This window comes from Erpetoichthys calabaricus, chromosome 3 (assembly GCF_900747795.2).
Source record: "Erpetoichthys calabaricus chromosome 3, fErpCal1.3, whole genome shotgun sequence".
NCBI classification, from domain to species: domain Eukaryota; kingdom Metazoa; phylum Chordata; class Cladistia; order Polypteriformes; family Polypteridae; genus Erpetoichthys; species Erpetoichthys calabaricus.
In genome coordinates, this window is record NC_041396.2 from 202,734,851 (window position 1) to 202,806,939 (window position 72,089).

The following is a 72,089-nucleotide window of genomic DNA, read 5'->3' on the forward strand; positions in this document are numbered from 1 at the left end:
TAGATTTTCTGAATAGATAGGTTTAGCTTCTCAGTCTGCTCAATAACATAGTGTTTGAGCTCCTCCACAAATTGCCCCATCAAAGAGTGCTCTGTTGCTATTATGGAAGCTCCAGCTCTCATGCTTTCTTTGTGGGAAGCTTTGAAAGATTTCCTAAAAGAGTTTGTTGCAGCAGTAGTTGGGTGAATACTAGAAAGGTCCATACCAAATCTGGCTTTAATATATATACGTTTGTACAAGAAATCAGAAACAAAAAGGCAAGTAGAAAGGTAAAAATGTGGTAAGAATGTGGGATTAGTGGAAAGTTATAGCTCAATCAAAAAATGCCATCTTGTCCTACAGGCCTTGTGGTCTCTCTCCAATCAGTGTATTTTTGAATGCTTGTATGCTTCTTGTGAATTTCTTCCATGTACTCTGGAAACCTGCCTCATTTCAAAGTTGCACCTTTAAGGCAAATTTACAAATTGTAATTTGGCCTAGTACGACATGATGAAAATCCATGACATTTGCTGGAATTTTGATGATAGCAAATGAAGGCTGAGAACATAGATAGATAGATAGATAGATAGATAGATAGATAGATAGATAGATAGATAGATAGATAGATAGATAGATAGATAGATAGATAGATAGATAGATAGATAGATAGATAGATATGAAAGGTCCATTATGTTAGCTTTACACTTTTCTTTTTAAATGACTATTTTTCTATCCATCCATCCATCCATCCATTTTCCAACCCGCTGAATCCGAACACAGGGTCACGGGGGTCTGCTGGAGCCAATCCCAGCCAACACAGGGCACAAGGCAGGAACCAATCCCAGGCAGGGTGCCAACCCACCGCAGACTATTTTTCTAATATACAGTAATCCCTCGCTATATCGCGCTTCGCCTTTCGCGACTTCACTCCATCGCGGTATTTATATGTAAGCATATTTAAATATATATTGCGGATTTTTCGCTGCTTCGCGGGTTTCTGCGTACAATGGGTCTTTTAATTTCTGGTACATGCTTCCTCAGTTGGTTTGCCCAGTTGATTTCATACAAGGGACGCTATTGGCAGATGGCTGAGAAGCTACCCAACATACTTTCTCTCTCTCTCTCTTGCGCTGACGTAGGGGGGTGTGAGCAGAGGGGCTGTTTGCACACCTAGACGATACGGACGCTCGTCTGAAAATGCTGAAAGATTATCTTCATGTTTGCTGTCTTTTGTGCAGCTGCTTCCTGAAACGACATGCTGAACGGTGCTTCGCATACTTAAAAGCACGAAGGGCATGTATTGATTTTTTTATCTGTCTCTCTCTCTCTCTCTCTGCTCCTGACGGAGGGGGTGTGAGCTGCCGCCTTCAACAGCTTTGTGCCGCGGTGCTTCACATACTTAAAAGCCAAACAGCCCTATTGACTTGTTTGCTTTCCTCTCTCTTTCTGACAGTCTCTGCTCCTGACGCGCACTCCTTTGAAGAGGAAGATATGTTTGCATTCTTTTAATTGAAAGACTGAACTGTCATCTCTGTCTTGTCATGGAGCACAGTTTAAACTTTTGAAAAAGAGACAAATGTTTGTTTGCAGTGTTTGAATAATGTTCCTGTCTCTCTACAACCTCCTGTGTTTCTGCGCAAATCTGTGACCCAAGCATGACAATATAAAAATAACCATATAAACATATGGTTTCTACTTCAAGGATTTTCTTATTTCGCGGGTGGCTCTGGAACGCAACCCCCGCGATGGAGGAGGGATTACTGTACTATAAAATTATTCATTATCAGAATATTATGTTCATATTTATGATGCACATTACATACAGATATTTATTCTGCTGTTGATAGGTGTCAAACTATATACACCCTTTTCAGTTTATTTTCAGCATTTACCCAACACCAGCCGGATTCACAGACAAAACTGGAGTCTATTCTAATTACAATCACCAGAAAACATAGACTTTTGATTTAGCAAATTCATTTTTGGTAAAGATCACAAAGAGTGTGGACACATTGCCTTAATTTCTTATTGTCGGGTAGTCTGCGTTAGCAAAGGCATTGGTCACTGTACATGAAATGAATGCTATGATGCTCTTTCAGTAACAACCCTGCAACTTGAATGGTTCCCTTTAACTTTGTATACACAGGTGACTGGGCAGATGAATCACTGTGTCCTTTTGAAACATCTGATTATACCAGCAGCATATCTGTATGGAGTGTGTAAATAAAATAAAGCGGTTGCAGGTTTCACATTTTCTTTCCTTCTCCCCTTTCCTCTTTGCCACACATTTTCAAGACAGGCATTAACAACTTTGCTTATCCTGACTGAACATTCCTAAACATTATTGTTTAACCTGAGCCTCCTTCAAGGAATTTCACTCATGGTGGAGACTTTATTTACTGGTAATGCTAAGTTAAGTCATATGCTTGTGGTGGTTTCAAGGTGGGAGTCCCATGTTGTTATTTTGGAAAAGTGCCGTCTCTTTTGATCATTTTATGCTATGGTTCTAAATATGACGACTAGACTTGTCAATGCAATACATGGTGCAGTTATTTTTCCATTTCCATTATCCATGAATGTTATAAAAAAGAGCAAGAATTCACTTGAGATTTTTGAAGAGATCCCAACAGTATAGTCGCCAAAATGTGCCTTTTATTATATGTTTATAATCATTCCATTCAAGATGTATGCACTGAATGAGAATGAATGTGATCAGAACCTCACAACATAATACAGGTATATAATTTAAAATGCATCGATTTTGTAATTCATTTATTTATGCCTTAGCTACCACTGATGGGAGAACATTCTCCAACTCTCCCAGAGCTGCTCCAAGTGAACTTTCCTTGGCATTGACAACTTTTCTTACACTTTATCTTTTACATTTAAATAGAAATTTGATATAAATATATATAGTAAAGTGAACAATCTTCAATCAGTTTGGTTAATATATTTTCTTTAGTTCCTTTATTATTTAATTGTTGTAATTGTTTAGTTAATTACGTTCTGGTATTATGAATTAATTGTTGCAATTTAGATAATTAACTTTACTTATTATTTGTTGATTGTTGTATTTTGGCATTTGTCTTTTATTAATTGAACTGAGAATGAATGTGGCCTCCTGGTTATTCAGGTGCACTGTGTTTATCTGTAGTCACAGCCCTATTTAAGAAACAGTCCTGGCACAATGCTGCAGTATTGAATTTTCTATCTTGCTTTTGTCTGCCCTGCTTAACTGTGGGTTACGCTATTTCCCATAAATATTTTTGGGAATTGCTGTTCCTTCTAAAATTCAGTGATTTAATGGCTTGGAGTTTTTAGTTTGGAGTTTTCTTTTATTCCTAAGAATACTGTTAGTGAGTTGTTTTTGGACTCAGCCAACAATATTATTTCTAGATTTTGTTTAATATTGAGACTTTTTGATGTTAGAATTTTTTTTTTAATTTGTTCATTTTGAATGTGTTGATTTGCCAAGGTTTTCTTCACTTATTGTTCTTAATTAGTTATTTAGTAATTTTCAGTAAACTAATTTTGTATTATAATCTGGAGTTGGGAATTTGTCAGTCCTTCATCCATGCAATATGCCATAAAACTTGCCTTAGATGTGTCCCTGTCATTGACAATTTGGGGAATACTCAACTACTGTAAGTTTCTTCCTTTTCGTCATATTTGCATTCACTGTTCTAAACTCCCTCTTTTGTGAATAACAATATTCTCTGACACATACTACCCTTCATATAATTTTTTTTAAAATTCTCATGTGTGTTTGAGATGGGTTGTTGTTATATTTCTTGAGCTTCTGTAAAAGCTAAGTTTCTTCTTTGGGCAAACAAACTTTATGAACAAACTATCATGTACAGTATCCCTACAACTGCTTTATGAAGATGGTTGGAGAGCGGTTATTATTTTGGCTATGAAATTCTTAAGTATATTTTCTGTTATTTCCTTTAGCTTATGTTAATTAGATAACTTCAATTTCTCCTATCTATGCTATACCTCATGAAGCAGTAATACTTTGTAAGAAAGCCGAAAACAAGGAGGCACATAAAGGGTTGGTGTCCAAGGTGGAAAATACTTGTTTAATTGGTGCTTGGTAAAGATTACAAGAAAAAAAAAATAGAATTGAAAATAGGTTGTCCATGCCATTGGTGTGTATCCCACTGCAGCGGTCCTTCAAATACAACAGACTTTCTGTTGTTCCGAAATTTTAAAGTCTGTCACCAGAATGATAGAAGATGGCGGGGAAGCAGCCATGAGTTTAGTAGTGTTTGTTATGGAAGGATGAACCTTCATTCTTAGGGTGGAAGTGGAAAATGGGTCAGTTACTGTTCAACACTCATTCCTATCCTCTGTACATCCATAAACTTGGTCATCACAAGGGTCATCAAGCCGATGTTTGTGACAATTTATTTACCAGTCTGCTGATTGCAGAGTGAAGTTTTTCAATTGTTTATATTTTTACAGTTTGATCCTTTTCTTTTAAACAAACACTGCAATAACGTATTGTGAATAAGGCGCTATATAAGTGCCCGACCCGGCACAGATTCACACTGAGGCATGTATAAATGGGCAGAAATCTTTTTATTTTCTTTTCAGCCATGGGGCACGTCTTCCCCGTGTCCCACAGGCCCAACACAGTCCCAAGCACTTAAACACAGTCCAAACACTCTTCCCCAGTGGGGAACGTCTTCCCCGTGAACCCCACAGGTATAACACAGTCCCAAAGCACCTTACTTTTAACACAGCAATCCTTCCGGTGGCACCACCACTCCTCTCAGGTAACCTTGTCCTCTTCCTCCCGATTCTGGCCCTGAGTGGTGGTTGCTGGCTCCTTTTATGGTCCTCCCAGGAGTGCTCCTGGTGCTTGCTCACCTGTTCACAATCGCACACCCGGGTGGGGTACATGATTAAACCAGCTGGGCTTAGCAATCTCTGCCTCGCCCCCTGGCGGCCATCCCAGGTCCCCACAGGATTGGGGAGAACTCCATCTCCCATGAAACCCTGCGGGAAACTGAGGCATCATCAACCAGGGAGGCTGCCACCAAGCGTCCCGGGGGAGGTACTGAGGAGTCCATGGCTGCTCCCCCGGACCATATACAGCAGGGGCGTCTCAACCAGGCATGGGACCCGGCTGTCCATTACACCACCCTCTTCCAGATGAGTCTCGTGGGACTCAGTGGCCCGTCCCGCGAGGGCTGGTCTTCTCCATAATGGGGAGTCGGTGTCCTCAGCACTACGGTTCTGCCCTGTGGAAATAAAAGCAAATGGTCTGGGGGGTGTTGCCCCGACGTCGCTGCTACTTGGACGTCCTCACAGGACAACACCGCCAGATGTGGCCACAGTTGCCGCAGTTGTAGCACACTCGACTCCCTTCGGCTCGACCTTTGCGGGAGTGGAAGCAGGCAGAAAACTCCTGCCTGTTCACCCGCTCAGTTGAGGGTTCCAAGCGTCCCGGGGGAATGTACTGAGGAGTCTCTGGTGGCTCCCCCGGAACATGAACAGAAGGGTCGTCCCGGCCGGGCATGGGACACGGCCATCCGCTACATTGCCCCTCTCCCAGATGAGACTCGTGGGGCTCATCGACCTGTTCCGCGAGGGTCAGTCCTCTCCTGTATAGGGAATTAGTGTCCTCTGCTCCACGGCTCTGCCCTGTGGAAATATAATGAACAGACCTGGGTGTGTTGCCCCGACGTCCCTGTCACTCGGACGTCCTCTCTGGACAACACCTCCAGACGTGGCCACAGCGGCCGCAGTTATAACACATCCGATTCTCCTCAGCCCGACCTCTGCGGGAGCGGAAGCAGGTAGGAAACTCCCGCCCCTCCTTCCTATCAGTTGAGGGCTTATGGCGACTTCACTCCTCTGCTGCATAGCCCGTCCATGCTTTCCCGTCAACGGGCTCATGCTGCGCTCTTTCCAGAGTTTCCGGCTCCTTTTCTTTCCCTGAGGTGTATTGGTGGTCTGAGTCCCTTTTTGGGAAGAAGAGGGACCCCTCACCGTCTGCACCCCTCTAGACGCCCGCGAGACAGGCACCGGCAGTTGGGGCAAGGTAGTTTGGCAGCTGACTATCTTTCAGCACACTCCCCTGCCACGCTATCGGTCAGTGTTGCAGCATCTTGTGTAGGGGGCGGGGTGGCCTGACAAGCCGTATTAATCATGACGACAGTTGCTGTGCTTTGCCCCCTGCTCTCTTTTACGGCACAGGCTTCACTCACCTGAACCGCTCTGTCCTGCAGGCTGGAGGATGACGTATCGCGTCTGCTGAGCCATCCAGTAATGGTTTCCAACGGCGCACCAAGCTTCTTGTCCAGACCCCCATTCACCTCCTGCAGGACCTGAAAGACCTGGGCCAGAGACTGCAGAGATAGGAGGACCGCCTCCACCTCGAGTGCAGCCCAGGAGAAGTCAGTTCTATTGGCCGTCGACAGACTTGAACTCACCTCGTCTTGTGCCGACCGTGAGCGCGGAGGCCCTGTGCTTTCTTTACAGGCTCCTCCAGGACGTCTTTGGGAGCAGGGTGGATGTTCGTTGTCCCCGTCTGCATACCACTGTCGACGGGCAACCGACACATATCCTCCCACCCCTTACCTGTCACAGGGAGGGCTTCCTGCTCCTCCACCAAGACAACCGTACCAGGGACGTCTTCCGGGCTCTCGTCTTTCGACCGTTGTCCGGAGTCGAATAGGGCCCTCAGGTCAGCGTCGCTCCCCTCGGAGCTTGTCTCACCGTCGTGACAGGGACAGGCGTCTGCTGGCCATTGACAGAGATGCGGCTTTTTTGTACCTAGGAGGCAGGCAGACGGAACAAATGCATACCTCACCTAGGATGGATCATCTCTGCGTCCGTCGCCAACCTCGCTATGGATTCTGTTGCTCTTAACAGCATGGCTTTGTCTGGTTGCCGGCTTTCGAGCCCGTCCGGTCTTCTTTTTCCCCATTCAGTACGGTGTTCCTGCGTGGCGTCTTTCTTGCGGATCCCTGCCACTCATGCAGGCGAGTGCTTCGCACTGCTTTGCTGCCTCGGGAGTGCGCGCTGTGCTTGTAGTGCACTCTCCACCTCAGGAGCGTGCTCTGTGCTGGTAGAGCGCTCTCCGCCTTGAGAGCGCGCTTTGTGCCTGTTCACCCGCGGCTCTGTCGGGTGCGCGCTACTCGCGCTGTTGTGTCGTGCACATGCCTCGCTCCGCTGCGTATAGCAGCGCGCTGCTATGCTGGGTTTCCACACAATATTTTTGTACAGGTCCCGGTCCAAATGGACAAACCGGAATCCTGCCGACTACGCCAGTGTGAATAAGGCGCTATATAAGTGCCCGACCCGGCACAGATTCACACTGAGGCACGTATAAATGGGCAGAAATCTTTTTATTTTCTCTTCAGCCATGGGGCATGTCTTCCCCGTGTCCTACAGGCCCAACACAGTCCCAAGCACTTAAACACAGTGCAAACACTCTTCCCCTGTGGGGCATGTCTTCCCCGTGAACCCCACAGGTATAACACAGTCCCAAAGCACCTTACTTTTAACACAGCAATCCTTCCGCTGGCACCACCACTCCTCCTCCTCCTCCTCCTCCTCCTCCTCCTCCTCCTCCTCCTCCTCTCAGGCAACCTCGCCCTCTTCCTCCCGAATCTGGCCCTGAGTGGAGGTTGCTGGCTCCTTTTATGGTCCTCCCAGGAGTGCTCCTGGTGCTTGCTCACCTGTTCACAATCGCACACCCGGGTGGGGTACATGATTAAACCAGCTGGGCTTAGCAATCTCTGCCTCGCCCCCTGGCGGCCATCCCAGGTCCCCACAGGGTTGGGGAGAACTCCATCTCCCATGAAACCCTGCGGGAAACTGAGGCATCATCAACCAGGGAGGCTGCCACCAAGCGTCCTGGGGGAGGTACTGAGAAGTCCATGGCTGCTCCCCCGGACCATATACAGCAGGAGTGTCCCAACCGGGCATGGGACCCGGCTGTCCATTACAGTATACGTATTTCTTTCTATCTTCCATTATATATTGCTGTTTTTTGTTAAATACTGTTTTTTTGGAAAAAATCGCTTCAAATGTCTGTAGAATATAAACAACGCATCGCTGCTGGCTGAAATTTGGCCTGACCTAGTTTGAAGAGTGACACTTGCTAGCCATGACGTCACCAAATGAATTGTGGTGCCATCTCATAGAAACTTACCAAAATTATCAAACAACCCTCATATACTAGTGATAGACCTCAAAGGATACTCAGCAAGTATGAAATATCCTTGTAACATTCTACACTGTGACTTTATTGGCTCATTTTGCTGGAAGTTCTCTTTTATGATTATTGTATCAGGAGTAGTGTTATATTCAATATTTAACTAAGGTATATGTAAAACACAGTGACAGCTAGCTGTCAGAAGACCTAAGTGGCTACTAGTAAAAATTGCATGCCAAACTGCTACTGAATCACAAAAAAAAGGGTTTCTAAAACTATTATTGTGTCATGGAATGGAAATATTAGCTATAACACAATAATATAACTTTTCATTTAACAGCAATGAAACTAATCAATCACATTGTACTGACCATGATATACTGATATACTGACAGTTTTCCTTGTTTCAGTGTTATCTTGCTTTTGAATTTTGTGGTGAACAACTGGTTAAACTGAAGTATGAAATATAAAATAATCTATGCAGAAAAAGAAAACAAAAAAAAAATGGAATCTATTACTTATAGATAGATAGATAGATAGATAGATAGATAGATAGATAGATAGATAGATAGATAGATAGATAGATAGATAGATAGATAGATAGATATAGCAGTATTACTTTTATTGAGTGACACAGTGAGGCAATAGTAACTGCTGTTTCTTCAAATATTCGATTCTGTGTGTGTCTGGCTGAGATTTCACCATGAGTCCAAGTTCCTCCCTCATCCCATGCTTGTTGTCCTGACTGACAGCGCTAAATGATTGACAGTGAATGACTGTACACTCTGGTCTCCTGACCTAGAATTGAATTAAGAGGGTCTGATGTGATTTATTATACATAACCACTTGCAGGCTTATTTTTATTGATGAACCTCAACGGTCTTCTTATTTTTATTGCCTTAGATACACCAGGCAGTGTCTATATAAGCAAAACTCAGTATGTGATGCAACTGTTCACCCCATTCCTTTAGAGAACAAGTCACTTTTTTCTAGAAAAAAAAACTATGACCTCAGATTCGGAAGTATTAATTCTCACCTCAACTGCATCATGCATAGCTGTCATCCATTTAAGTGGATTTTGAAAACCTTAGTCTGATGTGGCCAAGAAAAACAGCATCATCTGCAAACAGTAGTGATGCAATCCTTAAATTACCAAAGCAGATACTTTCCTGTTTCAATTGTGTCTTTATATTCTGTCTGTGAATAACTTGGAGCAGGAGAGTAAACAAGATGTGCACACTTGGTGGAGATTAATGCCCACAATGAAGTGACTTAATGTAATACCAAGCATGCAAGCAAAACTCTCTCTTCTGAAATACGGGGAAATAATGGCAGAAGTGGTCTTTGAATCTAGTAACAACTGCAACTGGACAGTATGGGGTAAGTAATTAATTTTTCAGTCTACAAATCACACTTAGACAGGATTGAGAAACTCTCTCTCTTGACCTTTCAAGTATCTGTGCAAGAAAAATGTGTTCACTATTCTACAGCCAGAAAATAATTCGCATTGCTCCTTCTCAGACAGAGTTTTCATTCCAGTACTCCAGGCTTTCCCAAGGAGCCACTGGATTGAAATCTCTCAGTTGCAGAAACATAGACTGTTGATCCAGCTTTTGAAAAATGAGACTTACAACCCCAGTAAATCAGTCACAGGAAACTGTTATCCAAAACACCCCTACAATTTCAAGTTTCTGGTCAGATCTCCTCATCCCTTTTGCCCTTCCACTTTGAAACTTTTTACTCACAACAACCTGAACCACAGCCATTGAACCAACTCCTATCAATCAAATCAGGAAAAAATCAAGGTCAATTACAGGTATGTCACTACAACTATTTTCAGAATTTAGCCTATGTGGAGATGTTGGAATACATTATCTAAAGTGAATCAATTACTGACTCTGAAGTCGTACTTAGAGAGTTTATCGCTAACATAGAGAATGACTGAGGTACTTGGAGATGGCCGATTTGTAGAAATAGCCTGCGTAAATCTAAGTGGTAAATTAGTATTGAATTTCTGTCCTATTCATGGATTAGTGATTGTTGGTAGTGAGCTGTCTCAAAAGGATGAAGCACCTGCTTCAAACAAGTAGTGATGGCATAATGAGAATAACTAATGGAATGAGTTCGACCTTGGCAATAGAACCTCCTGCATCTTTCGTCGTCATCGTGAATTCTTAATGGACCCTCTTGAAGACCATAATAATGGAGGAAGGTTTTAAGGAGATCTAGAGTAATGGCTATTGGTGCCTGTCATGGTAGCAACCCTAATATTTGTTTTAGGACATTTTTAAACCTACTAAAAAATTACAGAGATGAAGAGAATTTCACTCAACTGAATGATAAAAACAATAATGTACTGTATATATAAAGAAGACTCAGTGTTTAAAGGCCAGTTACAAAATGTGTTGTTTTATTTATCTAGCTGAAAATACCCTTTTGACGTCTATCACATACAGTATATGGTAGCCAGTTCTGGCCTTAGAGCCAGATAACAATAAGTGTGAAGCATTCTCAGCATTTTATTTCTTCTAAATGGCTTGTGAGATCCTGCTGACAGTCTCAATCCCCAGCAGCCGCTAGGATTACTTGTAATATAAACAGTTCTTATGAAAATCAAAAAAGTGGTAGTGCCATTCCTTTATATTTAAAGCGTAGTGTTTCAGACTGTGTTCAGGTGTGAAGAGATATTGAACAGCTAGATCCTTATCCAGAACAGTGCACATAGATATGGGAGCTTTTCCAGCACTGCAGGACTGGTTTAGAATTTATCATGATTAGTGTCACCCATCCATGTCTCTGGAGTGCTTCTGTCGGTTTGCAGACTTCCCAGGCGTATCTGAATTGCGATTCAACTAATTTCTAAACAATGAACTATTTGTCTATGTGGCATAACCTCCAAAGAGCAGCTTTCATCACTCAAATTTTGGGATTGCAGTCATATGTGGAAGAAAAACATGACAGTGCAAGGAGCAACACCATGCAGATCACTCTGCTGAATACCAAACATACTTAAATGATGGGCTAAAGGCAGAAGGGAGCAGAGAGGGGGTGTCGATTACAGTCCAAGATGAGCCCCGGCAAAACAAAATCCTCTCTTCACACCTGTGTTATGCAGAGAGTTGTGTTGTCCCAGCAAATATTTTCAAAGTCACAATATAACAAGAACATCCATCCATTTTCCAGCACGCTGAATCCGAACACAGGGTCATGGGGGTCTGCTGGAGCCAATCCCAGCCAACACAGGGAAAAAGGCAGGAACCAATCCCGGGCAGGGTGCCAACCCACTGCAGGACACACACCAAGCCCAATTTACCTAACCAGCATGTCTTTGGACTGTGGGAGGAAACCAGAGCACCCAGAGGAAACCCACGCAGACACGGGGAGAACATGCAAACTCCATGCAGGGAGGACCCGGGAAGCGAACCCAGGTCTTCCAACTGCGAGGCAGCAGCGCTACCCACTGCGCCACCGTGCTGCTATAACAAGAACATAATTAACTTAAAATGCAATTATATTTAAGGCTTGGCTATGAATGTAGTTGCATCAAGTACAGTATCGATGAGCATTATTATCAGTTTTTTCACCGAAATTTAAAATCTATGAAAATTTTGAGAAATATAATCAAAACCCTATTTGGTTTTGTTATTTTTTCATTTTATTATATTTTGTTCAAATTGTTCCCTCTACTTTAATTGTATGTATATATACTCAAAGCTAGTATTTCCATTTGAATATTCAATAGCCATTGTGTTAAACTATCAAATATTTAAATATCCTAAAAGGATGCTAAAGTAAACAGAATCACATACCTTTCTCAAGCCATTTAATCTCAAAGGGAGCTGGAGCAATAAGACACAAGGCAGGATCCAACTTTGCACTTTTCCATTGCAGAGCACACTCATGCACATAAACACAACCAATATTTTACATTTATATTGACATAAAATACACATTTTCAGGTTATGGAGTAACCAGACAAAAAAAAACCATGTAGAAACAGGGAGAACACTCAAAATTCCAATTAAATGGGGCATGATTCAAACCTAGGACAGAAGTTCCATGAGGTGACAGCACTAACAGCCGTTTTGCCATACACTAAACAGTTCAATTCAAGTATGGTCTCTTGTTAAGAGTCCAATATATGTTGGTTAATGCTAATGGCACTGACCATCTTAGGATTGGCTTTCATCCAATACCATAGTAGAAGCTCAGGTAGGCTAAGGAACCATCCAAACATTAACCATCCTATGCTTCAACTCTGGAACCAGTAATTAGTCCATAGCAAGGCATGCTAATATACACACCCACAATCACTTATACATGGCCAATTCACACATGACTTTTTGGCTTGAGGTGCTGAGGTTTTTTTTTTTTTTGCTGCCAACCAGTGGCGGAGCATAGGTCTGGGTATTATTTTTTAAGGCCTCGCTCCCTTTTTGAGATTCTGAGTTATTTGGATCACAACAAACAGACAGTACTTGATGTGATACATTTTCACATAACGATGTGACGTAATTTGTAAATTGCTTTCTCTTCTATGTAGTATCTGGCATTGCTTAGTTTCTCTATCTATCTATTTCTCTATCTATCTATCTATCTATCTATCTATCTATCTATCTATCTATCTATCTATCTATCTATCTATCTATCTATCTATCTATCTATCTATCTATCTATCTATCTATCTATCTATCTATCTATCTATCTAAGATGTAATCAACATTACATCTTGCCTGAAGAAGGGGCCTTAGTTGCCTCGAAAGCTTGCATATTGTAATCATTTAGTTAGCCAATTAAAGGTGTCATTTTGCTTGACTTCTCACTACATTCATAATGGCTAACATGGTACAACACCCTAGTACTACTTAGTTTCTCCAGAAAATACAAATGAATTGAGGTTACCAATGATTAAACAAGTTTATTATCACCATCAGTTTTCACCCCTAACATCTCATTTAATTACAAATTATTGCTACTAGTGATAGTTTAGTGGCACATTGACGAAACAGCTCAAGGCAAAAGCATGCCAACCAGGGCTGACCCATCCATATTGGTGAACTAGGCAATTTCCTCCGGTGGTACTTGAGCAAGGGTGGTGGATGACAAATGTATCACTTTAAATTTTTATGTGACCAGTTAGTTACTTAATGGTGAAACATGTCGCCCCACCAGCTTTCTCCAACACTGTAGAATGGCAGAGAAAGGTTTCAGCTCCAGTTTGGCCATACACCTCGGAATCTACGGCAATGCTCCCAGTTCTGAACAGTGGGGTGAGAGAAGATAAATTAAAGGAGAAGTGTAGTATGTCAAAATGACCTAAAGTGTTCAGCTGCGAATACAAAAAAGATGAGTTAAAAGATCAAGTACACCTATGAGAAGACTCAAACCAAAATCTAAATAAGAAGCCTACCTCCACAATGAAATGACACAAGACAGTCTTAAAGGACTGCCAGCAGTTTCCACAAAGCATAGACTGGTGCAGAATAATGAAATACAAGATGCAGTAAAGACCTTTGAAGCTATCAAAGTGCACACTTCTAAATGGAAAGCGTAATTAATACAATAATATTATTCATGTAATAACTGTTCTGTTTATTGTTTAAGTATTATGTCTGTCTGGTTTGTTCATAATTTTTTCCCTTAGATATTACGTGTCTATTGATGCTTGTGAGAAAGAGATGGCTGTTTTGCTTTTGTGAAAGATGCATGTATCAAGTCGTCATTAAAGCTTTGGAAATCATGCAGGGCTCAAGCTTCAATTAAACACCCAAAAAAAGTGCTTAAGGGGGAAATACAATGGCACTGCAATATTGACTCTTTACATGTTATAGCCTAGTGGTTATGATATTGCTAATTCAAAACACAATTATGGTTACCCTAGAGTGCCAGAATGGTATGCACCCAGCCTAGCACTCATAAATGGCGTCGTTACACATGTACAGTTCCTATTGGGAAGAGTGCAGGAAGTTAATTTAGTAAACACTTACCAAAATAACAAAGTTCCATTAAGTTATGATTTTACTAGTTTTGTGTTTTGTACCTAATGATAACATGCCCACTGCTTTTCAAGAGTTTATGGATACTTTCCCTATAGAGACAGAGGCATCCAAATAGGAGTGGGCAAAAAAACAGGTTTATCTGGTATACCAGATGAAATTATTTTTCCAAGGTGATTTTAAAAAAAGGTTAAATTAGTGAAAAACTTCCATACACATGTTGTCTCAAAAAATCTGCAAATCTGTGATGATCAAAGTGTAATTTTCTGTTGTTGCATTAGTGTTTTAAAAGTAACATCTTTGTGTTGTCACGCATGCGCGTCTGTGGACCACCTTGCTGTATCTGATCAGTTACACAGTAACACTCTGGGGCGAGGTCTTTTTTCTTCCCTCCACAGTTCAGAGAAGATAGCCCAGGAGACCAACTGACCACGTCCCCATCATTCCCACAAGCCTCGCCTCTTCTGGGCTAAAGTATATAAAAGTCTGTCCCTGGTAGAAAGCGTCTCACTCACAACCTGAACTCTCAGCAGGCAGGACCAAGCTTTTGGTTAGACTTGACAAGGAATGCTGCTTAAGTGCCTAGTTATGTTTTAGTCCACTGTGCGCCTGTTTATTTTCTTGAATTTTGTTTAGAATTACTCAAGACGCAGTTAAACGGGGTGGCCCAGCTGGCACTCCAACTATTTTTAGGACATTGCATGTTACTCTGTTCCACAGCCTATACACTTGTATGTGAACGGTGTGCAATAAGTGAGCGCATTTGTCTGCATACTTTTCTTCCATGTACACCACAAGTTTAGGTTATACTGTATTTCTTTAACATTCTCACATTTCCTAAACCTAGTCTTGGGAAAACACACAGATGTAGATGGAACTCACAATTGAACTCTCTGTAACTATGAAAGTGTAACACCTGACATTACAGTTTGGCAAAAAAATGCCTCAGGGAATTTTTTAAATTACTCATTTATAAAATATGAACATATTCTTTATATAAAATTTCTGAATTATCAAACACTGAAACATAACATATTCAATGGATAGCAGAGGTGATCTGAAGCAAATATTTTCCCCTGGTACATCTGTGACCGCTTTCAGGTTTTCTGTTTTGCTTATAAACGGATAACTTGTCAACCTGAGCCCAATTGGGTCATAGTTATAATTAATTGCTAACACCTGCAATTTTATATAACTAAATCGGGGCTGTTCATTCATTCATAATATGACATATACTATATTCACGGTCTATCAAAACATTCATGATATTAAAGAGAATTTTATTGTAACACTTATTACATGTTAACTCTATCTCTTTCAAACCAGCTTCATTCAGAAGTACCATGAGGCCACCATTCCTTCCACACCTGGAATCATTTTTGGAAACTGTCTTCTGTGAATCCAGGGATGGTATCTAATTTTGGCTCTTTAGATTATTTCATTTGTTTTAAAACAGTGTCCTTACTAGTTAATCTGTAAGAATGGTCAAATGGTGACAGAACTGATGAATATGATGTCTATGAAAATGTGCTATATAAATAAATGTTGTTGTTGTTGTCTACAGGAGAATTAGAATGAACTTGGAGGCCACAAACCCAGTAATAGATAATGGAAAGTGAAATCCATAGATGAAATGTGAAGCTTGTAAGAGAGCAAGGTACTCAGAGGGTGGGAAAGTGGGTAAGAGCTGTATAATTGTAAAGGCAGAAGAGGAGCTGCAGGGTTTTCTATTTGTTCCATTTCTTTGTACTTTGAGTTCTTCGTTTTTATCACCCCCTGTATATATTACTGAAATAACTGTACTTTTTTGAGATTTCCATCATTATTCAGTTCTCTCTCATGATATGATACATATTTACTAATGAAATATTAATGCTTCTTAGCACTGAAGAGGGCTGTGGTGGCTCTGAGCCTAGGGAGCTGCACTGGCAATCGGAAGGTTGCCGGTTCGAATCCCGTAAATGCCAATATGGACTCTGCTCTGTTGGGCCCTTAAGCAAGGCCCTTAACCTGCAATTGCTAAGCGCTTTGAGTAGTGAGAAAAGTGCTATATAAATGCAAAAAATTATTATTATTATGACTTGCAGAAGTGCTTATTGTGACAAAGTGTGAAGCTCCTTGATTAAATATTCCCCATCAAAGGAACTGTTTGGCATAACATTACTTGTGTTTTTATTGAGCTCTGTCACAGTTTGTACAGCCTCATTTTGTCAGCTAGCTTGTTTTAAAAACACATTCAACACATTCAGTTTGCACAACCTGTAAGGACTTAATATCACTTTCGGGTGAAATTTGAGTCACTGATACCTCCGGATGTGTCAGTCAAAATAGGGTTTTTTTTTTGTTTTGTTTTATAATTGATCTGGTAGATTAAGTCAGGGGAAGGCGGCTTTTTAATTTGTTGTTACTGCTGTTGCACTGATGGTGCTTAAGCAGATTAATTTCTTTTTTTTTCAAACTATATACTGATGGAGTGGACTAAATAGCTTTGAAATGAATGGACAAAGGGATAGATTTCATTAAGTGTTTATTCGTAATACTTCAGCAATGAAATTGGTGATTTCTTTGGGAATCTGTTATGGAATATTGAATAGACACAGTTCTAAATTGATTTAATGTACTATATACAGCAAAATGGATTAAATTACAACTGTTGAAGGTTTGTATTGCAGTGTGTAAAGTAATAAAGAAAAGCGCCACTACTAGCATATGTTTCAGAAAGTATCAGTAAATATCAAATTTAAAATTTTCTGATGTGATAAAAAATTCTAAGAGATACTTCTAACGTTCACAATTGTTTCTTATCCCTTATGTTGTCTTCTGGTCACAAATGACTCTTTTTTTATTTAACAGCAGGAAACAATTGCCTAAATGTAATGTTGTTTACCATGAAATTTGACATTTCCTAGTGTAACCTTGTTTTTACAAAAATATATATTATTTTGAAATTTCATATTTTTATAATGGCATTAAACAATTAAGCAACAAAGACTGCCTTAGGGTAATTTTTTTACCTGTCATATATTACATTTAGAAAGTAATCTTAGGTATAACAAATGATCAACCATAAAACATTACAAAGAACCAAAGGATTTTTTTTTTGTCTTTCTCACACTTTTGGATCATATACTCAGTTTTGTTATTTTTTTATATCCATCCATTTTCCAACCCGCTGAATCCGAACACAGGGTCACGGGGGTCTGCTGGAGCCAATCCCAGCCAACACAGAGCACAAGGCAGGAATCAATCCCGGGCAGGGTGCCAACCCACCGCAGGACACACACATTTTTTATATTTTAAATTATATTGTTTTGCAAGGAATGTTCAATTTCCTTTCCTTAACTTTGTAGAAGTACTTTCTCTTTTTTAAATGATAACATGAAAAAAGGAATACAATAAAAGGAAATCAACAATAATAACTGATTTTGGGCTATGTAAGAACAAAAACAAAACACCCAACCTGAGACAGCTAATTAAACTGAAACATAATAATAAAAAAAAAAGAGTCAACAGGCAAACGGCACACACACACACACACACACACCCACGCACACAGATACCACACCATGCAGGAGTACAAGGCGAAATAAGGGAGAAAACAGAAACACTTTCTCATGAGAATCATTTTTTCCCTTCCTTCTGCCACTGACTTATGTCTTTTCCACTATTTGTGTGCGTAGGCAAGAGAGCACTTGAACATGAGCCTCAATACAGAGGAAAAAGTAACAGTTGGCAAAATAAATGTGAATTTCTTACATATAAATAAGTGTGATGTAATAGTGGCCTTATTCCTTGTTGCAGAAATCATGAGCCCTGTGCTTTGCCCAAGAAGCCTTTGTTTTTTAATGAAGGTAAAATCTGTGAAGACACTGAAGAGGTCCAGATCTAAACAAAGAGATAAAATAAAATACAACTCCGGCCCAGATTCTTCCTCAGGTGATGAAGAACTCCTTGAAGACAGTGAAAGGAAAATACTCTTGTCCAGAAACCACCAAATAACCTGGGGCCTCATGTATAAATGGTGCGTACGCACAAAAATGTTGCATACTCCCGTTTCCACGCTCAAATCGCAATGTATAAAACCTAAACTTGGCGTAAAGCCACGCACATTTTAATGCCAGCTAAATTCTTGGTGTACGCAAGTTCTCCACTCGGTTTTGCAAACTGGTGGCACCTAGCATCAAAGCAGTACTTTTGTTCAAGTGTGGTTTCCCTTTCTTTTTTAGAGGCACATCCCTGATGCGGCTTTATAAATACACTGAAATTAACCGCATATTGTTTATTAGTTTAAGGCATCTGATTGTAATTAACCTGTAACAATATAATGGTCCATGGAATGGCCAAACTATTCCAAATACCATAGCTGCTTTAGCGTTGTTCCTCTCAATGCACCACTCAGACTATTTATCCCATTGTATCTGAGTATGGAACCACAGCTCTACAGCAGCTGATCGGAAAGAGAATTATCAGTATACAGCATCAAGCACACACTGCCTCAGCCATGCGCACAGTCTATTGAACTGCTCTCATACGGCAAACGCTTCAGAGCCTTTCCTGTAGGGACATCGCGGTTCAGAAACAGTTTCATCCCAAGAACTATAAACTTACTCAATCAGTCCATCAAGTACTCCTTGTGGAACTGTTTGTACTTATTAGTACAATTACCTCACTGTAAACTTGCAATACAGTTATAATATTGCACAACTTGAGCCACTTCATAAAGCACGTATTACATATGATGGCAATATCATTTTTAAGATGAAATGCAGCAAAATATGTTTATTACATTATACAGATAAAATGTTAACATGATTTAAATAATCTGTATTGTTAAACATGTGAGGACACGGTGTCACAATGCTAGCTAGTTCAAGGATTGTTCCTGCCTTGCACTGTATTCTTGCTGGGGCTTGCGCGACACTGGAAGGATAGATGGATAGAATCATTAAACATGTACTGTGAAGATATTTCAATATTCCTTAAAAGTTTTGAAGAATCTGCGTTCTAAGCTTACAGATGGCTTAACATCTATTACAGAGCTGATTGTGTGGTGATTGGTTACTTGGAGAAAGAAAAGTAAGGACAGGAATTGGGGGTTAGTACGTTTGAAAGAGACAATACTGCTGCAATAATTTATTTCATCGAAGGTCACGCATGGCACAGCAAGCATCTTGTGTGAGGCAGTCTCTGGACAGGGCGCCAGCTCGTCACTAGCACTGCGCCACTGTCCCATGTTTAATAACATGCTTTAACTCCTATCATCATGAAAATTATATCAAGTATACATCTCAGTATTTTAATTATTCAGAGAGCTGTAATATCACGGATGTAATGAATTCTGAGTCCTGTCAGAGGAAGAGAAAGCCTGTTTAAGGAGCACGTAGTGATTCACACACATAGAGCACATAGAAGAACACATACAAAACAAAGCATTTAACATGCTACTTTAGTTACAATGGTATTTGAGAAACTAGTAAACGATTTAAAGATGATGTTTATGATGTTCTATTTTAATGACAAAATAAAACGATTTAAAGATGAAGTTTATGATGTCCTACTTTAATGACAAAATAAACTACGTGATTAAAGTGGAAATTTCAAGGTTAAAGTTGACATTTCGAGCTTTTTTCTCACTGTGTCCCTATTTTTTTCTTTTCTCTGTAAACTAATAAGCTTTCATATGACACTCAGATGGCAGGCTACGACTTGACTTTTCACGGCGACTTTGATATCTGACGACTTCTTTTTTATTTCGGCACTGTGCGACTTTGTGAACTTGAGCTTTCGAGTTTCTCAGACGCTCTGTGTCACACAGTTTATACCACTGTTTAAACCACCAAATAGTACGTTTTTCCTTGCCTCCACTTGGTATTCGCTGAAATTCTTCTATTTTCCCCGTGCTTTTGCAATTGTCTTTTCACAGAATGCTGAGCTTCAGGGCTATTTATATTGATTTGCATATTCAAAGAGGCATAATTCTGGGAGAAGACGGGGCGGGATAGCAGGAGCACGCATGTGCACATGTGGTACTTTTCACGATGTCCAGGATTTATGGAGCAGAAGAATGTGGAAGTTGGCGAATGCACAGATTTATGCATCCGGATTTTTTTTTTGCGTACGCACATTTCCACTTTTGTCCTTATGCCACGTTTTAGTGTGAATTCTACACATGGCGTTATGCATGAGGCCCCTGGTCCTTATCATCATACAACCTTCACAGTCATGGCAATGCATAATATTAAATGGAAAACTCCACAGGCCACTACATTACCAATTTCTAATGGGTATAAGGATTTGGGTTGCATTGGATGAACTTTCAGTTCTTCTTTACACTAGCCATTTAAAACATGCATGTGTGTTTATAGGAGAGGAGAGGAGAGGCAATGTCCAGTCTTTGAGATGCTGACCCTGGAAAGCCAATTTTTGTGCCACAATGTCTGAGAAAACATTTCACACTTTCTCCTAAATCATCAGATTTGACAACTGAGAACTGCATGATGTGTCTCAGACATAACTGCTGGATAATACTAAAGTTTAGGTAATGGCAAAAATGCATCTTTGACTCATATGCAGCTATTTAATAAGACCTTAACGAAGGCTTTCTTTGCTTTTAATAACACTTGCAAGGCATAGATAAATTGGTTTTTGTTCTCTGCACTATGGTCCACTAAAATAACTTCATTTTGGAATGAATTGAGGTGGTGTAATTGATACATATTTCTCTTGATATTGCATATTTCACTATAAGACTTGGGAATCCTTCATATTCACAAGCGATGAACAACCACTTTAGTGATGCTTTGTCAGTACTGTATTATTAAGACCAAAAGAAGCATTTTGTAAGGTCTTGTTACATAAAAGTGTATAGCAATATTTAAATTTTTGCAATACTTAAACTAAAGTGTTACCAGTGGCTACACACAGTTGTGTTTTGGATTAATGGGTAGAGTGGCTGCCTTGCCTGGACAACCTTCATTCACAATGGATTGGAAACTTGTAATAATTTCCATATCTCCAACTCCTTTTTTGTTTAATGTTACTGTTTTTGACAAACTGGCAGAAAATTCCCTCTCACATATAACAGCATATTATTAATTAATTTATTACTTTCCTAATACAAAACAGATTTTGTGTATTAAATTTTTAAAAAGTGACATTATAACAGGCTGAAAATGGGGTGAGTCATTACTACTCTGAGGACGACATGGAATCTGAAGCCAAAATGAAGGCACACAAATTCCGGTTACTCAAATGAAAATTTACAGTAACAGTGTATGAATAAATTGATGCCCATGTTTACCAATTTTATAAATAGTTCTGAAAACTCAGCAAGTCATGTCATGTTGTGTTCAGTCCTTGACTTTTCTTTCTAAATTTCATCACGTGAGGCCTTCTTATGTATGTCTGCTTTTATGTGTGATTTTGAATCTCTGGTTTGTAATTTTTATTCATGTTATGCTGTACCATTGTAGAAGGGCAAAATCTAACAGTCGCTGCACTTAATGGTGTCCATGCACTAACTAAGCTGCCAATATAGTCATGTTGCTGTATACATTGCATCAGACCTTTTTTTTGATAATCTAATAGTGCTAAGAGCAAAATTATAACATTTGCAGCTTTGCCTAAAAGTCAGGCCAATTATTATCACTACCAACATGTGTTCTGGTGTGTTTTGGAGAATTTCATACGTTTGATTTTGAAACGGTGTTATTCCTTCTGTCCTGAATTTTATTCTCTTGTTGCCCTTTTGTGGCCAATATGAGATCCTTGCAACCTTCCTGACATCTAGCCCACTTGCAGCCAACAGAAATAAAGGCAAAGAGGAGAAGAAGGAAACAGTAACAGGAGAAACGTGAGCTAACCTACATAACTTATTGCAAAGTACATTCTACCCACAGTCTTTTTTCTACAGAGAGTGGTGGCTTAGTCTGTCTTGTTAAGGACAGGCATAACAGTTCCAGGAGGTTGTAAGACATACCGATGCACAAGAAAACATCACAGATCTCCAAAAGGCAATACATACTATGGAAATGCTAGTATTGTGTACTGCTGAGTACAGTCCCACTTCACAGATGCACAGATTTCACAACATGGAAGAAATAACTATTAACTGAATAGTTTATACTTTGCTTAACTAAAAGAAATTATTGCAAGTATTTTACAAATAAAAAGGGCATCTGTGAGGTATATGACTGTGGAAAAATAAAAAAATGACTAAAGTGACAAGTAGTACTAGGGTGCTGTACCGTGTTAGCCATTATGAATGTAGAGAAAAGCCAAGCAAAATGACACCTTTTATTGGCTAACTAGAAAGATTACAATATGCAAGCTTTCGAGGCAACTCAGGCCCCTTCTTCAGGCAAGATGTAATCAAAAAGTGACAAGCAAAACTAAGTGGAACAAATATCCCACATTAGGGGGGGGGGGGGGGTACATTTAAAATAGATTACATTAGATTATACTTTATTTGTCCCCAAGGGGAAATTATAATTTTACAGAAGCTCCAAAAATGAATATGATAAAAACAAACCCCCCTTTCCCCAAACACACATGAAAATTTCTGGCATGGATAACAAAGAGCCACTAGTGTCAATAACAGGCTTAGAAGTGGCAGTAAGCTGAGGTCATAACTGCTCAGATTGTGCCACAGGTTTATATTTAAAGAGATTAATATATGGATAGAGCAGTGTCCATGAAAGGAGCAGGCCTAATAGGCCTTGATTCCTTCTCTGAAGTCACCAACATTAAGAATGATTCATCTAGAAGACATTGGTACAGAAAGAATTATTTCTGTTGCCGAGTCAGCCTGGATGATGTAACTTACTTTCTTGAGAAGTGACATGGATGAATTAAGCTCACAATTCAATGCCTGGTTAACACATTTAGTTTTAATTGTTTCCGTTTTTCATCACTGCACATTCACAAAAATCTCCAGTCTTCCTCCTGCTTTTTCCACGGAGTCTGATGAAACCTATCCAGCATTAAAATAATATCTGAAACAAGTGGTGTAAGCTGGTTCTCCTCAGTACCCACATATAACAGTACCCGAGCTCGCCATAACTTGCTTACTTTAGTCCTTGCTCCACATTATTATTAAAATACTAGCTGTGTAAGACCGTGCTGTACAAAGCCCAGGCTCCTAGAAACTATTGAAATAGTCAGAAAAAAATTGAAATGCAGAGTCGGCGGTTTCGTTTTGCGGATGTGCTTGCCGCCCTTGTCTATCAGCAGCTAAGCGAATTTCTCTCTCTTTTGTCTTTCCTCTGTGGTTTCACTTTGGCGATGGAGTCACTTTCTTTCAGCTTCGTGCTGTAGCCTCGTCCTTCTTTCTTCTTCTGACTTAGGGCCACCTTGCCAGCTCTTTGAGCTTCATGCTGTAGTCTCACACTTCCGGATCAGACAGACAGACACACACACTTTCACACGTAGACGTTTATGCTGTATATAAGATGAGAAAATATCACTCAGTAAGTCAGTGTTAAATTCTACACATAACTGAGAATATAAATTAACCATGTAAATAAATGAATGCTATCAATGATCACCTACAGGAAATTCAGCAGCATTGCTATCCACCACCTCAATAACTATACCAAAGGATGGAATGTGTCATAGATGACTGATGACTGACATACTGTAGACTCTCCCCTTTATGAGTTCAGACAGTAATCTACGCCAAGGCTCACAGAAGCAGGTTTGCTGACTTGTAGTGAATGTGTGCCGTATGAAGAGAATTTATACTGTATTAGCATTTTCTTTGTCAGTTAATAGAATGTACCATCATAAAGCACTTCAGTATAGAGCTATTAAGAATTACAATACGGTATTGAATATACGGAAAGAGGGCACAATAACAATCAAACAGGACACACAAATAAAACACAAAAATGATTGACTAACAGACAATAGGAGAGCAGCTTTACACATTAAATATAGTTATAAAACATTTTTCTGTAAATATTGTTGATTACAAGATGTTACTAAAGGAGTTAAAGGGTCTAACAGGTCTTGATTCAGCCTTTGCATTAACAAGTTTGAAATTTCAATAAAGCTGTGCAGACTTCTAATATTTATTTAATGTATAATCTTCTTAATTCAATTTGGGTTTTGGAGAGCAGGAGTCTATCCCAGCAGCAGCAGCAATCAACCGATTGTTCTGTCTACTCATGCACACACATGCTGATCAAGTGTGATGTTGCAGTAAAGAATATATAGTTAATTTTAACTTTATGTCTTCAAGTCTCTATGGAGAACACAATATGTTTTAGTATTTTAAAGAAATTTCACATTCCAAATAAGATAGCTGTTGATCTGATTCCCTGCTACCAGAACAGCAATTTAGTTCTTCACACTGGCCAGTCCCGTTATCTACATCACCTTTACTCATTTGTGGGGACTAAGAGCTCCTCACAATAGAATCATTGAATTGTGAATCAGAGTACTGTAGTTGTTTTACAGTTTGGGACACTGGAAATGTAGACACACATATTTCAAATTCAAGAAATTGAAGCTGAAAGATTTATTTTAAATGAAGCAACTGCACATTGCTGGAATTATGATCATAACTGAAATATGTTCATATTTTCATTACCTTTTGAAGATGACTTGCAGTGCTACTAGGTGTTATCAGGTACTTTTGATTTGCAACAATTGAAGGAACGTATTGGTCAAAAAAAGGGACAGAGACAATTTGTATAAAAATGGCTCTATGACAGATTCATGATTAATGATCCGTTTTCAGAATTTAAAGATAATCTGTACTGATGATTTTAAGTAAATAATATTCTGAAATGACCTTCATGCCTTGACTTGACCTACTTGATTTCTATGTTTCACCAGACCATGGCATAAAGAGTCATTTGACTGAATATTTCAATAATAAGAAGTGCCAATCCCAAATCCTGATACATAATGTGATACAGGGAGACATTACATTTGTTTCTAAAACTCCCAGTATTTGGACTCCATCTGTTTTAAATAAAGTGGCTAATTCTTCAGCTTGTACAAGGACTGCTTGTGAATCACCCAGCAGAGCTTAGCTTCCACTCCCTTACTAAATAAACAAACTAGTCCGATTTCATTAGGACTTAAGCAAAAGCAGACCTAAGTGTTACAACTGTAGGTGGGCCAAGTATTTCAAGAAGCAGGTTTGACCTAGTACTAGGATTAAAGGTGCTCTTCGATACAGTCGTGGATGTTTTAATTCAAATACTAGACATTATTTATCTGTATATGCATAATAAAATCAATTCAAATTTTTATAGATAGAACTTTATTTGTCACCGTATAATGTACATCGAAAAAAATAATTGTAACTTGCTTTAGGAATTATACCTGATAAATGGATCCAATCTCTTTATATTTGTGTGGGTATATAATCACTATTTAATAATTATTAAAAAATAGCACAATTTAAAACAAACATAATGCAGTATTATGCTTTTTTTAAAGATTATAAATGTTATATTGCAGTTTTGCATTTTAGATATCACTGGGAATTTAAACAGTTACTCACGACTTAACACTTGTAAAGCTAAATTAGTTTTTGCGTTACATAATGACTAGAGTGAAAATTATAATATTTGCCTTTTTGTTTCGGATAAAAAGGAGTAGGTTGTATTAAGTTGCTGGTTTTTTTTAGGTCGCGTGTATGTTTTGTTACATTTTTGGTGCAACTTGCAAATCAAACCTTGTTGGAAGATTGGGGGCAGATTAAAGCGGTTGTTGATTTGGTGGGCATAATATGCTTTCAAATGTGGATGACAGTTTTATTTTACCTAACAAGACTGGATTTGTGTTTCATGTATATGATCTCCTTCTTTTAAGCAACAGCATGCTTTATTCTTGCCATTATTAACTGGATTTCAAAGGTGTTTTGTCTGTATTATAGATTATCTGTTTATTTTATTGTATTTTATTGCTAATGAAACTTCACTAGCAAAACAATAATGAGGATTAAATATTTAAAATGTTTTCCAAACTCATTCAATAATTAAAACAACCAATGACCAGAAACCACTGGTTAATGTAACTTGAGAACACATTAGTCTAATATGGCTAACTCCTGCCTAAAGGACATAAGCCAATACTGTGCTGCAGGTTCATAACAGAAACAGACTTTAAAAGGAAAAGCATAAAATGCTAGAAATGTTGCTTCTTTAAAGTGTGTAATGTGGTAGCAAGACATTTTACAAGACCCTGAGTTTTTCTCTGTTCGTGTGCCTTGTGGTTAACAAGAAGAGAGTGAAATCAATGGAAGATGCAGACAGAAAAGTCAGGTGTTTTCATAAACATTTCTAATTGATTAAGTAAGAACTGTCAATTAAAGTTATTTTGTCAATAGAAACACTGTTGCACAGGATAATAGGTTATTTGATTCCTACTATGCATATTTATTGATTTAATCAAAAAAGTAAATGGGGGACTATGAGCTGGTACTGATGCTGTGCTATGCGCTATACTGCTTGGAACAGAAATGTTTTTTGATTTAACTGCTAATCAGCTTGTTTCTATTGCAGTTTTGACGTTTCAATTTAGATCATCAAAGTATGATCTGTGTGGGAGCCTCATTTGGATGGTCACAACAGTATGGTTCATTAAATTCTTCATTTCAATTTAAGGTGTTTTTATAAATCTCCACTTAAATCCTTGCGTTTCATAAATGCCAACAGTTTTTTGTTCTCACATTAATGAATGGAATTAACATATTAAGGAGAAAAGGTTTGGGGACATGAAAGTTTTCCTTTCTCTTTTCACCTGGAGTGTAAATGGGCAAGTCAAAGATTAAGTCTAACCTCACTTCTCCTCGGGACCCGGAAGATTTGCCCCTTTCCTCCTTATATACTAGCTGATTGTCGTTCGAGACGCTTCATTCTTAGGCCATCACTCGAGAGAGAGAGAAGGAGCTCCTGCACAGTAGCTGCCTTGTATTATGTCTGACCCATGAATGAGGCCATCATATTTTTGATTTGCTTCTGTTCTTAGTTTCATTAAAACAGAGTTTTACCAGGGTAGTACTCCAATAGTATATGAATATCATTCTACTGGGAAGAGAAAGAATGCCACAGTGAGTCATCCTGTATGAATGAAAACACAGCTAATTTAAATCATTCAGTGCAGTTTAGTACTAGCCTACCAGGCCTACACCCCACAAGCTATAATTAGCGTTTCGAAAAAGTATTTTTAGCCAGTGTTTTGTTGCTCACCTTTTAATGGGCTTAATCCTACAACATGCAAACAGGCTGCAGCTGGATGTGAACTGATTTCTTCTGGTTGCTCCTCTTAAAGGTCTCCCTTTGCTCATGTGACTAGTTGGTCTTCTGTGGACCTTCTAGGATGTGGTTTCTCATTGGACATTTTCTTGACCTCCCTGGGCTTGTCCATTCCACAAAGACTTCAGTTCCGAACACTGAGGAAAATTCTGAGCTTAGTTTAATTCTGTTTAATTCATTCTTATAAAGAGCACTTCTGTTTATGAGCCCAGCACATATACTGTTCAAATAGAATATGATGAAATTAAATCAGAATATTACATGTAACAAAAACAGAAACATAGTATATACTTACAAACGGACATGTTATACATATTTTATTAAGCTACAGTGGCTTTTTTAAAACACCAAATGGCATCAGAGACAAAATAGAAAATTATGGTCTCCCATTACATGTATCTTGGGTCGGCCAGTAAGCCAGCCCCACTATACTGAGTCTGCTCACAGTGATTTTCAAGGAGAATGACAAAGATCTGACATTGGATCCATTGTTGATGTCTCGCTCCAAAAATCATAAGACATACTTTGAATAAAACGGCTTTATTGAAATTCAGACGTACCATAAATGTAAAATGTTGTATTTCTTTATTTCTTTATCACTAAATGAGCTTGATGGATTGAATTGTCTCATTTCATGGGTAAAAGTTTGTACATTTTTATGTATTTAATTTTTTTCAATTTTATACTTTGAACCACTCTACTATAAAATGGCAATGTATTATTGGTGATGTTAATATGAAAATTTCCATTTGAATCTATTTTCTCTTCAATCAGTGAACACACGTGTAATATTTATAGTCTGTTTCTATATTCTGTATAGTTTTTGGCTATACTTTGCATGGTCTAAAGTATTTTGGCAGCAATTTACCCAATTTTAATCGAATGTAAATATAATCCACAGATTTATAAATTCAATAAGTCTTTCTCCTTTTTCTCCTTCATCAGCAATTTTCCACATGACGTAAAAAGACGCTAAACTGAATTTTAAAAATGACAAATGTTCAAGGAACCATTTTCGCACTGCTTGTCATTACCATAAACAAGATTTAATTAGAACCTAAAGGTTAAGCTCTACTACAAGTGGCTTCCTCTACTTTCCCAATGGGGCTCGCCTTCTGCTTGGTACGATGTACGCAACAGCTTTAGATTAGACCACCAGTTGAGCTACTCTAATTTAATCTTCAAGGACAGCTTTCTCAGAGGCTGTGTCATCTTAAAACAACTCAATTTAATAGCCACTAGACCAAGTCAAATAATCTCTTCCTGTGTGTAATATTACTGCTTGTGCCAGACATAAAAAACATTGTGCTACTGACCAGCCAGGAAGACAGAAAAGCCTGAGGGTGCACAAGCAGCAGGTTTTGCAAAGGAGGCTACAATGATTAAAGGGAAGTGGAAAAAATAAATATATAATTTTGTTGCTAATTCCAAACAGTCGTTCAAAACTAGATACATTCTTTTCTTGTACTCCAAATATTTCAGAAAATGCGTGTCCTTCTTATTGGAGCTGTTGATGTAGCAGTGTGTTATTTGTTGCTTGTGTAATTCTAAATACGAAAAAATATCTACAGGATGTGCACATTTGCTAATCATTTTACAAAAAAAATGATGAATCAGCAGCTAGGTGTCACCAGGAGGTTGACCACAAATGACAAAGTTAAAGGATCAATGAGAGAGACAAACAAATGCCCTCAAGTGAAGGTTAGTTGAGGTTGAAGGTGTGAAGGATGTATGCAAGTAAGTTATGAATGAATATTTAAGATGTATAGAACTGAAGATTGAAAGAAGTGACCATTAAGATTGACATCGTTATAAATGTCAGTGCCTCAATACAATTTTTAATTGTATTTTGTGGAATTATTTTTGTCATATTTGAACAAAGTGAAATGAGAAACTAACCCTGGACAATGGTGGCAGTCCATTGCAGGGTCCACATACACACATGCTCTCTCATGAAGTCGATGAAAAGTCACCAAGATAAGCTGACCTGCTCATCTTTGGTAAAGTGTGTTTAAAAACCTGTTTAGAAACCATAAAGGCATGGAGAAAATGTAAAATGACTCAATGCAGACAACAATCAGATGTGGAATACGAACCATGGACGTTGAATTTATGAAACAGCAACAGTACTCACCACTGTCCTACCATACACTGTAAAAAAAAAAAAGTTAAATTTACAGTAAACAACTGGCAGCTGTGGTTGCCAGAATTTTACCGTAAAAAATAAGGTGAAAATATTTTTAGGTCTATGGTATAACTTTATAGTAAGTTTTTTCTGTATAACACATTACAAGTCAATGTTTAACCATAACCTCAAATCCAACTGTAATAAATATGCCAATCATTAAACCATTAGAAAATGTTGGGCACATGTGAAAAAAATGCTGTAAAGAAGAAATGGTCTAATGTCATCATTAGTTTTTATTAATCAATCCTAGAAAGTGCAGTAAACAGAAAAAGCATACATGAAATCAAAGGACCATCTTTTCTCATAAAAACAGCAGCAGGCCCAAGTTTCTGAAGGTACTAACACGTAGAACTTGCCACAACCCTACTGCTGCCCTTGGCTGTCTCACTTACTTCTGTCTCTGCAATTAATTCCAGACTGGCTTGATGATGGTGATAATAGGGCTCTGTGGGGGCCATACCATCTGTTGCAGCATTCTCTGTTCCTGTTTTCACTGAGGATTATTTTTATGATTTTGGTCATGTACTTGTGGTCATTGTCATGCTGCAGAATGAAGTTAGGACTGATCAGATGCCTCTCTGGTGTTAGGGCATGAAGGTTAAGAATTTGCCTTACCTTTAAGCAGTGAACTAATAATCAGTGTTGATCAAACCAGTCCAAAAAGTCTATTTGTGGAAATGTAAGCCCAAACCTGCAGGGAACCTCCACTGTGCTACCCTGTTGCCTGCAGACATTGATCCATATACCATTTTTCAGAACTTGGATGGATAAATTGCCTTCTGTTCAAGCTAAAAGTTTCAATTTTTCCTGCACCCCAGTCCTTGTGTTTTTGTGTGTAGGGCAGTTGTTTGACTTTATTTCTTTCTTGGAGGAATGGCTTTTTGATTGCAGCGCTTCCATGAAGACCACTTCTAATAAAACTTCTTCAGACTATAGATGGGTGCACCAGGGTCCCATTGGTTTTTGCTAGTTCTAAGCTGATAGCACTACTGGACATCTTCAGATTTGGAAGGGAAGTAAGACGTTTTTCTAACTTACTGCACTTAATTTTTGCAGTGGACCGCAGTGCTTCTGGTCCCCAACCATGCCCATTTGTTTGTGTAGAAGAGCCTGGATAGCACATGTCAGTCCCACCTTCTCTCTTGTCGCTATAATCACTTATCCCATGGTGTAAGATTTGCAGGTTAAAGCACCACATGTGATGCAGCCTCACCTTTTCATTATGGTTCCCTGGTTTTATCCCCAGCTGTTTCTGTTTGGTTAAATGGACACATTACATAATTCATCATTAACATCTGTTCTATTTGTTATATTTGCCAAATCAAACACTCAGCTATACAACAACATAGATGTCACATGTTTTACAACGGAAAGTGGTCTATTAGTTTGTTAGTTTCTTTTCTTAAGGACATTCAAATATCTTACTGGGTTGCTTCACTTTTTGCAAAAGAAATGTTTGGAACTATAAAATACCTGTCCAACACAAAAATTTGTGTGAACTATCTGAAGTGCCTAAGCGTTTTTCACAGAAATGCAGTATACATATACAGATACATGTGTGTATGTCTGTTTGTTTGCATATTTTTGCGTGTGTATATTTTGTCACAGGAGGCTGGGGGTCAGACCCAGCCGGGAAGCCTGGAAGGACCGGAATGTGGTCTATACGTCCCCCAGGCCACGAGGGGGCAACCGCCCTGGATGTTGAGGGGACCACGGGAAAGGAGCAAGGAGGCTCAAGCCCACTGGGACCTGTGGCCACCGCCAGGGGGCGTCCTGAGCATCGTGGAGCCCGGCAGATTGACACTTCCGCCACACCTGGTCAGGTGGAGGAAGGACCTTCCAGGAATGGCTTCTGGGTGCAAGGGCAGCACTTCCGCCACACCAGGAAGTGCTACCAGAAGAACGTCATTGAGCACCTGGAGCACATCCGGGTGGAAATAAAAGGGGCCACCTTCCTACAATCAGGGAGCTAGAGTCGGGAGTGGGAGCAGGACGAAGCTCCCGTGAGGAAAGGAAAGGCGGCCCACGGACACTGGGAGAGAGGCCTGTGAAGAGGGTGATTGGTGCTGGGGGCACTGTATGCTGTGCAGGACTGAATTTTATTAATAAACCCGTGTGTTTTTGTAAAGCGTTGGTGTCTGTCTGGTGGTGTTCGTACCCGTGTCTCACAATGTATGCATGTATATGTGTTGTTATAATACTGTTTGCTGCCATAAAATTTAAATGAATCCATTCTTTGAACATGCCATACTTCTGAAACAAACTTTCAACTTTGTGTGAACAGAGGATGTAACTGATGTGTATAATTGGACTAAAAGTTCATGTGGTATAAAATTATTCCCAAGATATATGTGAAGTAAACAGTTACCATGTGTTTCTGGAAAACCGAGAAGTCCAAGCTTTCTTTTTTTCAAAATTCACACTGACACCTACAGTGCCAGTTGCTATAAAGAGGTTTCCTCTTTGATCTTTTCTCACCTGTACAGCTGTTTTTTTTCTTCTTTTGAGTTGGGTGGTGGTTGGACCATTTTGCTAATTAACACAAAGAGATCAAGGTTATGATTTTATTTGCTGTTTTCATTATGCAGAACCTTGTTGAATGATCCAAAGCCATAAACTATAAATTCAACACACCATCTTCTAAGAACAACAATTTCTTAATTAGAATAGAATGAGGATTATTTTGACATCTCTATATGAAACGGTTTCTGTAGAGGTGGCTACAGGGTTGCATTTGTAAGCATTAATTGCACCACGGTAAATATTTGAAGTTAGCATTATCCCTTATCATCCCTGACTAATGCAGTACAGAGCAATAGGGGTCGGAAACTGTGCCAGCAGCAATGGACACAAAGCTGAAATTAACTCTGCAAAACGTGACAATTAAATATGCCAGTGGCTGCAGGTAATATGAGAATGTAGAAGAGGCTGCTTTTAGAATTAAATGTTTGCATGATGATTTCAGTGCAAAATATCAAAGGAGGAGACATGAATGCCCATTTGGACACAGAATCCACATGAGAATCTAGACCTAAAGGTCACACCATTACAAAGCATCTGAATGAGATATTGGAATAAATTTGGTACTGTTAAACAAAATAACATGATTTTTTGCATATGATCTGTTCAGATTAACTGACTTATTACTTAAGATTTTAGGTCTGGGCTAACAAATACCAGACATGTGTATTTTGTGGGTTGATGGTGAGAAGCAAGTGTTCCTAACATGCACAATGCAACATTCTTACAAATCTTCTGCAATGCCACTGTATCTAGCTGTGCTTCTTCTGATGGTGTCTTGGATTTCCTTAGCTTACTAGCTCACTTTAATTTAAAGGAAATTTAAAACAATGTTTACTGCTCACCAGTGCTCATTCTTCTTGTTCCTTTAATCCCAAGCCCTACCATTTATTACCCTTTCTTGTATTACTCTTGTTTCCAGTGATTTTCACTTCTGTACCATGTTCATCCATGCTTGTTTGCCTTAGCTCTTATGAATAATTTCTTATACTGATCATTTTATCTGAAAGGAGGCCTGGCAGCAGTACCAGAAGATTGCACAGAGAAGGAATGCCTCATGAAAGATGTTCATGAAACACTGAGATCCAAACTGGCCCTAAAGAGCTACAAAATGTTTCAGTGTGGAAAGTCAGGGCATATGACAGAAGAATGATACACAGGTATAGCTAAAACAATTATTGCATGTTTACACAGCTCATTTTATTACAGTTGGTAATGCTTTCCAGAAATGCGAATGTCATGTAACTTCAAGTTCAGGTTTTACATAGTAGTGGTTACATCTTTAAGACTGGGATCTAATCCCGGCCTGTTTACTGTCTGTGTGGAGTTTGTATGTTTGCCCCATGACTTCTGGTTATCTTCTCCAATCTCATGTTAAGTTGGTTGGAGATTCTGAATTGGTTTGGTGTAAGCGAGTGTGGGGATTTGAGTGATTGTGTGCCTGTGATGGACAGGAGCCATGGTCTGAGGCTGTCAGGATAGTCTCTAGGTTTCCCAAACCTTCAGCAAAATATGATAATGGATGGATAGCTAAACAAAAAACATGAACTTTTATCCATGGCCTCACAAAAGAAGAAGAAATTTCTGCTTGCATTTCATTCATTTAAAAAATTAAGTAATTAAATTCCAAGCCAAAACTTATTCTTATTTTTTATACTGTTTAATGGCGTATGATACCAACTGTGCATACAATAACTAAATCTCTCCACAAAGATGCAGTAATTGACATTATTTTATTTTATTTTATTATGGAACCATTTAGTTTGAACATGTGGGATATTTATTAATTGTTCTCTGTTAATATTCTTTTTCATCTGTTAAGGGGCAGTAGTTATCAGAGTTTACATTGCAGACTTAATGGATTCTGCTCTAGGTTCTATGGCTTTCCTTCTTTATTCCAAAATCATGCATTTCATTTACACTGGCAACTCCAAATTGGCCTTGTGAGCATATGCGAGTGTGTCCAGTGATGGACTGCTGTCCTGTCTACAGTTATTTCAAGTCTTACATTCAGGTACTGACTGAATAGGCTCCAACCTTTGATTTGATTGAACAGAATACACAATGAATGAACATTCATTTTAATTATTATAATTTTTATCAAATCTTTCACTAGTTTTGTAGTACAATGAAATAAAATCTACTTCCCAGAAAAGGTACTTTAAATGTGATGCTACATTTGTCACATAATAATCATCATCAGCTATCCATTTCTTATTCTAATGGATTACATGCTTTACAAATGTAGATGATTTACGAAGTATACTGGATACAGCAATGCAAGTTCTGGGTTTGGGAATGGCGTTTAACACTTCTGAGACTTACATATTCAAACAAACACAGCTGCAGATGCTGATGTCATAAACTTCAAAACCACAGTTATCTTGTAATTTGATCCAAGGATCCACATGCATCCTTTGTTCAGTCATATCAAAAGTGAAGAGCAGCTTGGTGATTTTAAACTATGACGTCAGAGGAATGCACATTCTTATAACATGTGTGAAAGCAATAGGAATATTTGCAAATACTGAACTGAATGTTTGAAAATATTACCAAAGCTCTAACATGTTATTTCAATAAAAAAAAATCTTCTTTATACCACCAATATATTCAGTGGTGTTATTCTTACTAGCTGAATTTAAGCAGTCTGCTAACAGTGACAAACACACACAGTTCCAGTTTTTAAAGAAGTGAAATTAATTAGGAGAAATTAATAAATATATCATGTGTGACAAAATCACACATACTGAAAACAAGAACGAGAATAAACTGAAGTCAAGCAGCCAGTAAACATTTCACAAATCTTTACCATTACAGTTTTTCTGAATTGATTGTGTATTGAACTTTATTGTAATACAGAAATTCAGATGTAAAAGTGATGTGCAGTGCCAATAAGAAGTGGATATCTTTTTATTTTATTTCATACACCATTGTTTCTGAAAATACACTTTAATAAATAATCCCTAGTTTTTGTAAAAGTGGTAAAAAGTGATACATGTAACCTTGCAGGAGAGACTGAGCTGATGTAAGCACTGTCTGTTATTGTCGTTCTTACTGCCATATAATTGCCACTAATGTGAGTTGACCAGAAACTGAAAATCAATACACATAGATCTTGAGGAGCTGGGGCCTCATGTATAACGCCGTGCGTAGAACTCACACTATAACATGGCGTAAGCACAAAAGCGGGATTGTGCGTACGCACAGAAAAATCCAGATGCAGGAATCTGTGCGCACGCATACTTTCACGTTCTTCCACTACATAAATCCCGATTTGCGTGAAAAGTAACACACGTGCACGCGCCTTCTGTCCCGCCCCAACTCCTCCCAGAATTACGCCTCTTTGAATATGCAAATCAATATAAATAGCCTTCTGTGAAAAGACAATGGGAAAAGCACAGGGGAAAATATAAGAATTTCAGCGAATGCCAAGTGGAGGCAAAGGAAAAACGTACTATTTGTTGGTTTAAACAGTGGTATAATCAACAAAAGGAAGTTGATCGAGTGACAGAGTGTCGGAAAAACTCGAAAGATCAAATTCACAAAGTCGCACAGTGCCCGAAATAAAAAAGAAATCACATATCAAAGTCGCCGTGAAAAGGCGAGTCGTAGCCCACCGTCTGAGTGTCATATGAAAGCTTATTAGGGTACAGACAAAAAACATAGGCACACAGTGGGAGAAAAGCACGAAATGTCAACTTTAATCTCGAATTTTCCACTTTAATCACATAGTTTATTTTGCCATTAAAGTAGAACATCATAAACTTCATCTTAAAATCGTTTATTTTACTAGTTTCTCAAGTAGCATGTTAAATGCTTTTTTCTGTGTTTGATCTTCTATGTGCTCTATGTGTGTGAATCACTACGTGCTTCCGTTCTTTCTCTTTCTCCGACAGGACACAGAATGCATTACATTCTTGATATTACAGCTCTCTGAATAATTAAAATACTGAGATGTATACGTGATATCATTTTCATGATGATAGGAATGAAAGCATGTTATTAAACATGGGAACATGGTGGCGCAGTGATTGTTCATATCTCACGCAAGAGTCTTGCTGCGCCATGCGCGACCTTCGATGAAATAATTTATTACAGAAGTACTGTCTCTTTCAAACGTACTAACCTCCAATTCCTGTCCATACTTTTCTTTCTCCAATCGCCACACAATCAGCTCTGTAATAGACGTTAAGCCATTTGTAAGCTTAGAACGCCGATTCTTCAAAACTTTTAAGGAACATTGAAATATCTTCGTAGTACATGTTTAATTATTCTATTCGTCTATCCTTCCAGTGTCGCGTCAGCACCAGCAAGAATACAGCGCAAGGCAGGAGCTATCCTTGAACTAGCTATACGCTGCGGCACCGTGTCCTAACATGTTTAATTATTAGCAATACAGATTATTTAAATGAAGTTAAAGTTTTATCTGTATACTATAAGCAACATATTTTGCTGCATTTCATCTTAAAAATGATATTGTCATCATACGCGCTTTATAAAGTAGCACAGGTTGTGCAATATTATAACTGCAGTGTAAGTTTACAGTGAGGTGATTGAGTGCGTTTATAGTTCTTGGGATGAAACTGTTTCTGAAACGCGAGGTCCGTACAGGAAAGGCTTTGACGCTTTTTGCCGTGGTTGAGATCGTGTGTACTTGAAACTGTATACCGATAATTCTCTTTCCGGTCATCTGCTGCTGTGATTCACACTCAGATACAGTGATATAAATACTCCGAGTGGTGCAGTGAGAGTAATATGGAAAAAGATGATCCGCAGTGGCAACCCTTAACGGGAACAGCAAAAAGAAGAACAAGATGCAGTGAGCGTAACAACGCTAAAGCAGTTATGGTATTTGGAATACTATGGCTATTCCCTGGCCCATTATATTGTAGCAGGTTAATTACAATCAGATGCATTACACTAATAAACAATATGCAGTTAATTTCAGTGTATTTATAAAGCCGCGCCAGGAATGTGGATTTAAGAATGAAAGGGTAACCACACAGGAACAGTAGCACTGCTTTGACGCTGGGTGCCGCCAGTCTGCAAAACTGGGCGGATAAATTGTGTACGCCAAGGAATGAGTTACCGTGGAAATGTGCGTGGCTTTACGCCAAGTTTAGGTTTTATACATCGCGATTTGAGCGTGGAAAGGTTCGTACGCAACATTTCTGTGCGTACGCACCGTTTATACATGAGGCCCCTGGTCTGGAGAATGACTAAACTCAAAGTTTTGCTTCTGCTTAATTGGTACTTTACAGTATGGAACAATAGCTTTCTCATCTTGGATCTGTCATACTGCTTTACTGGAAGAGAGAATGGAGTCAGGAACTTTGGAGTTGAACTGTATGTGCAGTCATTCTTGCTGGTTCTGTGTTTCGGGAAAACTTGGCCAATATACAGGGCATAACTGCAAAGCTTTTTATGAGTGTCAGCTCTGTGTGGTTTCCTGGCTACTGATACTGGAAAGAAATACTGTAGATCACAGATTCCTTTATACGACATTTCAAAGGAAAATACTAGGATTGGAAAACTTTGGATTACATGATGTGCAAGTGAAACATTTTTCAGTAAACTCACATTAGAAGTATCTTCTGAAATAAAAATCCCCTACAAAAAATTCCACTAACATTCTGGAGGAACTTCAAAACACATAGACACCTTTGTAAGTGAAATACAACTTGGAACAGTAAGTAATCCTTATCTGTTTTCCTTCATGCTAGAGTGTAAAACAGGAACACAATGTTAAACAAACAAATATTAATTTAGTATAGCATGCAGCAATATAAAATACCAGTACATCAGTAATTTATACACACACGTTGTCCAAATTCTAGAAATAATAAGAAATATGCAAATATAAAGACCAAGCAGGTATACTATTAATTTAAGTAAAATGCAATTTATAGATTGATGTAGAATTGAACTAATCCATATCTGCAAAAAAGAAGGTGAATCTTTTATTAATTATTTCATGCTACACCATCTCTATGTACTTGCCAAAAAAAAATCCAATAATCCATCCAGCCATGATTACAAAACAACATACAAACAGTAGATAGATAGATAGATAGATAGATAGATAGATAGATAGATAGATAGATAGATAGATAGATAGATAGATAGATAGATAGATAGATAGATAGATAGATAGATAGATAGATAGATAGATAGATAGATAGAAAGATAGATAGATAGATAGATAGTGCTTTGTATCATAGTTTGCTTGTGGTACCGATTTATTTGCGCGAATCTGAGAGACACGCAGTGGGCCTTCCCTCTGCTTAGCTAGCAAACGAGAGAACTACTTTATGGATTTAGATCAGGTTTTTTTCTATAACTTGCTTGAACATTCCAGTTGATTTTACTATTTCTCTCATTGTGCTAAGAATCATAGTTCGCTTGCAGGAGCGATATATTTGCGCTAATCCGAGACAGAGGTTGCGGGCTGAGGAGAGGGTGAAGTGTAACATCAGGAGTGGGGAGCTGGGCAGGGCCCCTATAATGGAATGTCTGGGGGAGATATAAATGATGTAAAGTGTGTTTCTGTAGAGGAAACTATTTTCTTATAAATGAAAAAAGTCTTCAGGACTAATGAACGTATACTCATCTTGCCAACTCAAGGTGATGATCAGCTGATGAGAAATTGAAGAAAGTGCAGAAGGAATTGCTGGAACCATCATAGAATTAATGCTATCAGCTCCTATTAATGATACGTGAATGGTTTAGGTGTGAAAGGTTCTTCATTTGCCACATAATGACTGATAACAGCGCCCATGAGCATTATATGAAGAATGTGTTATGAAACACATAATAAGTTATGAGAATATACTTTAAAAGATAATGGTGTAATTTCAGTTGAAGTATAAAACAACTTATTATCATTTATTATCTTACAGTTTAAGGGTTTTACTGTATTTAATCTTATTTGAATAGAGAGAGCACAATTACTTTTTTCTTTAGGCCAACAACACAGATTCATCTATGGTAAGGAAATCTGTGAAATTGTTAAGGAGTATTTTAGAGATTAGGCAGCTTTTTTATTTTGGTTACTGAACGTTATTCATGTCTATTTTCATTGTTTATATATTTATATATTTTACTGTTATTTCAGTGATGTAACTGCCTTAGTATTTTGTGTATTTGTTTTTTTCATGGATGCTGTCATTTTGTGTTTCTAGATCTCATAGTTTGTGCTATTTTGTTTTCTGATTGTTATGTTGCATGGGAACTATGAATTCATGACAGTTGTGGTGTTTAAGATGACTGTTCCCATTAAGCATGTCTAGCAGGTCCAAAAATGAAGCAGGAGACTCACTTAAGTGCCACTCGTTTACTGACATTTCAGAAACAAAAAAAGCATGACGTTTTCTTTTTTTCCTTTCTCTCCAGAGTCATGCCACACTCACAACCTGAAACTGTGAAAAAACCCTTATTTTCTTCCTTGAACTCCTATTGCCCCAGGATGAATAATCAAAAAAAGAGATCTCCTTAATATCTTTTTGGTTTCTCCTAGACAACAATGCGGTCAGAAAGAAATAAAATGGAGACATTTTCTTTTGTCTCATTTTTCTATGGTTTTTCTCCTGAGAAAAAAATACCCCGGTATTCTCACAAGCGTCTCCTCTTGAGTTTCAGCAGAGATCTCAGCAGCATCATACAATGAACTCAGATTTTTTTGACATTTTGTTTTTTACAATTTGAAAGTATTTGCTTTGTGTGCTTAGTAATATAAGTTGAAATTAGTGCATATACTCACGTTTAAGTCGGGTCTTGAAACCCGAAAAATCGATCATAAAATCAGACCCCGACTTATACGCCCGTTCAAAAATACAACACTTAGATTTTTTTTTACATCTTCTTGCTTACTCCAGTCTCGCACCAGTTTCTCAGACACATTGAATTTTGTTTCAGCAGCACAGTTATCAATTTCTTTTGCCACTACAACAACTTTTAATTTAAAACCAGCTTCATATTTTCTTCTGATTGAACACTCCATCGTAGATAAAGGATGCTCTTACAATAAAGGTGTATGAGGGTGTGAGATATAAAAAACACAAAACAGTGCAAATGTCTCTTCGGAATAGTTCAGGTATTACTGTGTGGTCACGTAGGCACAATACATAGGAAAAAAAGGCAGTGTGCTCCATGGTTACTCTCTCGGGTAAGTGTTAGCATATCATAATCTCTTGGATCAATAGCGTGAGTTTTCCACATTTGACTTATACAAGCAACATTATCCTCACAGGTGGTGCAGTGGTAGTGCTGCTGCTTTGTAGCAAGGAGACTGTGGAAGATTGTGGGTTCTCTTCCCGGTTCCTCCCTGTGTGGATAGCGCTTTGAGTACTGAGAAAAGTGCTATATAAATGTAATGAATTATTATTATTATTATAAAATAGCAGAAATTCTAGAGTTCAGGGCAAGGTTGTTCTCAGTGCACCATGCAGTCAGTCTTTGGACCTCATCCCTATAGGCTGTCTTGTCTCCTCCTGAAATGAGTCAAATCACAGTTGTGTCATCTGCAAACTTAATGGTGGTGTTGGTGGAATGAGAGGAGACAGCTTACTAGATATAGAATGAACAGATTAATACATAGAAGTAGTTAGTGGAAAAAAGTAAGGGTCTGTTTCCCCTTAGGGGTTTGAAGGAAGAGCATATGATTGGGATACAATTCTTGGCAACACTTAAGGACAGTGTGTGCAACGATGTCTTGTGTACCAGCCTTATAAACCCCCTTAAATCTTCAAGTTTACTCCATACCGGTCTGCGGAAATCATTATAAAACAAATTAACAAAACGTAACTCTCCGTATTTATAACATAAGTGTAGCATGTAGTGCAAATCTAAAAAAATATATTCAAGAGTTAATACCACTAGTGCATTGGAAAATTTTTAACTTTAAAAATTCAAAGGTCAAACTTTAGAATGAACTCCCAAAAATCTTTCTTTCAAAGTCCTAAATACATGTGTCAAATTTTGTCAACTTCTTGAGCAGTGGTCATTGGTTATAACTTTAAAAACTTTGGACTTTTAAAAGGTGAAAGCCACACAGTTGGAAGTCACCCAAAACCTAATCAAGTCTTGAGATTACCAAGCGCAAGATGTTCACAAAAAAAATCAGCCCAATTGTTCTCAAGTTACACTGTTCACATGATATAAAAACACACAAGACGCACATCTTTCCAAAAATGATCAAAACATGTTCTAGGGATGTCAAAATGTGTTTTCTGTTGAAAACCTTACATTGATTTTTTTTTGTCATGAAAACAAACCTTCTCCATTTATAAAGAAAATAAAACAAATGTTCAATAAAAATGTTTGCTACAAGTATCTCCATATTTCTTGTGAATTATCTTATAAGAAGCATATTACCAATTCATTGACTTTAACAAATGTCAATTTTTTTTTGCATGTGCTAATGCTTTTCTATTAATTAATGATTTTATGAAATATGGTGTATGATTATTAAGCATAGTAAGCATAGAATCAACTAATTTATAAAGAGCATAGAAAGTTCTTTGACAATAAATGGCTGTTGTAATCCTCTCGATGTCATGGCCTCCCACAGCCATGAGAACTGGTGAACCACTTTGATTCCTCCATGTGCTAGACATTCTTTCTTCCTGAAGGCAGGATTAGGTGACCTCATAAATTGGCCTAATTACAGCCTTACTGACAGATAGACATATTGGTTGCTGCCAGTGGGCATGTGAATTGAAATGGAAGGCATTTGATGGACAGGTGAGCCAGACACAGAGGCTTGCCATGAGCGGGAATGGGAGAGTATGACTGCCGCAGGAAAGCAGTGTGAGATAAAGCCATCAACAGTATGGAGGCCACCATCACTCAATCATCTTCTTCATTAGATGCAGAATGTGTGGTTCAGAGTTGAGCCTGATATGGCTGAATGGACTAGTCATCATAGACTCGGCGTTTGTGACAAGGTTACCTTTCTTTAATACCCCTTTGTTCCGTTATTGCAAGTAAGACACTGAAACTCATTGTTAGAATCTATGTGTGGGGTGGGAGATTCCCTCATAGCTGAATATGAGTCTCTAATATCTGAGTTATCCATCTTTTTTGAAACCAAAAATAAGCCCAGAAATTTTACCTTAATTTGATTGTTTATGCCATAACATTATTATTATTATTATTATTATTATTATTATTATTATTATCTAGTAAATAAACATCACAAGAAATAATCTACATTCTACATTTAAGGCTCGGAGTAGAGAATAATTCTATTTATTCTTCCAATATCAGTTGTGTTATTACAGTGATTTTGCTTAAAGGTCAGTGTTGACTATGTAATATATAATTTGACCCAGCAATATATGTTTGGTTCCAACAACTTGACTCTGTCAAAACAAAGAATAATTGTAACAGTATATGTCAAAGAACTTATCATAAGCATGGTGACCAAAATATAACTCTAATTTTTAGTGTGCGTGTGTTTTAAAGATGATGTGGGTGCCTCGTGTAATGAAGATATAAACCATTTCCTTAGTTTACTCCAAAAACCGTCTAAAGTTGATTTATCAAGCCCACCAACAACTGATTCTATTATATATATATATATTACTATAACTGCCCTTTTGTTTATTTCACCCTTCCAATCATTTTCCAAAGATGCTTTGTCAATTCTAATGTTATTGGGGTTGAGACTTATAAAGTAGAAGAGAGGAGGAAGAGCTGGATAGGATTTCCATCCTTCATCACCACAATGTGCAAAAAAGACTAAATAATCTGAATGCAAATTAATATGGAGGACCTGTCAGTATTTATTCTGGAATCTTCTTATAAACTAGTAAGAGTATCTTCAAATATTCAAATTTATTTTTTAAAAGCTACCACACACCAGAGCAATACCAAGAAACTGGAGGCTAGTCAACCTTGTTCTATTGCAAAAAAAAATAAGAATAACTAATCTAACTGCACAATGGTCAGTCATGGGTTCTTTATTCATGATAGTGATTATTAAAGGCTTGATAGATTGGAAAGTTTAACTGAGCAAATGCAATTTAAATTCCCACGTTTAACAGATCTTTAAGGCAAAGACTTTCAACATACATCAAGATTACCTTGATTTGCCAGGGAAAGATGATAAAAGTCTGAGAACTCAGCTATGATATCTGCATTCTGGGAGTGATGGAGTTTGCTAATAATGCAGGTAGTGTGGTGTACTGGTTAAGGCTTTGGATTTCAAACCCTGAGGCTGTTGGTTCAAATCCCACTGCTGACACTATGGGACCATGAGCAAGTCACCTGACCTGCCTGCACTCCAACTGAAATACCAAAAGAAATGTAACCAATTGTATCATAAATGTTGTAAGTCACCTTGGATAAAGGTGTCAGCCAGATAAGTAAATCTAAGTACTAATATAGTACTTTGATTTATAAAAAAAAAATTAAATTGAAATGATAGAAATGTAAATTAATCTGGATCTCCCTTTGTACACTGTAGTTATGTCTGGTATTAAAAACTGTCAAAACTATAAATGCATGCTGAATATATAAACAATTGTTAAAAATAATGTTCAAATTCCAGTTGTCTGTGAAAATAATGACTTTTATCTTTGTACAGTAATTATTTGTAGCATAAAGTGTCTATGCAGTACCTGTATATGATCACAATATAAATATATGAAAAATTTCCAGCAGCAAAGACATAGATGTAACATTAAACATTCATAACCAGTAACAATGTACTGTACGATAACGTGCAGTGAATACACTTGAACTTGAGCATTCAAAGTTTTCATACTCTTTCTCTGTACGTTTAGCATTCATTTGCTCAGAGGTTGGTGAACTTTCTGCTTCGTGAGCAGCTCTTCTTTTCTCCACTCTAGCAGCCCACTTCTTCTCTTCTTTCCTCAGCATCTTTTCTTGTTAAAACTGATTAAGTCAGTGTTTGTGTTGCAATTACTTAGTACATTTTCCTTAATTTTTCACTTAAGCTGGCACTTAAGTCTTCAATCTGCCTCATGAATGATTTAAGATATGAAGAGGTAGGGAAAGTGATGGCAAAGGTGGTAGGGATGAGAACGGCGCCTGTAAGCATGTGCTGTACGGCTGCCCTGCTGCCCACTGTTGAGAGTTGATTCTACAATAAAATAAAATAAATGTAAAAAGAGGAATAAAAATCATCACTGTGAAAGCGGACAGTAGAGGTCACATAGTATATGTATACCAAATTTCAGGTCAATAGGTCAAACGGTTTGCGAGCTATAGGTGATTTAAAATCCTGGACAGACAAACGGACAGCTACAGTAGCGTATTGTATAAGAAGATAACTGTAGATTTTTTCAAACTCCATAAATTTAACTAACAATCACTAAGTTACCTTCAACCGAACTGTGTATATCTCTTTTGACTTGATTGACAGGATTGGGAGTCATTATCACTGCACTTCCTGCGGTCAAGAAATGTTTAGGCTTCAGTAGCCTGTGATGTAAGTCCTAAATACTAAAAGTGCTGCCTTGCTCACACACAGTACACTCACAAATACTGTTGGTAGTGGAATGTCCAAGGCTTTGAAGGTAAAATAAACACATATGGCAAGGATGAGGCAAAATTGTATTTTTCCTGTGGAGCTCATTCACATCTCATGAAAAGGAAAGGGGAAACATATTTTTAAACAAAAACATAACATTCTCAACCTTACTAAATCCAGCCTATCTGGGTGCAAAAGAGCCCTGGACAGAACACAAGTCAATCACAGGTCTCACTCATGCCAGTTTAACACTTAACTAAACATGCATGTCTCGTGGAATGTATGCTACTCACTGCACCACCAGTTTAAAAATATGCCATAACATATTCAAAAAGTTCATCACAGGGTTCACCACAGTTATGCCAGGTTGGAACTGCAAATTAAACCTTTCGGCCCTGACATCCTATCACTAGTACATATATATGCAGCCGTTTTTGTAAGGAGCAGGTACGTTTGCAGCTTTTGGAACTGGGCGTGCAACTATTAGCGCAAACTGGAGAGACTGACATACAGTCCACGAAACACGGAAGTGAAAATGAACGCTTACGGACTATGCGCACCACATAGTAAGTAGCTTCACTTTCAATTGTATTTCCTCAAGAAGATTGAAGTATTTAGCAGCTATTGTATAATAATTGTGATTTTTTTTTTGTTTTTTCATTTTTGAACTTCCTAGACACCCCAAAGGTAGAATATCTCACAAAATAATTTTCCCATAAAAATAGAAAATCCAGGGCCGAAAGGGTAAACCTAACACTCTTGTTTGTGGAGATATGGGAGGAGAACTTGGATATCAGAAGGCATCCCACCAAGGCAAGGGCATATGATTTGTAACCTGGATAGCGGATTTATGAGGCGGCAGTGCGACCCACCACACCACAGTGAAGCCTGTTAATTGATAGGTAGGTGTATTTTGCCTGTAGAAAATAATACATATAATCTTTGCATATTATTATATTTCTGTATTATCCCTGTTTATTGTTTTAACACAGAGCTTTGTTCTTCACATGTTTACCATTCATTTGGTGTTGAATGATTTCATTCTGGTTTGTATCTAGTGTTGTTTATAGGTTTACAGGGCCACTAGCCAAAGAATTCAGCCATGTCCAGGTATATTTTTGTAATGGGTTAAGGAAAGAAATTAAATGTGAAAGGTTGAATCACAGAATGTTTTAAACTTATTTAATTAATTTTTAATGCACTTCCCAGTGGCTTAACCACCACTGACAAGTGGCACATGTGAGTCGGTACAATGGCTTGAATTTAGTTAATTGTATTAGGAGTGACGATTGGGGCACTGTTGGGGCTTGTCACAGTTTTAAAGCAGGCAGGGAAAGTGCTAGAGGGAAGGAGAAAAAAAAAAAAGAGTAGCCGCTTATTTGGGGGATCAGTTTGGGGGTGTGGACCTTTCAAGAAAGAGCAGGATGTGCTGATTATTTGTCAAAGGAACAGGACTGATGACTGGTGGTGAGTTTAGTAAAGTGGCAATATTTGAATCTGCTAAACAACTTTTAGTAAGCAGAGAGCAATGGTGGTGAGTCACTGGATAAAAAATCCTGGATGGAGCAAATCCAGGGCATTGCAGCAAAGGAGCTATGGGAATCAAAGGACGGGAGTTGCTGAGGTCTTTGTCAGAAGAGGCGATGCACCAATGGTGATTTGGCTGCATAGAAGTTACTGAGGTCTTTGTGGAAGGGTTCTGTGGTTACACAGGTGGTAGAATGTGAAATTATGTTTTCTTGGAGGGGATTTGTTCCAATGTCCTGGCAGCAGGAAAGGGAAACATCATGGATAGGTCTTATTTGGATAATTTGGATTTTTTATGTAATGCTTCACTTAAACACTGTACACTTTTTTGCAATGAAAGTCTTGCCTGCCTGCTTACTTGCTTCTGGTCCATCCCGGTCAAAAATTACTTGATGTTTCAAATGTCCATCACCACGAACATGTGTTTTTAAATGTTGACCTGTCTGTCATTGCAGACTGAAATGCATGTGTTCCATCCATCTATAAATTTCTTTGCTCTCATGAGTCTACAGTTTGTTTGTTTTTTTGTATGACTGGATACCATAATTGCAGTATCTTTTTGCTGGGCTGGGACCATGAATAGAACCTCTTTGTATTTTCTGGTTTAGTGTAGCTTCATGAGCAGATGATTACTCCAACATTAATAAACTGAATGGCTTGTTGAATAATTGAATCATTAATACAGCATGTAAGCTAAACAAAACAAAACTACAGGTTTTTCACTTGTTCATTCTATTGATCCCCTAATTCATGATGAAGCTTTTCATAATCCATAAATTATATATGTTAAGTTGGGTTAACTAATATACATGCACAATTTCATGAACATCCACTCATCTGTTGTAGAATGAAGCATAGTTTTTGTGTTGTTAAAACCCTTCACTGAAATTCTTAAAACTCCATGAAGCCAGTTTTTTAAATTAAATGAACAATCATGTAAATATAAAATTTTGTGAAAGCTGACTTAGCAATTTTTAAGTGAGTTGCGATTTTTGTATTGGTTCCCCAACGTGCCAAAACATCTATTGAATCTCTGAATGTAGCTTTCACTCTGTGTAGGGCCAAACCTAAATAATATGCCTAATTTATTACCACCAGCCGAAATGTTTTAGTGTGATAATGCCCTGTTCCTCATGCCTTTTGAAAGAACTTCAAGTCTAGATTTCAAGTTATATTAGCAGTAATACGCAATCAAAATTTCATGAACATCAACTCAGCCTACTGGTGCATTTTTTTACCACCTCCTTTTACAACAAACCTTCCCATTTAAATTTTTGAAATGCCATGCTCCCTGGATTATAATTTGGCTCATATTAATTATACATGTAAAACTTCATTAAGATTGACTTCATCATTTTGGAATAATTAACCATTTTTGGGTTGCCTATCAGCATTACAACCCCTCTCACCAATAATTTTTTTTTTAAATGCCATATAGCCCATCTTTTTAAGTTGGGCCTCAGTAGCCTACAAGCAAAATGTTTGTGAAAATTGGTTTACCTATTGCTGTGTGATTGGTGCACAAATAAAAAGACAAGATCTGAGGGTTGAAATGAAATCCTTAGTGTGTAAAATGGATAAATGACATCACAAGAAGCCATAAAATTTTAAAGACAGACTGAGAAGCTGTAGAAGCACTACTTAAATTGCACACTACTCCCAGCAACCCTGGTAATATTGCACCATTAGGCAGCTTCAGAGTGGCACAGGGTTGCTGGGAAGAAGGATAATTAGGTGCTCTATTTAAAAAGGAGCCAAAAAGATGCTGCGGGAATCACAGTAATCTGTATTTATTTGTTTCTATGGTTCACATTCTATTGGATTACAAAAACAGCCATTGTGGATTACAGTTTCTATTTGGGTAGAAGGGCTTGTCCTGTGCCTGCTTGCTTGTGTGATTTTGTCTTGGCTGGATACGTATTCATCTGGGGAGTGCTCCCAATCACAACAGATTTTCAAGTAACATCTGGAACCTGGAAGGACAAAACTTTACATTTCATTCAGCGGACTATGTACAGGGGTTTTTATTCTACACACCATCGACATCTGCACCTGCAGTACTGGACTGTGTTTGGACTAGTGTTTCGTCAGGTCTCCTTTCTTTGAGTTTGTTAAATAATTATTGTTGTTCGGGAATTGGGGAGAGCTTAATAATTGATTTATTTCTTTTACCTTCTCTGTTTGTTTAATATACGTATACCATATTATCAATTCATTTGGGCCTTTTTATTAGTGGTTCTGTGTGTGAGTGTGTGCGAGTTAAGGCTGGGTGTGCCCCTGGGGTCCTCATAACTAAATAAGCAAATCACGTTTTTTGGACATTGTGAATCTTAGCATCCTTGTGACCACTGCGGGGTATTATAATTTTATTGATGTGATTATTGCCAGATGTTTACTGAGTGTCTGTACTTATTTTGTTCCAATCATACTGTTTTGAATATTTTTTGAAATGTACTGAGCATGGGAAAGCCACTATAAAAATACAAAGTAGCATTATATGTTATGTTTGTTGTTATTGCATTTTGTGATAAAGACTGTAGAGTTCTATTACACTCATCACTATCCACAACCAGGGAGAGTGCTGAAGGCAACGATAATGTAATTCTGGTGTATAAATTGTTTTTTGTGTTAATTAACTTTTGAAAGTGGCCATGTTTAACACTGAACTGTGACATGCTGCAGATAGATAGATGTATCACAATGTAACACAGATGATCAGTAAACCAATAATTCTTCCTCCTTCTCTCCTCTACTGTTACCCTCTGCCTCCCAACTCTGACTCATCCATTTGTGGCAGTGGGCTCCTTTTTAAGCCAGACCCGGAATACCTCTGGTGTCATGTTGTAGCTTAATGGAAGCACTCATGGGCCATGGACAAAGTAGGGATGTCCTCCCCCAACAGCACCCTCTCTCAATCCGCAGTGATCCTGACAGGGTTGCACTTCAGGACTCCATCTCTCAAACACCCCTGCAGGTGTCCCGACTGGGTTCCCATACAAGGACTCCTGCCACCTGGAATATGCAGACTGGAACCACTCCAAATCCTCAGCCTTTCTCAGTCTGTCCATTATATCATGCCAGCTGGACACAAAGATATTTTCCCATCCCACCAGCCTGTCGTTTGACTCTGGCTTCCTGTCTGGGTAAGAAACCATCTTCCCTCCCAGCCAGGTGCCCATTCTCCTTCTACAATACATAAATAGAAAAATAAATGAAATAATACACACATACTATGGTCTGAACACACACCAGAATTACTAAAACACATGAAAGTTAAAAAGAAAGATAACTTCTGAATTGGCAGTCACAGTCACAGTGCGGCATTATAAAGGCATATTGCTGTTGGCATAAAGGAGCCTCAGTAGTGTTTCTTGACACACTTCTGCTGAATAATTCATTGCCTGAAAGTCCTCAGTGTATGTGCAGCATTATGTGCTGTTTTGTCCTCCATACTACAATGAAATTATCATTATTTCATACATTTTTATTAGTGACTTTATAGGAATACCAATTGCTTAAACATTGTAATTGAATTGTAAGAATTGTAATTCTTTCCTTGTTTTTCTGAATTCAGGCTGAGACTCCCTGGTGCTGAAATGGCCTGTAAATTTGCAGAGTGTAATATTAAATCTTGGAGATAATCCCAGTATGGGGAACTTAACTTGAACTGTAAATTATTCCTGTTCCTGAAAAGCATGCCTATGTTAAAATAAGCCAATTTAGAGCAATGGCCAATTTTAAATTTAATGCTAAGCATTTTCTTGAACTAATTCAAGGAAGATTATCTTTAGCCACTTAAAGAAACTGCATGCAGTTGTGATTGCCCAGTTTATAAAGACATAACTGGACTAGTATCACTGCAGGAAAGAGAAACTAGCTTTGCCCCAGGGTACAATGTATGACCTACTTCAGTTGTTTAATAGTTTAGTGCAAAAAAACGTTCCCAGTAGCCATTCTAGTAATTTACACTCCTCAAAGACAATTACAGTAAATTCATCAGAGAAACAAAGAGAGTGGTGGAAGCTGAGAGGATACATATTTATACAAAAGAAAAAGATTTTAGTTAAAACTTTGTGGTGTTTCAAGAATTGGTATATGAAATTGAAACAAATCCATTATAGTAAAATACTAGGTAGCCAAAGATGCAAAGCAGACTGAAAGATCTCATCTCCTTTGCAAACCTTCTTATGTTGTTTAAACTATACCCATTAATTTTGTGGATTAGTTTTGTTATTTAGAAGAAGCTTTTATATTAGTTTAGTGAGATAGAGAGATAATAGTCTGATAGATGAAAAAAATTTTTTTTAAAACAGTTGTGATGATTTCTTAACATTTTATATTCTGGGTGAAGCGCTAACTTTCGAAAGAAGTTTCAACATTCCAAAGAGTTCATATGACACCCTTTCCAGCTTGTTTTTCTTAAGAGTGGATGATTTTATTTTACTTTAGTAAAAGAATCCAGGCCTAAGAAATTTAATTTATCAAATAACTTCTTTGTATACATTTCAAGTTATGCTGTTTTGTTTTATAATAGTCAGTTGTTGAAAAGCTATTTATTTGAATCGGAAAGTTGCACTTCTTTTTTTAAGGGTATATTAAAACAACACATGGGAAAAATTAGCAGTCATCGTTTTACATTTTAAGAATAAGTCTTGTTTGGAAAAATGTTTATATATATGTAACCTGTGCCTTCTCAGAGAAAAAAATGCCTTTCATGCCTTAAAGTAAATATAGAGTTCTTGATTGAAACGTATTCCTAATTAGGAACATGACATGATTACTTAGCAAGATGCCCAAATGCGCTTGCTCTCTGAAGAGTATTAACATTGACTTTGGTTCTAAGAAAAAAAAGTCTTTGTTTGTGTGAAACTGAGTATGTATCATTTGAAGCCAGAAACTCTGAGCCCTTTCATTTTCATGCGGGAAAAAAATGAACAGACTACTTCTCAAATTAGATTTTTGCTCTAAATTTTATCTCATTACGAATCTTGCAGTTAATGGAAAATGACTTTGCACATCACAAACGCAAACTTTAATAAACTTAAAAAGTATGTGAGATATAGTTTTGACTTGACACATTATTTTAAAGATCGTGAGATAAACACTTTCTGGGTTATAGTCGTCTGATCATATTTGTTTCTGACATGCAATTAGACATTGCCTACTGTTGGAAAATTTGTATCTGCATCCTGCAATGTTCAAGTCACCCTTCAAAGTCAAAAAATATTGCATTACAACAGTTAAGCTGGCCAAAACATGTTTATTTTATTTCCAACTGTTTCAAGTTTACCCATGACATTAATCACAGGCGGGCTGCTAGAGGCAAGCCTTCGTGGTCACAAAACAAAACGTAAAACAGGAGAAAATCATACAGCCAGAAAACATTTACAGGTAAGTCAAAGTGGGTGGAAGTAAAAGAAAACATCTGGCTTATGCAAGGCATTAACTAATGCTTCACAAGCCATATAAAAACATTTGTTGTTTTAAAGTTGTGAGGTGACTTTATAACAGTGATAAAAGAATACAATTGCTTTGTAGCCAAACTCAATATTAAATAGAAAAGAGGCAGTTTTAACTTGTATGTACTGTAACTGTAATACTGGCAGGGTTGGTTCCTACTTTGAGCCTGATGCTTCTGGGATATATTCTGGATTCCATAACCTTTAACTGGATTAAGTGGCAGGAGACAATTGACTTACTGAGGGACATAACTAACAATGTTTTACAACTGCCAAAAACACAGCTGTCAGTGGCAAAGATTATTGATTTTTTCAAGGTTTGCTGATAGACACTCAAGCAGGATCAAAAAGTCTTGAGCCACACTGAAGTGTATTACTATAATAACTTTGTGAAAAATATACATAAATTGATTTATGATTCTACTTTATCCATTACAGAGTCATAGAGTGCTTGTCTACCCCAGGAGCATGAGGAATACCTCTAGCTGCGAACGTCAATCCATCGTACGCCAAGCACATACCCACCCTATTTCAGACTGGTGGACAGTTAGATGTCAATAATTAACCAAATACTGCAAAAGGAGAAAGGTGAGGTAGAAAAGGGGTTGGCTTGCAGATAATTTATAGTGAGCGGATGGGGTAAGATTGAGAGAAGCACTAGTCTTTGTTCCATCATGACACCCCTTAGTTCAGCTTTTATAAATGTATTGTTCTCTTTTTTCCACCTGTCCCTTTTTGATGGCATTTCAATAAGAGAACAAAAGGCAATCAGTTAATTAAGCAAATAACCAATTACATCCAATTTTTTAAGTCTGACAATCCATTTCACATCATGTTGTGGTGTAATCTTTTTCTTTTCACTCACCTGAATAAACATTATGGATGTCCCAAATAGAAATAAGGCAGGTAGAATAAGTTCAATAGGTTTATTAAAAAAGTGATAAACATGCTCAGATGCAAAACAGTAATGTTATTGGTTTTATGTTTAACTAGAAGCATGTTTTTTATAAATGTGATGAATGTTAAGCACGTGCCTGCGGATGACGATGAAGAATCTGGAAGAGACTCATTTGATGAGTCAGCCTTGACCTTCAGTAAATCTGGAAGGTTAGTTGCCTTAGGCCAGAGTTACACTAAGGTCTCAGACCATCTTCTACCTGGATCATGTGTCAAATTTAAAGACAGTAGTTGCTGAAGCTTGTTACCTCTGAAGGTGTCACATTTATATGACTAGGAATCCCCAGTACGTTAGTAATTATACATTTCCCACATGACTTTTAATCATGGTTCCAAATCTTGCGTTCCATTGAGAAATTCCCGATTTGTAACTACATTTCTGTAACCAAACAACATGTAGCAAACAAATTAGCCACACTTTTTGCCCATCTTTTATTCCTTTTACACTTAGTTATGGTACAATAAACATTGAACAGTCATCTGAATCTAAAGTTTGATGAGCTTCTCCTCCATTTGTACAGTCAAAAACATTTGCTTTCATTGCATCCACCAATATTGCTCAAAGTCTGTGGGCATAGTATGTAATGCTTTGTAATTCTGGAGGAGCTCAGTACAATAAAAACAAACTAATTTGATTGTTGTAGTGAGTTGCAGAGAATGTACAATTCTCTGATTGAATCACTGCGGCTGTTACTCTACGCACTACTACTGAAAATCATGGGAAAAATCATACACTAGAACACTGATCTTAAAGACATACACAAACCGCTTGAGAAATTCCTTTTTCCCCTAATGTTATAAGAATTGCTAACATAAAACATCATATGTAACAAAGTACTAGAAGCTTAGTGTCTTCAGGAATATGTTACATATACTGTATTTAGGTGAAGCTTTCATCCATTGATAGATAGATAGATAGATAGATAGATAGATAGATAGATAGATAGATAGATAGATAGATAGATAGATAGATAGATAGATAGATAGATACTTTATTAATCCATCCATCCATTTTCCAACCCGCTGAATCCGAACACAGGGTCACGGGGGTCTGCTGGAGCCAATCCCAGCCAACACAGGGCACAAGGCAGGGAACCAATCCTGGGCAGGGTGCCAACCCACTGCAGGACACACACAAACACACCCACACACCAAGCACACACTAGGGCCAATTTAGAATCGCCAATCCACCTAACCTGCATGTCTTTGGACTGTGGGAGGAAACCGGAGCGCCCGGAGGAAACCCACGCAGACACGGGGAGAACATGCAAACTCCACGCAGGGAGGACCCGGGAAGCGAACCCAGGTCCCCAGATCACCCAACTGCGAGGCAGCAGCGCTACCCACTGCGCCACCGTGTCGCCTACTTTATTAATCCCAAGGGGAAATTCATATACTACAGCAGCACCTTACTGATACAAAAAAACAATATTAAATTAAGGATTGATAATAATGCAGGTAAAAACAGACAATAACTTTATATAATGTTAACGTTTACCCCCCGGGTGAAATTGAAGAGTCGCATAGTTTGGGGGAGGAACGATCTTCTCAGTCTGTCAGTGGAGCAGGACAGTGACAGCAGTCTGTCGCTGAAGCTGCTCTTCTGTCTGGAGATGACACTGTTTAGTGGATGCAGTGGATTCTCCATAATTGATAGTAGCCTGCTGAGCACCCGTCGCTCTGCCACCGATGTCAAACTGTCCAGCTCCATGCCTACAATAGAGCCTGCCTTCCTCACCAGTTTGTCCAGGCGTGAGGCGTCTTTCTTCTTAATGCTGCCTCCCCAGCACACCACCACGTAGCAGAGGGCGCTCGCCACAACCGTCTGATAGAACATCTGCAGCATCTTATTGCAGATGTTGAAGGACGCCAGCCTTTTAAGGAAGTATAACCGGCTCTGTCCTTTCTTACACAGAGCATCAGTATTGGCAGTCCAGTCTAATTTATCATCCAGCTGCACTCCCAGGTATTTATAGGTCTGCACCATCTGCACACAGTCACCTCTGATAATCACGGGGTCCATGAGGGGTCTGGGCCTCCTAAAATCCACCACCAGCTCCTTGGTTTTGCTGGTGTTCAGGTGTAGGTGGTTTGAGTCGCACCATTTAACAAAGTCCTTGATTAGGTCCCTATACTCCTCCTCCTGTCCACTTCTGATGCAGCCCACGATAGCAGTGTCATCAGCGAACTTTTGCACGTGGCAGGACTCCGAGTTGTATTGGAAGTCCGATGTATATAGGCTGAACAGGACCGGAGAAAGTACAGTCCCATATTAAGATAGCTATGCTATCTTAGTCTAGTACATCATGATTAGAGCTGATGATTAGAATGTTCATATTGCATATTTCACAAACTACAGAAGATCCTGTTTTGTTCAAATTTAACAGTCAAAATATCTTCAAGTGAAAAATTTCCTCTACCATCCAGATTCTGATATGTATTGTGTTATTACAATTAATATCCTAAAAGGTGAGAATGGAAAGGTACAGTACCATTGTCACAACAAACTCATTCACACTACATTTTCTTAAAACATCAAACCATTTTAAAATACAATCAATCCATAGTAGTAAACATCCTGATTCAAAATGAAGAGAGGGAATCAAGCTTAGTAAGGTAATGAACTGGAAAGCAGTCGAAAGAAATTGCTTCCTAAAAATGCACTGTTGTCATTGTATGGTGCTACTTAATGTAAGCAACCAGGCAAAAGCTTACAAAACGTTTACAGAAACGAGCTAGTGATTCATTAAGAGAAAAGTGAAAGCTGTCCACTACTTAAGGTTTCCTCTAATGTCAACCTGCCCACCTCTGTATTCATAAGAAAAACACTGAGGAAGAATGGTGTTCTTAGAAGACTCACAGAAGAAACCACTGCCCCTCTACAAAGAAACATTTTTGTACATGTCAAATTTTCAAAAAATCTGCTGGAAGTTCCACTCCACTTCTGGACAATGTTATGAGGACAAGTAACATCAACAGCATTTATTTATACAGCACATTTTCATACAAATTATGTAGTTCAACGTGCTTTACAAGATGAAGAAAGAAAAAAGGAAAATATAAAAATAAGATCAGGCAATACTAAGAAATGATGCGAAACATGAACTCTTTGGCAGAAATGTGCAATGGCTGTTATTTAAAGGAGCATACTAACAAGAATAGAGCACATCAGGTAAGATAATTTGTGTTTCTGCTGGATCTATATTATATATTATAGTTATATATTTTCATAATGTTTTGATTATCATGGTGTGATATGTTGCATGTTCATCAGACATGCTAGTAAGAAATTCACTGTACTTTGTACACGTGATCTTTTTCTACTGCTACTACTACTACTACTATTACTACTAGCATTGCTAAATATGTTTGCTTATTTCTCAACTGTCTTTATTCTGAGCAGTGTGGTTTAATACTTACATTCTGTCTCTTAAACTAGCACTGAAATACAGTGAGGGAAATAAGTATTGAATGCATCATCATTTGTTTCAGTAACTATTCACATGAAATTCTACCCAGACATTGGTATTAACTATAGAAATTCATAAATATTAATAATTCACAACATTAAAGGTCATAAATAAAGGTATGTGTAATAAAGTGGAATGACACATGCAGGACCATCAGAGAAGACTCTGAGTCCAAAGGCTTCAAGAAAACCAACCTTATTCCAGTCAAAAGAGGAACATTCAGGGTTTCTATTCAAACAGAAGCTACCAGTTCAATACACACAGAAACAGCAAACGAGCAGGGACGCAGCCAGGTCAATGGCTTGGTTATGATATTCCCTGCATCACCCATCTGGCAACAGATGTGCTCTGAACTTGTAATTGCCTCAGTGGCACTGCAAACCTGCGGTTGCCTCGGCAATGGACAAGCAACCCTCTAAAGAAGCATCAATTGCATTTCGGCGTGCAGCACCGTTGGGCAGGGTCTCAAAAGAGTTCAAAATATTCACAATATTTAGAAAAAGTATGGATAAGAATACAAGAAACAAGCTGGGAAAGTTAGAAGATACAACCTAACTGCTAACTGCGAGGCAGCAGCGCTACCCACTGCACCACCGTGCCGCCCCGTGACTAAATATTATTTTCAAAAATTTGGTGAAGAGGATTGAAGTCAAAATTCACAAAGTTTGACAAATTCTTGTCAGAATTATATCATGTTCTAATCTTTCGCTTGTATTTTCCCAGCATCACAGAAAGGCTATTTGTAAATGCATGATATTTGGACCATTTAAAGTTGACAGGAAAGGTACATGATTTGAATAATACAACCACAACAACATTTATTTTCATAAAAACAATGCAGTTAAAAGTGCTTTACAAAATGTCAAAGAGAAAGTTACAAGAAAAGAAAAACAAATAAGATTAGGCAATAATATTAAAGATTAAGTAACAAAGAAAAAACACATAAATCTAAATAATCTTAATAAAACAAATATTTATCAAATAGATGGGTAGCATCCTTATATACAATATAAGTCACTAAGGATAAGGTTGGATGGCCGGAAGAACAGAAAAAAAAACAAAAAAATCTCTAGTTGAAATGGAGAAAAAACAAAATCTGCAGGGTTCCAAAGCCAAAAGACCACCTAGCCCCCAATGGACAGTCTACCTAGCATAAATGTTCTTAAGTCATTCTTCTTTGTTTCCATATTTCATATGAGAGGTTTCAATGAAGTTGGTCTCGTGGAGAGCTGGGACACCTGCCTTCATTCCAGCATCACAGGTGGCAGCATGGTGCCTTAATCAGGCACCATGACAGAAGAACTGGAAAAGACAGCAGAGAAAAGTAGAAGTTATTAAAGATTGTAAATCCCTGAAGAATATGATAATTCTATTCCCATATAGTCTATTAGGAACAAAATTAATATGTGGCTACAAAAAAGGCAAATTAAAATAATAGGTTTTTAGCAGTTTTTTTAAAAATGTTCCACAGTATTAGCCTGGCGATTTGCTATTGGTAAAGTATTCCAGATTTTAGGTGCATAACAGCAAAAGGCCGTCTTATCACTTATTTTTAGCTTGGCTCTTGGAATTCTAAGCAGGTCACCATTAGAAGATCTGAGGTTGCGATTTGGAGTGTAGGGGGACAGAAATTCCACAATATAGAATGGTGCAATATTATTTTAAGACTTTATAAAACATTAATATTATTTTAAAGTAAATTCTGAATGACACGAGTAACCAATGAAAGAATGCAGTGGTGGTTTATAATGCAGGGCACTGGGGTGCGGCCCCCCGAAATATTTAAAAAACTGAATTAACTAGGTAATGTGATATTATCATGAAATACATTTATTTATTTGCACAACATGCCTGGTGTCATTGCATGTCAACAGACATTAAGAATTGGTTCCGACTTGTATTTGTTTAATTTCTGTGTGAAGGATACCGGCCAAATGAGAGTCTTTTAAAGTCCTTGATCATTTTGTAAGCAGGTGACCTGAGGCTGCTCATTAATTAATTGCTTTCAGATTTGTCTGGGGACGCAGCTCTCTCCACCCCGGACACTCCCAAATTTATTGGCAGAATTTTTTTTTTTAATCTAATGGAATTGGACAATTATTGATGCACTGTGTCATGTAGGCATCAATGGTTCACAGTTCGCACCCACCTCTAACGTTACATAATTGCAGATGAGCGGCTTTAGAGATGGCAATTTAAAGCAGAACTTTATAAATCAACTAAAGTTTGGTTAGTTCTTTAATAAAACACCTCTTCATAAATTGTTCACTTGAAGAAAAAAAAGACGATAAAGGAGCTTGAACTGGACTGACCTGACTTAAGGATTCAGTAACAGGTGAGTGATCAAGGACAGGCTTACACACTAATTTTTTCTCACTCTTGTTATAAAAAACGGAATTGGCTCACTGGGTGTGGTGTAAGTAATGCCTTTTTTTGCTTTCCCTATTTGCTGTTTCAAAGTGTTGATATCAAAGCACTGAGGACAATGATGGGGGGTACGAGATCTAAAACATCTTTCTGTAAAATGAAAGTTGCATGAATGTAGCTGCAGTCATCTAGACAATAGCATGAGGCTACATTTTTTTGGCAGGCTTAGTATTGCTGAACAGCTAGATGAAGGCTACAAGATTGGCATTAGAATGCAAAATGAAGAGTTAACCAAAAAATTGACACATCCTGTCCAAAGTAATTGTGTGAAATTTTGTAGAGCATTTGAATTGTTTTTTTGTGGCCATGATAAGAGCCAGATCTCCGATAAGCTCAAAGTGATCATTTCTCCAAACCCTGCACTAAAAAGGTTGATATCACTGTGGGGCCTTAACCTGTAATGTAACAATAGCTGCCTTGATAACAAAGTGCCTTCTTTTACTAGGCATTTAACAGCTCCTGCAACTATAAGTATTCAAAATATCCACAATGTGCAATCACAGAAGAAATTCAATGCTTTGCTAAGCAGTGTTATTTATTTCATAAAATAGAAGCTAAATATTAAGCAAAGTTATTTGGATACAACCTGACAACAGACTTGGGATATTATAATTCAGACTCTGTCTTTTCTTTTTATACATATGTGTTTTATTCCCTTAGTGTGCTTTAGTAATAGGCCTACTGTTTCTAAAGGTCATGCAGGTTAAGAAAGTTGAACTGAGCAAGAGCTCAAGAGAAGAAAAACATTCACTTGACAGTGTTATTCACCGTAGGCTATTATTGATGTCTATATATATATGTTTGGGTGCTATCATGCCAGTTAATTTTTTTATTTTTTTTTATTTTTTCATCATCGTAAGGCCATACTTTTAGCTTTTTTCTTGTAGTAGCCAAGAAGGATAGACTTTTATTTTTAATGGCTAGGTCTTTGAATTTTCTTCCAACGTTGTGTGCAGTACTGAGTTCAAGTTCAAGTTCAAGCACTTTATTGTCATTGTGTAACACAACGAAATTACTTTTTGTGACAGCCCCGAGGTGGATTTAAAGAAAAGTCAAATAATTCCAAATATGTCATATACAGTGTTAAGTGATCAAGTAACCAGAGCAAATTATTATTATTGCTCAAAGTACAGCAGCATAAATTGTTCTGGCACCTGTTAATGAATAGTACTTTACATATTCTACAGTATATTGTATTACATTATTAGAAGATAAACCATCTTATATGGGTGAAATTTTATATGTCCACCATCCATCAGATTTCTGGCTATGCTAATACTACTACTAATAAAAATAAATCTTTACATTTATATAGCACTTTTCTCATTACTCGTAGTGCTCTGTGTGTAGGCAGCATTACAGTTTTTGTGTTTTTTCTTTTCTTTTCTCCTGAGCTATGACGTGCTGCTTCAGTTTGCCATAAAAAAAACTGCTCCCCCACCCAAATTTTTTTCACCAGACACCACTAGAAAAATCTCAATTTCCCATTGATCAGCCTGGGTCCTGCTTAAGCCCTTAAAGGATGTTTGGTATTTTTCAAATTGAAATTGTTTCTTTACAATCTTGTTGTATATTTATCAGTTTGCCAAATGAAATTGTGTTCTTAAGTTTCTTACTATCCAAAAGTGTATGTATCTTTTACATTATACTGTTTAAGCCTATTTAACGTTTTAGGTCAACCTCCAATCTTCAGTTCTATGATTTTAAATTACAAGCTGGACATTATGCTACATTTTGCTCTGACCTATTCCAATAAACCCTAAGGATGCTAGTCTGGTGCCAGCTCCTTCCTTACTGTGTGACCCTGGGCAACTAACTTATCCATCCAGGGTCCAAGTGAAGTTTTTAAGAAAGATCTTGTATAAAATACCCGTACACAGTTGTACACAGGGCAACATGGGACATGGAGTCCGTCTCTTCAGCCCTGTTGGGTGCTGTGGGTGCCACCAGGCGGAGCTCATCAAGAACCCGGGGACTTTTACGATTACGCCACCCCGGAAATGCTTCGGGGTCACGAGGACCGAAGCCCGCAGTACTTCCGGGACAATTGACAAAAGAAGATGTGGTGTTGACCTGCAGAAGAAATACTTCCGGGTCATAGACTTTAAAAGGACTGTGGGAAACCCCAGCAGACTGAGCCGGAGTTGGGAGGGAGTGCCACAGAGCTGCTGGGAGGAGTGGAGGATTTGTTATTGGTTATTGTAATTGTTATTGATTTATTGGAATATTGTGGAGTGGAGGTGCTTGGGACATAATATTATTATAATAAATAATAATTTGGACTTTTATCTGGTGTCTGACGTGTCGTCTGAGAGTTCAAGGGGACGACAGTTCTCCCTATCTGTCACAATATATACATATATTTATATATATATATATACCATATATACTCGCGTATAAGTTCTCCTGCAGATAAATCGGGACTTGCATTTACAGTATAATTTCTGGTATTTTATAATGTCAGTCGTATAAGTCGAATGTGGAAAACTCATGCTATTGGTACAAGAGATTATGATATGCTAACGCCCACCTGAAAGAGTAACCACAGAGCACACTGTATTATTTTTCTACAGTGTATCCGGAAAGTATTCACAGCGCATCACTTTTTCCACATTTTGTTATGTTACAGCCTTATTCCAAAATGGATTAAATTCATTTTTTTCCTCAGAATTCTACACACAACACCCCAAAATGACAACGTGAAAAAAGTTTACTTGAGGTTTTTGCAAATTTATTAAAAATAAAAAAACTGAGAAATCACATGTATTCACAGCCTTTGCTCAATACTTTGTCGATGCACCTTTGGCAGCAATTACAGCCTCAAGTCTTTTTGAATATGATGCCACAAGCTTGGCACACCTATCCTTGGCCAGTTTCGCACATTCCTCTTTGCAGCTCCATCAGGTTGGATGGGAAGCGTCGGTGCACAGCCATTTTAAGATCTCTCCAGAGATGTTCAATCGGATTCATGTCTGGGCTCTGGCTGGGCCACTCAAGGACATTCACAGAGTTGTCCTGAAGCCACTCCTTTGATATCTTGGCTGTGTGCTTAGGGTCGTTGTCCTGCTGAAAGATGAACCGTCGCCCCAGTCTGAGGTCAAGAGCACTCTGGAGCAGGTTTTCATCCAGGATGTCTCTGTACATTGCTGCAGTCATCTTTCCCTTTATCCTGACTAGTCTCCCAGTTCCTGCCGCTGAAAAACATCCCCACAGCATGATGCTGCCACCACCATGCTTCACTGTAGGGATGGTGCCAGGTTTCCTCCAAACGTGACGCCTGGCATTCACACCAAAGAATTCAATCTTTGTCTCATCAGACCAGAGAATTTTCTTTCTCATGGTCTGAGAGTCCTTCAGGTGCCTTTTGGCAAACTCTAGGCCGGCTGCCATGTGCCTTTTACTAAGGAGTGGCTTCCGTCTGGCCACTCTACCATACAGGCCTGATTGGTGGATTGCTGCAGAGATGGTTGTCTTTCTGAAAGGTTCTCCTCTCTCCACAGAGGACCTCTGGAGCTCTGACAGATTGACCATCGGGTTCTTGGTCACCTCCCTGATTAAGGCCCTTCTCCCCCGATCACTCTGTTTAGATGGCCGGCCAGCTCTAGGAAGAGTCCTGGTGGTTTCGAACTTCTTCCACTTATGGATGATGGAGACCACTGTGTTCATTGGGACCTTCAAAGCAGCAGACATTTTTCTGTAACCTTCCCCAGATTTGTGCCTCGAGACAATCCTGTCTCGGAGGTCTACAGACAATTCCTTTGACTTCATTCTTGGTTTGTGCTCTGTCATGAACTGTCAACTGTGGGACCTTATATAGACAGGTGTGTGCCTTTCCAAATCATGTCCAACCAACTGAATTTACCACAGGTGGACTCCAATTAAGCTGCAGAAACATCTCAAGGATGATCAGGGGGAACAGGATGCACCTGAGCTCAATTTCGAGCTTCATTGCAAAGGCTGTGAATACTTATGTACATGTGCTTTCTCAATTTTTTTATTTTTAATAAATTTGCAAAAATCTCAAGTAAACTTTTTTCACGTTGTCATTATGGGGTGTTGTGTGTAGAATTCTGAGGAAAAAAATGAATTTTGGAATAAGGCTGTAACATAATAAAATGTGGAAAAAGTGATGCGCTGTGAATACTTTCCGGATGCACTGTATGTGGGTGCGGCAATGCGTTATATCAGCATGTGCTCCTAACCTCTTTCTCTCTTTCTCTATTGTTCCTATGTGACCTGAACTATTCTGAAGCAACATTTGCACTGTTTTGTGTTTTTTGTATCTCACACCCACATACACCTTTATCCTAAGAGAATCCCTTATCTACGATGGAGCATTCGATCAGAAGAAAATGTGTGATTGGTTTTAAGTTAAACATCATTGAAGTACCGAAAGAAATTGGTTAACTGCACTGCTGCAACAAAATTCGATGCTTCTGAGAAACTGATGAGATTGGAGGAGGTAAGAAGATGTTATAAAAAAAAAAAATTAAGTGCCGCATTTTTAAATAGGCGTATAAGTCAGGGTCTGATTTTAGGATCAATTTTCTGGGTTTCAAGACCTGACTTATACATGAGTATATACGGTGTGTATATATATAATTATTAAAGGAGATATGAAGAAAGGATATGCAATATGGGCAATTTCCTTTTTAAAAACTGTATAACCAGAATGGCCCTAAACATTCTAAATATAGCTAAATTCAAACACTCTAATCTAGCAGAAACTCAAAAATTTTGGAGAAGGCTTTAAAAAGAGAAAAGCCTTCACCTTATTCATCTTCCAAGGAAATGAGCTGAAAGTGAGTGGTAAGGAAAATGTCAATAAAGCCATACGGAACAGAGAAGTCATTTCCAGAGCATGTTTCCAATTTGCCATTCAGTCATCCTCTGTATATAACTATTTGTTTATACTTCAATTATTTTTTCCAAATATTTTTTCTTCCATGTTAAATTCTATTCATAAATAGATAACAAAACAGGCTCCCAGAAAATTATACTATGAGCTTCAGGTATGTCTTTATAAAAAATGCATATAAATACACTGACCAGCCACAACATTAAAACCACCTGCCTAAAACTGCATAGGTATCCTTTGTGTTGCCAAACCAGCTCTGACTCTTCAAGGCATGGAATCCGCAAGACCTCTGACAGTGTTCTGCGGTATCTGAATGCAAGACATAAGCAGCAGATCCTTTGAGTCATTTCAGTTATGAAGTGGGGCTCAATGGATTAGAATTTTATTCCACCACATCCCACATATGCTTGATCATATTAAGATCCAGGGAATTTGGAGGCCAAGTCAACAACTTGAACTCTTTGTCCTTAAACAATTCATGAAGAAGTTTTGCAGTGTTGCAGACCACGTTATCCTGCTGGAAAAGGCCACTGCCATCAGGGAATTCTCTTGCAATGAAGGTGTGTATGTTGTGTGCCACATTCTTTAGGTAGGTGGTACATGTTAAAATAACATCCACATGAATGCCAGGAGACAAGATTGCCCATCAGAACATTGCCCAGAGCATCATACTGCCTCTGCTGGCTTGCCTTCTTCCTATAGTGCATGCTGCTGCCATCTATACCCCAGGTAAATGATGGACATGCACCCAGCCATGCACATGATGTAAAAGAAAACATGATTCATCAGACCAGGCCACCTTCTTCCATTGCTCCATGGTCCAGTTCTGATGTTCAAGTGCCCAATGTAGCTGCTTTGGCAGTAGACAGGGATCAGCATGGGCTCCCTGACCAGTGTGCTGCTAGCTTTGATGCACTGTGTGTTTTAACATCTTTCTCTCTGGGCCAGCATTAATTTTTTCAGCATTTTTTGTAGCTCTTTTCTTGGATCGGACAAGACAGTATTGTGCTTCAGCGCTCATGACTCTGTGGCCAGTTCACTGGTTGTTCTTCTTTGGACTAGTTTTGGTAAGTCCTAACCACTACAGGAACACCCCATAAGATCTGATGTTTTGGAGATGCTATAACCCAGTCATTTTAGCCATCACAATTTAGCACTTATCAAAGTTACTCAGATCCTTACACTTGCCCATTTTTCCTGCTTCTAGCACATCATCTTCAAGGACTGACTTTTCAGTTGCTTCATGATATATCGCACATCTTGACAGGTGCCACTGTAACAAGATAATTAATGTTATTCACTTCACCTGTTTCAGTTCACCTGTTTTAATGTCATGGCTAATCAGTATCTATCTATCTATCTATCTATCTATCTATCTATCTATCTATCTATCTATCTATCTATCTATCTATCTATCTATCTATCTATCTATCTATCTATCTGTTTCCAGTTTTTCTTAAAATTTAATCAGTTGAAATGCAGTAAATGACCTAAAATGATGAAAAGGTAAGCAGTTAACATTCCATTTAAATTTAATGTTTAGGTTAGCAAAAACTGAATAAAAGAAATATCTATATATTACAAATGGGATTTCTTCATGGAACAATTTATAGGTTACAACCTACAGAGATTCTGCAGCAATTAAAATAAATAAAGCCTTACAAGTTGAAGCAATTTGCTCAGGTGTCTCAACTTCTGTTGATTACTTAATAAGTCAAGGAATCATTAAGTGTACAAAATTTTATTCAAACAAATATTTTATTTATTTATTTATTTATTTCACTCATCAGTGCCCCACTCATGTCATCTTGTGGTTATAGTTTTCTCCTTCTCACTCTTTTATGATAGTGTTTTAAAAGTGTAGCCTCTCCTTGAAGTGCCCACCCCTATCAAACAGAATCACTTACAGTAATTTCATGGAGCCAGTGACATACTCTTTTAAAATATGTAATCCAGCAAAGATGAATTTTAATGTAAGTATCTAACTTGTAAAAAAATATAGTAAATTAAACTAGTTAATTTTGAATTTTGCAAAGTGTTCCATGGTCCACAACACTTTGAGAACCATTAGCAAAAAGCATTCAAAAATGTATTTAGTGATGAATGACATACTTTTCAACCTGAAAGAAATGGTCTATTAAAAGTAAACTTCTATATACAGTAATATTCTGTAAAATTCCATATATATATATATATATATATATATATATATATATATATATATATATATATATATATATATATATACAAATTCTGTTTATACTTAAGAAACTGTTTTGTTTTTAACTTATTATAAATAATTTGCAGGGTATTTGGAGTAGGTTGCATGGCTGAGCAGTGTAGTGTTCTAGGAGACTGGCTATAAATCTCAGCTCTGTCTGTATGGAGTTTGCATGCTTCTGCTGTGTCTGTGTGAGGTTTTCTCAGTGTATTCTGAGGATGTGACTTATTGCTTTGGCTCCCTAAGTCTCTCAAATGGCTTTAACAGATTTGAAAATGTTTTATCAGTACATTTAACATTTTGTCCATCCATCCATCCATCCAATTTCTGAATCTATTTAGTCCATTCCAGGGTTGCAGTGACCCAGCTACTTTAGGTGCAAGCCAGCAACCAAGCCTTCATGGTATTCTAATGCACTATAGAACACGCAAATATGCAAACCTACTCCCTCATAACTGGACACTGGAATACTAATCTGGACTGGACTGGAGATATTAATCAGTGTTAACTGTATATCTTTGGTTAGACACAAGGGTACTTGTAGAAAACCCATACCAACATTGAGACAACATACCCAAAAATTATCATGACAGAAGCTGAACCCAGCTCTTTGGAGTTGGTATGCAGTAACAGCTTGGGTGCTCCAGTCTTCTCTCACACCTCTGACGACTGATTATTTGGTCATTTGGAGGAAATAAGAGTGTATGAGTTAGTGTGCCTTGCAATGGGCTGGCATCATGCCCAGGGTAGGCTGGTAGGGACCAACTCCAGTTCTCTAAGACCATATTATGCAAGAGGTTTTAAAAACTTAATGGATCAATTGATGCTGTGATTCTTTTCTATAGGAACAAGCATCAATATTGTTAATCTCTAAAAGTACCTAGTGCTTTCTCGTGTTTAAATCGCTGGCAATTAATTTGTTATTTTAGTTGGTCTTTATCAGTGGTACCTTTTCTATTAAACACTGTACTAAATAGCATTACAAATATTGGAAAAACTATCATATTTGCAGTATGATATGGCACTGCTTGACAAATATTAAGGTTGTATTGGTGTGTTTCTATTTCAAATTTGGCACAGAAGTAACAAATCTGTATTTATTATGGGTTTTGGTGAATAAGTAAGTTAGGAAGTAAAATAAAGGCTTAGGACCACCAGTAAATTTACAGACAACCATTGGCTGAAGTGAAAAGCTACATGCACACTGTGAGAATACTCAGAGTCAGTTCAGTTTCAAGCCCATGGCTGCAGTCATATTACTGACCAGTGATTAAATATAGCCTTGGTGTACAAAAGTGTCGTTCAAATCTAAAACATCAGAATGACCCAAAGATAATTTTAGTTATGCCTTGTTGATTCTGATTGCGACAATCACATAGAATCTCTTTAGTTGTACTAAAGAGATGACTGAGGCTTAAAATGCTTCCATATTTGACAATGAATGGACTTTATTTGAGTAGGGTGAGTGCAGACATATACTTTTTATTTTTACCTTTTCATAATATATTATATGAATTACTACATAATCTGCTTTGTCAGAAAAAGCATCAGTAGAAAACAAAGCCCTGATGTAGGCAAACCTAGGTGGAATGAAAGTCAGACATTATGTTTGTGTGGTAACCTAGACAGCCTGTGCTCTGTTTATAAAAATTAGAAAATTGTTATGTTATATTGGCCTTTCCATACCTCATATTTAACCCCATAGCCATTTATTGTACTTTGCAATCAAATAACTGCAACAAATGAGCCAAAATTATTTATCATTAGCTGTAAGAAAAATTTTACATTTTAATAGATGACTGAAGAAAAAAAAAACACCAGTTGCTTGCAAAAAAGAAAACTTTAAGGGGAAAATTTAATTAACAGAAACCATATTGAGCTTTGATTATTATTATTATTTTTTTTACACAGGTGGAACCTACCATACAAAACCGTACAAAAAAATAATATCTTCCATTCATCCATTATCTAATTTACTCTATCCACGTAACTGCAAGAAAGGAACCAGTGCAGTATGGGCACCATCACAGACTTCATTCATGCAATCGCTCACTCTCATTCATAATTGGCCAATTTCAATTTAACATGGACATTGTTGACACATGTGCAGAAAACCAGAGAAACCCCACACAGATAGGGAAGAAATAACAACATAAACATCTTAAAAGATGGTGCAATGACAATGGCGTGATGCCAACCTCTCAGATTCTTTCTAGGTTTATTTTACTTTTGACCATGGAGAATGGATATTTAAAACTATTTTTAAGGGACTTTGGATTTAATTATAATTACTGTATGGAGTAAAAGCTTAATATATGGACTCATAGTTTGTAAATGTGGTTGGCCATTGGTTAAGAGTAAGTAGTAAATGCTCATCTTTAACCTTGAGTGACTATTTCCTAAATTTATAAAAACTTGCATATTGGAGTGTGATACATTAGAAGCTGTGTTGACATTATTGATTACTACCCTGAAAAGGAAAGCCAAAGGCACTGACCCTTTGACTTCCACATTTGTAATGTTAAATGTTTGCTTTCAGGATAATGTACAGAATCGTGTATTCTTGTATGCTTTTAAATCCCAATCATGAGAATGAAAAAAAGGCACGGAAAAACTAAAGAATTTTACTTTGATTTCTTTAGTGATGACAAGCCTGCTAATTGCTAACAGATAACATCTGTTCTGACAAAATCAAGTCAAAAATGCTAGCTTGCTTACTTGTTCCAGGATTATAAAAAAAAAAAAAAAAGGAAGGAGAAAAAAAAATCCTCCTCAGTACCATTACCACAAAAGTTTACGAAGTCTCCATGGCAGCTAGATTTCTTTGGGTTTCCCCCAACTAAAAATCTTCCAGCGACTGTAACCAAATCTGCCGGAGTCGTGGGTCACTGCAAAGACTCCCATCAAGCACTGTCGTTCACCTTTGAAGCTCTTTGGTTTGCAGTAACCATGAAGCTGGGGGTGCACTCTGGTAAAAACAAGTTAAGCACGATCTGCCATCAGGCCTGCATTTAACCTCAGATTCCTACACAAATATGAACACAGACATTGCCAGCCAGACAAGGACACTATCCATCTTTAGTGGTTGGAGAGATGATATCTTAAAAAATGTATATATGTATATATAGAGAGAGAGCATTGAAATTCTTATGTGCTAATCAAAGTTCAAATTCTACATAATAGCATACATTATATGTACAGGTAATTTTAACAACCTGTGTTCTTCAATCCACTTTTATATTTTATAGCTTTTATCAAAGTCGTTTCCAAACACAAATGTAAATTCAAAAAAATGAACTACATTACTTTTTCTGAACTCATTTTCAGATATGTAGTATCAAGATAAGGTATCATGTGGTAAGGTTCAGTATAATTGTATGGAAATTTTTGAAAAGTAAATATAGTATTAAAGATCAAATAGCATATTTGACAATTTGGAGACATTTCACTTTTGAAGCAAGTTGCTTTATGCTTTGAAGTATTGTTGTAAGTTGATTCGCATTACAGTGAAATAGGAGTAGCTACTGCATGTCAGGTATGTAAGATTCTACTTTTAGATGGCTTTTCTAAATGTTTGAATGGCTTTCATTAGGTGATTTTTGGGAAAAAGAATTGCTGTTAGTTTGATGATTGCGTCCAAGGTGTTTGGGCACACTGATGTCCTTCTCAGGATGAGATCTTGTCTTATATCTACTGCTAATCTGACGAATGCTTACGAATGCTAAATAGGATAAAGAAGACGCAGAAAACGACAAAATACATTTACTTTCAGGTTTGGTTTATTGATATTTGTCTTTAAGTATTTCCTCCAAGTAGTCTGTTTTCTGTGCAAGATTTACAATGTTTACATGTATTTTCAATTGCCCTGATAAAAGTGCGTATGCGGCTTCTGAAAGCTAGCTTTGGGTCTCGGCCCTAATTCTGTCGTGTGCAATCAGCTTTAGCTCACTTCACCCATGTTTAAATGAGTAAAAAATGTGTTTAAATATGGTGTAATAATGAGATAGCTCCTCTGGCATCCCTTTATACCTGAAATAATGCCAAGGACAAGGTTTCTCAAGAATTCCATTGTCCTTAAGAGCATTTCTTTTTTTATCTGTTTCCATCAGATGAGCTAGCTCACTGCCTTGCTGACTTTGTACCATACCAAAGCATGATTGTTTACCTCCTTTCTTTCTTTCTTTCTTTCTTTCTTTCTTTCTTTCTTTCTTTCTTTCTTTCTTTCTTTCTTTCTTTCTTTCTTTCTTTCTTTCTTTCTTTCTTTCTTTCTTTGTAAACTTGAAGATAATGAGTTGTTTTTTCTTATATGCCATATGAATTAAATATTGTTTTCTTTTTGGGGTGCTTTTTTATGATATTGTAAATGATTTGTGGATTATTGATTAATAAAGTTCAATTCAAAATTTTAAAAAATCTTTCTTTCTTTCTTTCTTTCTTTCTTTCTTTCTTTCTTTCTTTCTTTCTTTCTTTCTTTCTTTCTTGTTGTAACTACAGACTCAGTAATGTACTGGTTTTTGGAGGCTTTAAACACCATCCTCAGTCATATCTACATAAAGTCATCTAACACTTTTTTCAGGGTCAAGATATGCTCATTTTGGCTACAGAATACCAACCTCTGGTACCAATCTTCTGTTCAATTAGATTCAATACATTTTATTCTAGTAGAGTGTTCTTCTAGTTACCCTTAAGATCTGCATTAGAATAATGTTACTGGGCCTCTTGTGTGTGATAAAAGACAACTAAAGGAGTGTGGCGTCAGGAAGGGCATCAAGCACTTAAAACTCTGGGAGAGTCTGCCAGCCAATTTTGATTAGTTCATAAATTAGCAGATAAGCTGGCAGATAAAGTTTGAGGCCTCTAATATCTGTACAGCCGAAGAGAACTAACCTAATTCCATAAATGCTCAATCTACCTGCTGTTCCTTTATGAGACTCTGTGAGCATGGGAAAGGCTCTATATAAATAAAATGTATTATTATTATTATTATTATTATTATTATTATTATTATTATTATTATTATCTATGAGAACCCTCTTAAATGGCATCTTTGTGCTTCTCTCTATTGCTTAAAAGGGATTGCGTACCACTTGGTACATTTCTGAAAGAATAGTGTAAGTGTTATGTTAATCATTCATGAATGTTTTTTCTTTTTTGTAGGGTTAGGCACTTTCTATTTTAGTACTCCATGTGTTATACTGGCTACATTGCAGAATACGGTAGTATGGTAGAACAGTTAGGGCAATAGACCTTAAACCACAGGGTTGTAGGTTCAGTTCTGTCTTGTGACCCTGTAATATAATCTTTGTGTTCTGACTGTAAAAAAAGTATGTATTTTATAAATTTATGTAGTTAACATATTTTTAAGTCACCATGGACAAACATGTCAATCAAATACATAATAATAATAATAATAATAATAATAATAATAATAATAATAATAATAATAATAATAGTAAATACTCCTTCATAGCAATGGCAAAGGAAATCAAGAGGAAGTATCCGACCAACCTGCAACAAAGCTGAGATTCAAGACCATCATTGAAACTGAGAAGATCGAGATCCTGAAGAAAAAAGTCCCTGCACTGTCAATAAATCCATAGTCTTGATATACCATTTGTGGACAAAAGAGCAAGTGCTGCATAGCTGAACATTCTAGGACTCAAAAAGAGACTAAAAGCCTACTCAGTGCAGCTCAGGACCAGGCTCTCAACACCAGGTACCAACAGTGGAACATTTTGAACCAGAAGATTGAGAGCAAGTGCAGAATGTGCTGCAAGTCTAAGGAGACCATCCACTATATCACTGCTTGATGTACAATGCTGGCTTCTACTAAATACATAAACTGGAACCATAAGGTTGCCAGCTATCTGCATTGCTTGACCTGTGGTGGAATAGGTGGAATAATGCTACCATCATGTGGGATGTGGCAGTACAAACAGATCGTACCATTTAAGCTAACTGTCCTGGGGTCTCATGCATAACGCCATGCGTAGAATTTGCACTATAACATGACGTAAGCACAAAAGCGGAAATGTAACCTCCAATTCCTTTCCTTACTTTTCTTTCTCCAAATACCCAATCGCCACACAATGAGCTCTGTAATAGACTTTAAGCCATCTGCAAGCTTAGAACGCCGATTCTTCAAAACTTTGAAGGAGCATTGAAATATCTTCGTAATGTTTAATTATTCTATCCATCTATCCTTCCAGTGTCACGCCAGCCACAGCAAGAATAAAGCGCGAGGCAGGAACAATCTGTTAACGGAGCTCAAGCTTCTCGCTAGCGCTGCGGCACCGTGTAGTTAAAGTTAAAGTTTTATCTTTATAATATAATAAATTTATTTTGCTGCATTTCATCTTAAAAATGATATCGTCATCATATGTAAATACGCGCTTTATAAAGTGGCTCAGGTTGTGCAATATTATAACTGTATCATAAGTACAATTACCTCACTGTAGCTTGCAAGTACAAACAGTTCTACAAGGAGCACTTGATGGACTGATTGATTGCGTTTATAGTTCTTGGGATGAAACTGTTTGTGAACCGCGAG